Genomic DNA, 72,089 nt, shown 5'->3' with positions numbered 1-72,089 from the left:
CATAAGTGTCATCACAATAATCATCATAGGTAGCAACTTTGTTCTCATCATAATCAATCGAAACCTCTTCCAAGATAGTGGAATCATTACTAAATAAAGTCATGACCTCTCCAAATCCACTTTCATAATTATCACAATAAGATTCAACATCCTCCAAAATAGTGGGATCATTACTTCCTAAAGTTGACACTCTTCCAAACCCACTTTCATCAATATAATCATCATAAGTAGGAGGCATGCTATCATCATAATAAATTTGCATATCAAAACTTGGGAGACTAAAAATATCATCTTCATTAAACAAAGCATCCCCAAGCTTGGGACTAACATTAATTGCAGCAAATACATTCTCAAACATGTCATTCTCATCAAACATAGCATCCCCAAGCTTGGGCCTTTTCATATCATAAGCATAATCACTCTCATCATTAATAAAATGGATAGCACCAATAGTATAACAATTATCATCATCACAATGAGTAATAGGAGCAACATTATTTGGGAGGGATACATTTTTACCTTTGCTTCTCCGTCTTTTCTTTTTCTTCTTCACATCATGTGTGGGTTTAATCCTCTTTTCGGAGCTCCTTATTAATGAGATTGGTTGAATAGGAGGCTCCTGCTCGTTACCTGATTCATCATAAGAAATAATAGGAGGATATTGGGAAGCCTCTTCCCTTTCATTAGTATTCTCTTAATCCTCTATTTGTTTTCTTTTCTTTATGTAATTGGCAATATAAGGATTTTCAATGCAATTCACCGCACAATACATAAAAATTTCTTCTAGATCAATATCGAGGAATTTCTCAAGGTTATATTCTGGAATATGCTTAGTTATACGTTTCATTTCTTCATAACCCAAAAGCAAACTAAGTTCATTATGATGTGCAGGGGAAATCAAATCATCACAATTTTTGGACATGATACGATCATGAAACAATTTGCATTTGAGATTTAAATGAACATGTTCATTGCAAAGTTCACAAGTATGGTGAAGAAATTTTAAATTTTCAGCACAAACATCTAGCCTTTCTTGCAACCACTTAGTTTCCAAATACTTACGCCTCTTGCAAAATCTATCTTCCCTATTTGGTGTGCACTTGCAAACTCTATGCACTCCACAAAAGTTGACATGCTTATAAGAGACATTTTCATCATGACTAGTGCAATCATCATTAGTACTATGGATATTCAAGGAGTTCATACCAGCAACATTGCAATCATGCTCATCATTCAAAGATTTAGTGCCAAACATTTTATAGACTTCTTCTTCTAGCACTTTAGCACAATTTTCCTTTCCATCATTCTCACGAAAGATATTAAAAATATGAAGCTTATCAGGCAAACTCAATTCCATTTTTTGTAATTTTCTTTTATAAACTAAACTAGTGCTAAAACAAGAAACAAAAAGATTTGATTACAAGATCTAAAGATATACCTTCAAGCGCTAACCTCCCCGGCAACGGCGTCAGAAAAGAGCTTGATGTCTACTACACAACCTTCTTCTTGTAGACGTTGTTGGGCCTCCAAGTGCAGAGTTTTGTAGGACAGTAGCAAATTTCCCTCAAGTGGATGACCTAAGATTTATCAATCCATGGGAGGCGTAGGATGAAGATGGTCTCTCTCAAGCAACCCTGCAACCAAATAACAAAGAGTCTCTTGTGTCCCCAACACACTCAATACAATGGTAAATTGTATAGGTGCACTAGTTCGGCGAAGAGATGGTGATACAAGTGCAATATGGATAGTAGATATAGGTTTTTGTAATCCGAAAATATAAAAATAGCAAGGTAACTAGTGATAAAAGTGAGCACAAACGGTATTGTAATGCGTTGAAACAAGGCCTAGGGTTCATACTTTCACTAGTGCAAGTTCTCTCAACAATAATAACATAATTGGATCATATAACTATCCGTCAACCTTGCAACAAAGAGTCACTCCAAAGTCACTAATAGCGGAGAACAAATGAAGAGATTATTGTAGGGTACGAAACCACCTCAAAGTTATCCTTCCTGATCGATCTATTCAAGAGTCCGTAGTAAAATAACATGAAGTTATTCTTTCCGTTCAATCTATCATAGAGTTCGTACTAGAATAACACCTTAAGACACAAATCAACCAAAACCCTAATGTCACCTAGATACTCCAATGTCACCTCAAGTATCTGTGGGTATGATTATATGATATGCATCACACAACCTCAGGTTCATCTATTCAACCAACATAAAGAACTTCAAAGAGTGCCCCGAAGATTCTACCGGAGAGTTAAGACTAAAACGTGTGACAACCCCTATGCATAAGTTCACAAGGTCACGAAGCTCGCAAGTTGATCACCAAAACATACATCAAGTGGATCACGTGATATCCCATTGTCACCACAGATAAGCACATGCAAGACATACATCAAGTGTTCTCAAATCCTTAAAGACTCAATTCGATAAGATAACTTCAAAGGGAAAACTCAGTTCATCACAAGAGAGTGAGGGGGAGAAGCATCATAAGATCCAACTATAATAGTAAAGCTCGCGATACATCAAGATCGTACCACCTCAAGAACACGAGAGAGAGAGAGAGATCAAACACATAGCTACTGGTACATACCCTTAGCCTCGAGGGTGAACTACTCCCTCCTCATCATGGAGAGCGCCGGATGATGAAGATGGCCACCAGAGAGGGATTCCCCCCTCCGGCAGGGTGCCGAAACGGGTCTAGATTGGTTTTCAGTGGCTACGGAGGCTTCTGGCGGCGGAACTCCCGATCTATTCTGTTCCCCGATGTTTTTAGGGTATATGGACATATATGGGCGAAAGAAATTGGTCAGGGGAGCCACGAGGGGACCACGAGGGTGGGGGCGCGCCTCCCTTCCTCGTGGCCACCTCGAAGCTTCCCTGACGTGTACTCCAAGTCTCGTGGATTGCTTCCGTTCCAAAAATAAATCTCCCGAAGGTTTCATTCCGTTTGGACTCCGTTTGATATTCCTTTTCTTCGAAACACTGAAATAGGCAAGAAGACAACAATTTGGGCTGGGCCACCGGTTAATAGGTTAGTCCCAAAAATAATATAAAAAGTGTATAATAAAGCCCATAAACATCCAAAACAGATAATATAATAGCATGGAACAATCAAAAATTACAGATACGTTGGAGACGTATCAGCCATGAGGCAGGGGGCGCGCCCTCCCCCCTCATGGGCCCCTTGTGGCTCCACCGACCTACTTCTTCCTCCTATATATACCTACGTATCCTAAAAACATCCAGGAGCACCACTAAACCCTATTTCCACCGCACCAACCTTCTATACCCAAGAGATCCCATCTTGGGGCCTTTTCCGGAGCTCCGACGGAGGGGGCATTGATCACGGAGGGCCTCTACATCAACTCCATGGCCCCTCCGATGATGTGTGAGTTGTTCACCTCAGACCTTCGGGTCCATAGCTAGTAGCTAGATGGCTTCTTCTCTCTCTTTGGATCTCAATACAAAGTTCTCCTTGATTCTCTTGGAGATCTATTCGATGTAATCTTATTTTGCGGTGTGCTTGTCGAGATCCGATGAATTGTGGGTTTATGATCAAGTCTATCTATGAACAATATTTGAATCTTCTCTGAATTCTTTTATGTATGATTGGTTATCTTTGCAAGTCTCTTCGAATTATCAGTTTGGTTTGGCCTACTAGATTGATCTTTCTTGCAATGGGAGAAGTACTTAGCTTTGGGTTCAATCTTGTGGTGCTCGATCCCAGTGACAGAAAGGGAAACGACACGTATTGTATTGTTGCCATCGAGGATAAAAAGATGGGGTTTATATCATATTGCATGATTTTATCCCTCTACATCATGTCATCTTGCTTAAAGTGTTACTCTGTTCTTATGAACTTAATACTCTAGATGCATGCTGGATAGCGGTCGATGTGTGGAGTAATAGTAGTAGATGCAGGCAGGAGTCGGTCTACTTGTCACGGACGTGATGCCTATATACATGATCATACCTAGATATTCTCATAATTATTCGCTTTTATATCAATTGCTCGTCAGTAATTTGTTCACCCACCGGGATACTTACGCTATCTTGAGAGAAGCCACTTGTGAAACCTATGGCCCCCGGGTCTATTTTCCATCATTCAAGTTTCCAAATTATTTTATTTTGCAATCTGTACTTTCAATCTATATCATCAAAATACCAAAATATTTATCTTATTATTATCATCTCTATCAGATCTCACTCTTGCAAGTGGTCGTGAAGGGATTAACCCCTTTATAGCGTTGGTTGCGAGGTTCTTATTTGTTTGTGTAGGTACGAGGTGACTCGCGTGTGGTCTCCTACTGGATTGATACCTTGGTTCTAAAAAAACTGAGGGGAATACTTACGCTGCTTTGCTGCATCACCTTTCCTTTTCAAGGGAAACCCAACGCAGTGTTCAAGAGGTAGCAGCATTAAAAAAATAAACAAATATAAGAGGGCATTAAAAATAAACAAATATAGGAGGGCATTATAAATTAAATTTTTTTCAAAAAAATACAAAGAAAATATAAGAGGGCATTATAAATTTCAAAGAAAATAGTAGAGGGCATTATAAATTTCAAAGAAAATATAAGAGGGCATTATAAACAAATATAAGAGGGCATTGGACATTTCAAAGAAAAATTTAAAAAATATATTTTACAATGCCCCTTGAGGTATAGACCGATGTTTTGACCAGTCAGTCTAGAGGGAATTATAAATTAATAAAAAATCAAAAAAAATAAAACCTTGGAAACCTAGCTTTTTTTGCAAGTGATCATGTGTGCAAAAATTGAGGTGATTTGGAGGTGGTTGAAAAAATGACCGCATTCCAGAGGGACCATTTGGTCTACTTAAGCCAGTTTTTGAACAAGTGTGATTTGTTCCACCACCTCCAAATCACCCAAATTTTCTTGACATGGTGACCCACATGTGCCTTTGATGGCTATGAAAGAAAATTTGAAAATAATATATTTTACAATGCCGCCTTGAGGTATAGACCGATGTTTTGACCAGACAGTCTAGAGGGAATTATAAATTAATAAAAAAATCAAACAAATATAAAACCTTGTAAACCTAGCTTTGTTTGTGCAAGTGATCATGTGTGCAAAAATTGAGGTGATTTGGAGGTGGTCGAAAAAATGACCGCATTCCGGAGGGACCATTTGGTCACTTAAGCCAGTTTTTGAACAAGTGTGATCTTTTCCACCACCTCCAAATCACCCAAATTTTGTTGTACATGGTGACCTACATGTGCCTTTGATGGCTATGAAAGAAAATTTGAAAATAATATATTTTAAAATGCCCCCTTGAGGTATAGACCGATATTTTGACCAGACAGTGTAGAGGGCATTATAAATTAATAAAAAAATCAAAAAATATAAAACCTTGGAAACCTAGCTTTTTTGTGCAAGTGATCATGTGTGCAAAATTGAGGTGATTTGGAGGTGGTCGAAAAAATGACTGCATTCCGGAGGGACCATTTGGTCTAACTTAAGCCAGATTTTGAACAAGTGTGATTTTTTCCACCACCTCCAAATCACCCGAGTTTTCTTGTACATGGTTACATACATGTTCCTTTGATGGCTATGAAAGAAAAATTGAAAATAATATATTTTACAATGCCCCCTTGAGGTATAGACCGATGTTTTGACCAGACAGTCTAGAGGGCCTTATAAATTAATAAAAAATTCAAAAAAAACCTTGTAAACCTAGCTTTGTTTGTCAAAGATATCATGTGTGCAAAAGTTGAGGTGATTTGAAGGTGGTCGAAAAAACCCTAGAACACTGCCCCGACGTGACGCAACATGCGTTTTGTGTCTGAATTCGTGCACACCTTGCCTGGGGGGCCACATTGGCCATGCCCACATGCTCCCAAAAGATTGGGTCATCTCATGCATGCCCCGACATGCACCATGTACAAGCCGGACCATTCGGGTCTCCCGGAGGGCAAGTTTGAAAGAGGTTTTCCTTGTCGGTCCCACCAAATGATCCCAAACACCCTACCATGACCATGGCATGCATATGAGAGGAGAATTCATACACCACGGCCTCATTTTTTTAAATCCCATTGATAACCATGTGTATTACATGTAAGTGAGCATGTGTAAAATTTATTAGGTGATTTGAAGGTCAAAACATTAACTTGTCATATATGCAAAAAAATGTGTATTGCATGCTCCCAAAAGTTGGGGTCATCTCATGCATTCCCCCACATGCACCATGTACAAGCCGGACCATTTGGGTGTGCCGGAGGGCAAGTATGAAAGAGGTTTTCCTTGCTAGTCCCACCAAATGATCCCAAACACCCTACCATGACCATGACATGCACGTGGGAGGAGAATTCATACACCACGGCCTCATTTTTTTTAAATCCCATTGATAGCCATGTGTATTACATGTAAGTGAGCATGTGTAAAATTTATTAGGTGATTTGAAGGTCAAAACATTAACTTGTCATATATGCAAAAAAATGTGTATTGCATGCAAGTGAGCATGTGTATAATTTAGTACGTGATTTGAATATCAAAACACATGGCGATATGCCCAAAAAAATGCACACCTACCAGAGCAGCAGAATTCATACACCACGGCCTGCATACGACTAGGAACCCAGCCGTTCATGGGCCAGGATGCAAGTCCGTGGTGCAGAATTCTCTGTTGCTAGTAGGCCCCACATGGCAGATGGGATGAGAGATAGGCAATGTACTGTCTGCATATGATAGGAGCTCGAGAGGGTAGTCACAACCGGGTATATAAACCGGTGCGGCGCTCTCTCGCTTGGCCAAGTGGGACTAAACTCCCACCACCCCACAGCTGTGCCGTGTGATGTGGCCTGCCGGCTCTGCCTAGGGCCCAATTCGGGCGGGCTGGCCCAGGGCAGCCTTACCCGCGCGCTCAAATAATTAGCTTTTATAAATTATTAAATTTGTATTAGTTTTATATTCTCTTTTTTCACTTCTTAACTCCAAAATTTCTTTTCTTTTTTATATTTCTAATATTTAAAATCAAATCTCTTTTTTCTATATTATTTCTAACAGTGTTTACTAAAATTTAAAAAATATGCCAAATTCTGTTGTGTTTTATTGCATTTGTTCGTTCTCTTTTTTATATCGATAATATTTACGAAATATAAACTAAAATGGTGTATTTTATTTCAATTCTTCATTCTAATATTTCTTATCTTTATTATATTTGAAATATTTTTAGTTTGTAAGATAAAATGTTCTGTTTTATTTCACTTCTTCATTCTAATATTTGTTCTCTTTATATTTGAAATATTTTCAAAATGTAAGATAATATGTTATCTTTTATTTCACTTCTTCATTCTAATCGATCTTATCTTTTTTATATTTGAATTATTTTTTAAATGTAAGATAATATGTTGTGTTTTATTGCACTTATTCATTCAAATTTTTCTTCTATTTTCTATATTCTCCTCTTTTCTTTGTTCTGACAGTTATAAATTTAAATAATGTATGATATAATATTGTATTTTATGTCACTTTTCATGGTTGTCCTTCCTAATTATAAATTTTATTTTTTGTTTGATACTTGAAATATTATTAAATCAAATCTAGTTGGGACAATCGCATGCATGCCTCCACTTGCACCATGTACCAGAAGCAGGTTTTTCTTCTCAGTCTCACCAATTGATACCAAACTTTATACACACCCTACGATGACGATGACAAGCATGCATGGCAAGTATCGTTCATTTACCAATTGCAGTTATTTTTTTATAGCCTCATATCAGCACACACTTGGCTGCATGTTGCGGTATACATGGTGCTAGTTTAATATTTACATTAGTGTTATTTTTGCATTAGTGCTAGCTACTGTTAGAAAGTTTTATATATTTGCATGTCTATTGTTATTTTTGCATTAGTGTTCGCTCATGTCACGAAGTTTTATATTTTGTTTCAACAGGATGGACGAGCTGAATGGAGAAATTGTATGTGCTGTCGAAAAATGGTGCAAGCGTGCTAATCTTCTAACGAGCGGTCAACGTGCAAGAGTCGCCGATACAACATTGCGCAGCATGCTTCAGATACCATCTATTAAAATGCATACCCTACTGATTAGGTATATGGTTTGAGAATTTTGTGGCCAACACGACCAGATTCATTATACAAGAGTAGGTTGGGGAGGTGACTCTCGGTGCGGTCGACGTCGAGTGCATCTTTAACTTGGAGAACCAAGGACTGTCCGCTTCGGACAATCTAATTGAAGAAGGCGAGGATATTAAGGAGCGGGTGCCGCCACCGTTTCTCAGTAAGACAACAGGAAACATAGTGATAGATGATCTCATAGGGGACATAATTAAAAATAAATCCACCGATGACGATTTCCTTCGGAAATTAGTCCTTGTCTTGTTAGGAACAATTATTGCTCCCATGTCGAGCAAGATTGTGCCTAAACAATACTACGCTTTGGTCGATGATGTGAAACATATTTCAAAGATTAACTGGAATGCGCTCACCCTCCGTGTTCTCCTCGATTGCCTTCGCATAGTCAAGAAAGGCAAACACCTCCGCCAATGGCCGAAAGGCAATTTGGCTCTCTTGCAGATACACATATGAGACCTGTTACATAATATCAATTATTATATCATTGCAATTTTATGTGATGTATTGTACTAAATCTATATCTTCTTTTTTGCAGTACTTGTATTGGGAGAAGGTGCAACCTCTGGAAGATGATTGCGCTTTCAATCCCAACTTGTCCATACAACCTCTGATGAGGAATTGGACCGAAGGTGCAGCCACTAGGAGAGATCGGTTTGACTATGACAATGGGCGTGGCCGTGGTAACGTCAAGGTAAGTCATTGTGTTCTGTCTTTCTTAAATGTTTTGTAAGTAAATAATATTTATTTTTAATTCATCACATGTACTTCAATATTGCATGCAGATTGAAAATAATATAACCCAAGAATATAGGGCGCAGGAGCCCAACATCCCAAATAATGCGCCTGCACATAAGCCAAAAACCAAGCCCGCCAATTGAACCGCAAAGAAGGCGAAGACAGCCCCAAACACGAACGAGGTGACGGAGCTTCTAATGAAGCGGTTTATGGACTTCATACACACCCGGATGAGGCAAATCCCTGATCTAGTTGCTGAGGTGTCACACCCTAACTTTATTGTTTATAGTATGTCTACTGTTTTAAAAACCATGCAGGCATTACTAACTTTATATTTCTATTGCAGAGATTGCTGGAGAAGTTGAACAAAGCATGTGTCATGTACAAGCTGGCTGCTACCGTGCCATCCGTGGAGAATGATGCGGACGAAGTGGGTTCGTTCGAGAATGGTCCATATGAAAAGAAGGAATTCGTGTACAAGGAAGACAGAGACAGTGATGGAGAGCCGGTCATTGACATGACGCAGCATGATGAAGTGGTTCCCAACCATAAAACCGTACCTGAGGTACTATGTATTTATATTTCTGTCTATAATTTTCTCGTTTAATTTTTTATGTGCTGAAATGTTCACACGATTTAGTTTGCCAAACAAAAAACCCCACTGAAGATGAATGGACACAAGGAAGCTTCACCTGTTAAGCGTAATGATGAATGTGGGGGTACACCGGAAAACCCTTGGGTGGTTGGTACTTCTACTCTAGCACCTTCATCGGACATAGACATTTGTCCATCTTCTGTCAGCAAGTTCATGGCTAAGGCGAATGGAAAAAAGGGTGCAACAATCGATAAGGATGAGGAAGTTATGTTCGATAAGCGGAAGCGGACCGTTCCCAAGAAATTTGAATCCCCCTACGCACTTGACAAGCCCAGCAGGCGTACCAACCGTGGTCAAAGACCCTCCGGTACTACTACTGCTAGTAGAGGTATCGTAACTAACTTTCTTATTTTTTTATTTACTACCAATGCATATGATCATCATTGTTGACGTTCATATTATTTCGTGCAGCTCTGTTTTCTGACAATAATGTGCCAGAGGTTGTGGCAGATGAGTTGACACCGGAAATAATTGATGCAGCTGTTTCATTTGTCGAGTTAGCTGCTAGCACCGAGAAGAATAAGGGAAAAATTTACTACGGTGAAAGGCGTGGCATATCTCTGACTTCCGAAAGGATTCGACCGGTACTAGCTCATAGATGGCTGTCGGATGATGTAAGTACTACTTGCATGTCCTATTTTAAAAATGCTCAATAAACTATGTCTCAACTTTCAACATGTAATGCCCTGATATTCTATGAAGGTTATTGATGCTTATATGGGACATTTGGAGCTGCGCGTTGGTCATGATCGTTACCTCTGTCTAGCGTGGAGGTCCAAATTCCTTGTAGATCGTGCTATCGCATGAGACGATCCATTGTCGTCGAGCTGCAACATGGATAGTGCTCTGTCCAAAGCTGGAGCAGTTAATAGAGTCACGAAAGAGTATATTATGCGTGATAAGGTACGTAATGTTTGTAAGTCATCACTACAGGATATTTCATCAAGTATTTCTTTTGATCCATAATGGTTTTTTGCACTGTAGATGTATATCGCATTGAATATCGACAATACCCACTGGATGACCGTGGTAATGCACATGATCAAGCAAGAATTCCAAGTTCTCGATTCGCTCTATCCTCTGGACCTGACAAAGAGGACTGTTAAAGCACTGGTAATGTAACCAACATCTGTACCATTGGTCTTACATATTATTTATGATTGTTCTTTAACACTATCCTCTTTATAGCAAATGGCTATAGCACACGATATGCGTCAGGCAAATATTAGTACACCAGGGAAATATCCGGACGTAAGTAAGTGGCCTATCAATGAGTATGACATGCCCAAGCAAGAGGATAGGTGAGTTAATAGTACATCATGCATATTCAAACAACAACACACATATCGTATTGCCCATCGCTAATGTTTGCATATATACCAGGAACTCTTGTGGCCTTTTTGTCATACAATGCCTAGAACATTGGAACGGGGACCGAATGACCCACGATTTTACACAGGTATGCTGTTATTTATGTTTGTAGACTAGGTAGTATGGTCGTGTTGCAACTTCGGTTTATGTAACCTTTATGTCGATTTTTGCAGGCCAGCCTTGATGTTAGGAGAGGAAGTTTCGTCGCCGAGTTGATTATGTCACCTTCGAACTCGATGGAGTGTGTGAAGAACAAAATTCGCGAAATCGCAAAGAAAAGGCGTGCCTGAAGAATTTATGCGGCATGCAAGATTCAAGTTTTAGTGGTTTGGATTTAGTCCGAATGAAGGTTTCAACGGCATGATTATCTTAGGGTTTCTATCATTTTTATGTAATAAACAGGGCATCTCGAATATTGTAACACATACCTGTGTATGTGTCTGTCAGACAATTCGCTCGTACAAGACAATTCAGTCATACCAATAAATTGTTTGCTTCACTTATCAATTGTTCTTGCTTAATATTTTTCTCGTTCTCCAAATTTTTATAATGTTATTTTTCACATTAATAGTATTTGAATTCTATTTTTCTCTTCAAGTGATCTCCTAAGTTTCATATTAAAATCTTCACATTCTATACTTTTTTAAAAAACTCTATCAAGCTTAGCCTTGTGCCAGAGCTATCTGCATGTCATCATCAGGCACAATCTGCTGGTAATTCCCCCTCGTCACATGTCATCATCAGGCCATCATGATCTATATTTGGTAAGTGATGCACATTTGGCATGTTCTATATTTGGCACACAATGCACATTTGGCATGTTATATATTTGGTAAGTGATGCACATGGGCACTACTGATTTATGTAGAAGCTCAGTTCATTATATTGTTGCAACATAGGAGCAACATCTAGCAGCACCTACACCTTTGATGCAGCACTGAAGCAAAGCAACAGTACATAATCAATATTCTGAAATTTGACTGAACTTGACACATAGGGTGAGCACTAGATATTCAGTTCTTCAGTCACATAGAACCCGACCAAACCGTACCGATTGCATAACTTATATGCTTACATATACCAACATACCTAACCAACATCAAACCCAAAATATTGTTAACTTATATGTTGAAACATATAACAGCATACCTAACTAAAGATAACCAGCAACTTCCTCCTCCTTCAGCAACTGTGCCCATCTTCACTTCTTCAGAAATTTGAGGCGGCGTGAGCGGTGCACCACACACGTAGAAGTCTTCTTCTTGACCACCGTCCTCTTCGACAGCTGCACCACCTGATCCTGAGCCACCTCCTCTTCTTCCACCTTCACTATGTCAGGGAGGAAGGGAAGGAGCTCGACATCGATGGGCATTGTCTTGCCACCCTCGACAGCGACCGACGCTACCATCTGCACGGCGTCCTCCTCGCCGTCTTCATCCTCATCAGGGATGACCGGTACCTTGTCCACGTCGTCCTCCATGACGTCAGAGCCCAACGGATGGACTGGCGCCGACACGTGGCGGACCTGGTACTCCAGGCTGACGGGCGCTGGGAGAGCGAGCTCGACGTCAATGCGCTCCGCCCTCAACGCGACGCGTGCTGGATCTGGCCGCTGCGACATGGTGGTGGAGCGGTACATCCACCACCTTGCGCGCTAAATAGGGGAGTCACTCAGTGTGGCCTCTCGCATTGCCCAGACGAGGAGGATAGCCGACAGGATGCCGCGGCCATCGGGGAAGGCGCGCTTCTTCTCGCCGTCGGTGAGGACTTTGACGAGGCCATGCGCGTGGTTGACCAACAGCTCCGTGCTAGGGAACTAGCCGCACACCTCCATCAACTGCACATGCCGCGCCTCGTCATCGTCGGCGAGCTCGATCGTCGCTTGCTGCCAGCCGAGGCTTCTCTCCATAGAGGCGGCTGCAGCGGTCGTCGGTGAGTGTTTCTTGATCTATTATAGGTGGGGATAAGAGGGGAGTTCGAACCGGCGCCCGTGAGAGGTGGGTGAGTGTGTGGCGGGGACAAGAGTGGTACAGTTACTTATTTAATGGCAGTTAGGACGTGGGGAGGGGAAATGTACAATATTCTTTCTACCTCCCGCCCTGGTCATAACACAGTAAATAATTGAAGCAAGTGTTCTACTGGAAGCGGATTAGGAGCACTCGGGTGCTCCACCCCCCCTACATCCAAAAATAATTTAATAATTCCAAAAAGTCAAAAAAATCCTGGATATATTTTTGAACCAAATATGACTAGGTATTGTACTCATATAAAAAGTTCGGCCAAGGAATAATTCTCGTTGACTTCAGGGCAAAAAACAAATTTATGATGACATAGCATGAATAGTACTTGTATCTAGCATTTTTGGGGAAATCTTTGACCCCGAATACAATAGAAGTCATTTCCTATTCAATCTTTTTATACGAGTGCAATACTTGGTCATGTTTGATTCCATAAAAAGTTCCAGGATTTTTTTGACTTTTTTTGAATTACTAAATTATTTTTGAATATAGGGGGGCGTAGCACACTAGAGCTCCTATGCATTTTCGGTGTTCTACTTTTCTTCCTTCTCCACTTTTCTGCACATGATAAAAGACAAGATAAGTTAATGAATGATAAAAAAAATTAATAATCCACAATGCATACAAACACTTACTTATGATTTAGTTTGCATTTCTTGCTACGTCTAGTGTGCCCTAGCAATTTACAAGCGCCACACCGGGTTTTCAACTCATGAAAAGAGAGTGGTCCACCATTTTTCGAGACAGGGCGGCTCTTATATACCTTTGTTGCACCTTTGCTTAACTCTTTCATAGGATCTTTAACTGCAATCATGTTGCCTTCACCATCGTCCACATATTCAACTGCACACTTACTGAGGTCATTTGTTTGCTTGATCTAATTTTCCTATAGCAGATCATACTCATGACTCTTAGCTATCACATCCTTCAAACTCTCCTGTAACTGATCCCACAAAGCAGGGTGTTTGCATGCCGCATGCATAGCTTCTGACGCTAACACACTGAGCTGGCTATATTTCATTCTTTCCCCTGCCCCAATCCAACCAAATCCCAACAGATCGCTTGTGCGCCTCGCGGGCAGTCCCAACCTTGCTTCTTTCGTGAACCGAACAAGAACTAAACACTTTGGTATTTAAAATATGTTCAAGTGCTTCAGTACATGGAATATGTGCTTGCAAGGTAGACCCTTTCGAATCATTCTTCTGCAGCTGCATCTTATAGTTTCTGCGGAATTTACTGGTGTATACTCCACCAAAAAACGACGCTTCCGATTATTCTTCCAGGCCACGATGTACTGCTGTGATCCGTCTCCCAGCTTAATTTCTACAATCTCCATGCCTCCAATTTTTCTAAGATCATCTTGCAACATATAGAAGTTTGCTGGAGTGAAGACGTGAGAAGCAGCTATCTCAAGTTCCCTCGAGCTAGTAACTGGCACCAATAAACTCTATGAGGCCGTGCAGTTATCTCACGCCTCGTTTTCACGGATACATACAAGGGCGTTCTCATAGTGCAAAATCATATCCACCAGGGTCATTTCACCGTCTAGGTGGAGGTGAAGGCATGAGTTCAGGCTTTCACTCCGCTAGTTGCTTTTCATGCCAAGCCAAAACCCCTCTGTTAGATAAGCCGCGGCCCACAGTCTCCTCTTCTTATACATCCGTCTCAACCATGTTACAGTTTTTTTCGACTGCCATCTTTTGGAAAATGCGTGCCATCTCTCTTCAAACGTGGCCGTGGACGTGCTGTAGTACAGAAGAGTTCGGAACTCTTTCAAGGACTTGTGACTGAGGTGAATCTTCATATTTTTTTATATATGCCACGTACATATACAGTGCCACACGTCTGGCAAGACTTCGCGAATTGCCTTGATCATCGCAGCGTCGGCATCCGTGATTACACTCTTCGGCATCTTTTGACACATGGACCTTAAAAAATTCTACAGCATCCACACGTATGTCTCTTCGGTCTCGTACGAAACTATGGCACAACCAAAAACAGTGGTCCTCCGGTGATTGTTAAGACCAACAAAAGGTATGAATGGCATACCATAGCGGTTCATCTTGTACGTGCTGTCAAATACAAGCACGTCGCCGAAGTCCTCATAGTCATGATGAGACTGAGAGTCGCACCTGAACATCCTATTCAAATGCCATTCCTTATCTAGCATGTACTCAAAAAAGAAGCTAGAATCCCTCTGTTTCCTACTGGCCATGATGCCTATGGCTGTGGCAGCATCACCTTTTGAAAGCAGCTTCCTCTTCTCCCTGGCGCAAAGGCTGTATATTTCACGCCTGGTAAAACCAAGACCGCCGTACCATACATGTTTGCTGATGAAGGAATCCATCATGTCGTGAATTATAATCCCTGCAGCTCCCATGGACATTATCTCATGCTTTTGGTACTCTTTGATTTTTCTGTGGGACCAAAGAAAAGGTACCTCGTCCGGTCCTGCCAACATATGGCTATGCTTGTTCTCAAAACTTTCAACATACCAAACCCCATGCTTTTGGTCAAACTTGACAGTCAGGTGCACTTCACAAAAGCAGCGTATCTGGGCTCTGAGCCTACGGCTATGTCCTTCCTCGGTTAGCAACTTGCTGTCACGTTTTCCTTGTCTGGAACAAACAAACCGCCTATAACGCATATGATGTGACTCGGTTTTGATATACCTGACCTTATTCTTTCTAATGCTGAAACCATTATCTCTAGCATAGCTGTTGTAGAAACCATACGCAACATCGTGAGACATAAAAGTCATTTTCATTATCTACATGAACATATCCCTCTTATCATCTGCACTGGTAGTATCTTGGACATTCTTTGCCCCATCATCTTGTGTCACCTACACAATCAAACCATAGCCATGAAAACAGTTTTCTATGGTTTAACATTACTTCCATAGAACATTGATTACACACATACCTCACTCATGATGACCGACGACTGCGACTCCCCAGAATCAGGTGCATCTAATGATTCATTGTTAAGGCCCGTCTCCGCATCGGATTCACCGTAATAGTCGTACGCATTATGACATTCGGAAATGAGCTGAAAATACAACACAAATACATAATTACTTATCATATAATATTCCAGAAGAAATTCAATTTGCATGCCAACAAAAAATTTCACTTCCGTACCTGACTAATGTAATCTTCATTCGAGAGCTTCGAGTTGTTTTCCTGATCATCATCAACCTCATCGATCTATAAATTTTCAACACAAAAATTTAATGTTGTTGGATGCCACCAAAAAATTACAACATGACAATGCCACTCACATTAAGATCGTCCCATTTGTTCCCATTCTCTGACCAATCTCCATGATCTGAATTTTCACCATCTGACCAATCTTCTATCCAGTCTTTCATCAGTTCTTCAAACTCCATGTCTATCATGATATCAGTTAACTCCTCGTCCGCCATTTCCTACAACAAATAATATGTATCATCACATGTGCAAACATTATCAATGATGAAATATACAACACATAGCACACGATCACGGATGTTATGTAAACAACCCCAATCGAGGCCGTTCAGATCTGCCAAACCTAGTAAGGAAGATGGCCACGACACCCGTCGTGATCACTTTCAATCGCAAGGAACTGCACGATCTCAAAACTTAGCTAGATCTGTGATTACCTCTGCCGCCGGATACCTAGGTTAGCCGCCACATCAAATAACGATAGTGGTGGTACGCACAACCGACGGCAACCGACGCTACGTGAACCCTAGACTGAAGAAACCCATATCACGAGGACAAGCACTACCAAAACAAGATCCACGATCGCATGCGCTGCCGGGTAGCTAGGTTACCCGCCCCGCTAGGTTAACCACTACCACTGGCGGCAGCAGTTCGTTCGATGTTGCCGCGAGCGAGACTAGAGGGGGGACGCGAGATGCGGTACCTGTGCGCGCTCGTTGGAGATTCACAACGTTGCCGCGCCCGCTGTCCGACGAGATCGCCGGCGACGAGATAACCGCCGCTGCAGATCTACTACATGACTTATGGAGCTGCGTCAATGCTCGCGAGATTGATGGAGCTGCGTCAATGCTCGCGAGATTGATGGAGCTGCGTCAATGATTGGATTCGACAGGTCTTACGTGGACATGGGGTCGTGTGATGTTTTTTTTTGGACCAGGGTACTGTACGTATACGGTCTGAGTTATACAGGGCTAGACAGGGCTTGGATCTGGGCTACGACGGGCCAGAAAAAAAACTCGCGAGGACAAAAATACCCCTCGAAAATTAGGTTAGGGGGGAGCACCGGAGCGGGGCTCGCTGAGCTTAGGGCTTTTCCAACACCGACCCATAAACCGCATGCGTTGTAACCATCCAACCACAAATTGATTCATCGAGCTTAAATCATTCTAGGCAAGGTGCTTGGTGTGGACGCAATGCAAGGTCAGGAACGCGTGCACGCGGTGGTCAAAACTCAAAACCCAAGAGGCAGATGTGTAGCAACTCTTGCAGCAAAGCAGAGCCGACCATGATGAGTTTGAGCCCCACATGCACGCAGAAGAGAACAGCTAGCAGATCCGAGCTGGTATATTGGATCCAAACGCCAAGGACAGCGAGAGAACAAGTCAAAGGACACCGTACCCACCCGTAGTACTTGAATGTACAACCGTACGACTGACCGGCGGCGTACTGTACGTGGTGCTGCAGTCGTGCAGATGCTCTGGCCGCACGCTAGCTGGATATCACGTTGCATCCCCGTAAATAAAAGTTCACCAGGATTTCCCGAATATGAGGTTCTGAACGAGGACATGTGATTCCTGAATCTTGGGAAAACTGAGACGTTGTTTGCTGCAGGGGTACAGAAGATCCTCTTCTACTCGCGAGCTTAAATGAGCTAATAGTAAAATCCTGAAAAATCAAAAATAAATTATTATTTTTGTGTGGCAAAAATTGATAAATATTTTGAATGCTTGTAAAGTTTCATCATGGCAAAAGAAAAAAATGTCAGCTCTGCCTCAAAGCTAAACACAAACACTAGCAACCCATTTGATATATTTTCTGGGGAGCCATGTAGTACAATTTCATCGGTGAAACCCAGTGCATAACCGGACAAATTCCCACTTTCTTCAGCGGTAGCTTACAAGATTGAAACGATCTAACATGTCCCTATGACCTACTAGTTTAATGAGTGCACACAATTATTTGCACAGATCGATCCAGATCAAGCAATAATCAGCAGGTACCACCTCTACACAGGACAGCTGGGAAAGGCAGCCCCGGCATTCAACTCCAGGCCGCTGTTCCAAGATCTTGATGCTGATCTATGCATCATCCCCAAGAAGCAAGAATAGTAGTAGTATTAGTTTGTGATGTTAGGTTAAAAGTACACCTCTAACCCGTCTGACTTAATAATACACGAAAGAACACAAAGAAATCCCAGATGAGTAGGCAGGCAAGAGAGGGAGATCGATGTGGATTGGATTGAGCCACTGGCCTGCCTTCTCCATGAACTGTTTTATTGGACCACCACCACTGATAACAACTGAAAGTAAGCAACTGCATGTACTACTATAGTAGCATGATTGGGCATTAAGAATGGCGTGTGTACGTAGGGATCAAGAGGCTCCAGCTTGTCCAACGAGGAGTCCAGCTGTTTAGCCGCATTAATCAACGATTAGGAGCCCCTTCTTTATTCGAGCGGTAGACTAATTGCAGCGTGCAGTACGCATTTGGATTTTGGGGGCTGCGGTATCCTGGTGACGTGTGCAGCTAGCTTCATATTCTTCGGGAGACGACTCGCATAGAGAATACGTTAGCTTTGAGATTCCTCGGTGTTGTTCCGATCGTCCTTGATTCGGTAGCAGTTGTTTGTAGTGCGATGCCGCATACAAAATCACGCGCGCTATATATCCTTGTCTACAGATCATACGATATGGTACTAGCTGCTAGTATTATAGAGTACTATCCTGACTTGAGGCCATCGAGAGTCTGCATGAGGTTTACAAGGAAGATGCGGATGAATGGCAATTATTGGAAGCCCTCCATGCTTGAAGCTGATCGCTAACCCAGCCTACTGATGGATGTAGCTATCGATCGACCGCCCGGACGTACGTCGGCATCGCGGACAAACCAACCAAACCGTTCCGTCTTACGTCTAAGGCCCCGCTTGGAATAGGGGTAAATTTATACACCCGTATTACATCTACAAGTGTAAATCACCAGCCATGTGTGATTTTCAACCGGAAATGAAAACGACTGATTGAGGTTTGTATCTTTTACAGGTGTAAAAGTGTGGAAAATGACAATCCAATAAGGCCCTAACACCGCGAGCATCATGTGACTGGCCTCCATCAGCAACCGCGTTCCATTCTCATGAAGTAAGCAAACGACAGCGACCCAGCGCTTCTCATCTCATTATCCTCTGCATGGTGTTTTTCTTCAGGGCAAGTTTATCCTTCAGCATCTCATTAGGGATGGATGGATGGATGGAAGGATGTTAATGGGCTAACTAAAGGAATTTGACGGAATCTCTCGCCCGATCCCGACATTTGTTTCCCGCAATCGCGAACGAGGTCAACACGCGTCTTCTTGATTTCACCGCGACATTTGCTCGCATGGACAAAAGGTTCACTGCCTCGCCATGACTCAACGTTTAACGAGGGCCACATGTGAAATGTGTTAAGGAGAAGGCAGCGTAGCCTCATGCGAAATTCACCTCGCTCAGCTCACGCACGTTCGTGTGTGGAAGAGACTCGGCTACAGCTGTCGAGGTTAGTTTCTTCTTCTTCTTTTATACCTTTTTTTTAGAAACATTTTGATTTATACTCAGTCGAACTGTCTAGCTTTGCATGTTTGGGCCTTGTAAGTGATAAGGCCCACGGGATATTCAGCAATACCACTCCCGGTCCTTCCTGCTCCGGTCGTTGGCAGCCTCCATAACTGCCCAGACAAAGAACCAGCGAGTACAATGAGTCTTTCCAAACGACCTCCATAACATTGGAATTGCTGGTTACCAACCATCACTACAGCAAACAATTTTTCTTCAAGACATTTTGACCAAATACAACAAAATGTTTGAAATTCAGATTTGTTGGGGCCTTCTCACAGAGAGAAGACGCCCTTCAAAAAATAGGGTATGCTGCTTAGTGTGGCGTGCACACGGTATTCTTTAGTAAAAGGCGAAAGAATAATTCGCCTTGTGCTCACCACGCAGCTGCTTGCCTTTCACCACTCGCACTACGCCCTCTTATATAGCCGAGCTCCCTCCCCTCTCTCCCTTGCCCGGGCGAGGTGGGACTAAACGAAAACCATCACTACTCTGCCTTGGCTCCTCCCCTACCGTGTCAGCAAAGCCCACAGACTCTTTTTTATGTTGAGGACAATCAAAGCCCACATATGCATTTTACATGTGGCTACTCTGCATTTCAAATTGCTCGGCCCAGAAGGAGTGACGCCAGCGGCCCAAAGGAGCCGTGCCCTTCGGGCGATCGTGCGACGGCCTGCGCGTGGAAATTTTGCTGCCTGTGAGCGCACGGTAGATTCGCCTAGAAGGCTAGAGCACGCATGGAGGGGATTTTTGTCTCAAAAAAAAAACGCATCGAGGGGATTTCATTCCCAAGTTGAAACGCAAGAGGAAGAATCTGATACTAGATGAGGTCAGTGCATAGGAGAGACTTTGCACCAAATGAGCTTGACTTTCAGAAGTCGAAAGTGCTATGACAGCATTTCAGGCTTGTGGTTCGCATCCTTTGTGTCGACCAAACTCTTTATCTGTCCGGCTGTTCATCGAGCTGGTACTTACGTACATGTGGAACAAGCTCATGTATCTGCTGCGTTCAACCGTGCTTGCTCACAACGATTTATGTAGTCATCTTTATTTGTATGCTGAAAACTCAGTTACAAAGTTTGTAGGCCCTCTTTTCTTTAACAGAACACACGCAGTTTGACATAGTCTTTGCTACTACGCCAGGGCGATCTCTATGGAAATCCACAGATAGCATGCTTCACAAAGCGAGATAGCAGACTAGATTACCACGAGCTAGTCCTTTACACTTCTCTTCATCCGCTAACAGAAATCGATTAGCATGTTCGGGGGAGTGAAATAGATCAACGAAGACTCTGTCTCTCGCAGCTAGGCTGAAGATGCAACAGGAGTTGCTTCGGCCGCAGAGAGGATGCGTAGATGCAGACAAATACTGAACTGACCGGCCATTCAGTCTGTTTGTAAAGGAAACAGTTGGAGCTTAACGAATGACGTCTTTCTTTCTGGCATGAATTAAAACCAGCAACTAGTACAAAAACAGAGACGCATTCAGGAAAGAACTTATAAGAATACATGAAAAATATTTGAAAATCGGGATTGTTTGGGTCTTCCTGAGGAAAACACACCGTTGAAAAGCAAAATTTTGAAATTCAGGCTTGGTGGGGCCTTCTCACAGGAAGAAGACACCCTTCAAAAATTAGCGTATGCTGCTTAGTGTGGCGTGCACACGGTATTCTTTAGTAAAAGGCGAAAGAATAGTTCGCTTTGTGCTCACCACGCAGCTGCGTGCCTTCCACCGCCCGCACCACCCGCTCTTATGTAGCCCACCTCCCTCGCCTCTCTCCCTCAGCTAGGCGAGGTGGGACTAAACGAACGGGCACCTATGTCCCATCCTTCGTTCCGCTGCAGCCGTCGCACGCTTCACCGGAAAGGCCACGGAAGAAGTAGGCTGTGTTGGGTTTGGGCCTTGCATGCAGGAGGTCGGCCCATGGAGTGACGTCCCGTTCGCAGATTCGCCGCGGCGTCTACTTCGTTCAGCCTGCCTCAAAAAAAAAAGTCTACTTCGATCAGCTAGTTGTTGCGGCTGCCCACGCAGATGGCGTTATCTGAGCCACGGGACTCCCCCACCGATGTTTGCATCGGATCATAGGCCGTAATTTTCCTTTTTTGTCTTCAAAATCTCCCTCCATGTTGCAGGTCAAACAACACTAAAAGATGCAAGGCGAAGTTTTTTTCCCCACTAAAAGGATGAGCAGCAGCCGCTTGGTTCTAACACCGGAATCATGTGAGTTGTTTCTTCTTTTTTTTGAGGGGCGGAATCATGTGAGTTAGAAACAGCACCGCGGTCAGGCACAAGCTTCGGCCAAACAGTCCCTGGATAAAAATGGACAGCATACTGAGGTTATTCGAGGGGCCACGACAGACGGTCACAGCATCATCTGCTCAATGTTACGATTGCATAACTAGATATTGTGATTTACAACATGAATTAGCTACTACAAAACTTCGCATCGATTAGGACGATGTCAGAGTGTGCAGGGCGGACCTGACTGCCCGGTGTCTGCGACGGGGCAGCAGTTGGTCCACAACGCAAGCCGGAACGCGTGAGCCGTCTCAAGCCAGGTTCACTTCACTCGTCGTGTTTGCGCTTTCTCGCCTGGTCTCTCTTCTTCTGGTCTTTCCTGTCTTGGACCTTGTCTTCGTGGCCCTCGTCCGCCATCCTCATGTTTGCGAGACGCCTCGCTTTGAATACCTTCAATGGTTCATTGACCAGTAAAAATTTTAGTTCCCAGAAGAAATCTCTGTCGTAAACTGGGGGTACTAGAATAGCTGTCCAGATGCAAGACTAAGAAGACAAACAAAGATTAGCACTCGGCCATATGCACATATACGAATCCAGTTGTCACACCTTTGTAATATCTTTGGTGACTTCTTTGTCGTCGCACTCGTATGCATCAAATCGATTTCCCACGTCATCTTCTATCTCATGTAAGAGACATATATCCCTCTGCAGAGACATCCCAATCAGCATGCAGGTTTTAGTAAGAAGTACACAGTTTTCATTGGGAATTAATAAGTTAACATAACGCATGAAAACAAGAGCACTGTTTCATCAGAAAATTTATTGCACTCCTACTGTGTACATTTCTTATTTGATCACTTGTAATATACTCCTGCATGTTTCCATATACAAGAGCCAACTGGTAGGTAAAATTTCTACTTTGCAAAAGAGTGATTTCTGTGAGGTAAAATTCATAACTGGCAAAGAGCGGTTTCTGATAAACGTGCATGCTTGGAGATTAGTTGCTTCTGCCATCCTACTTTGCAAAAGAGTGAATTCTCTGAGGTAAAATTCATAACTGGCAAAGAGCAGTTTCTGATAACGTGCATGTTTGGAGGTTAGTTGCTTCTGCCATTGAAGTATTTCAAGTTACTTAGAAGTTAGAAGTAGTTTCGAGTTTTCTAGTTTGTATGGAAAGCTCCTCCATATATTTTTATCGGTACATATCAAATTGCTGGATCCGTTACCCATCAATGTTTGACATGAGGAGAAGACTCATAAGGTGGATTTTTCTTTCAAATACAAGAGGGCAAATGAAAACTGGATCACGGTAAAACATCATCAAAACTCAGACATTCAGCAAACCTGGGTCACAAAGCTTATAGAAAGCCCTCCCCTGGTAGCTCTTGCAGTTCGCCCAACCCTATGGATATAATCACGCGGAAACCTAAAAGAAATCATCACACGCATCAGTCAGGTATTCACATTCATCAAAATGTGCTGGCGAGGAAGACTTACTATTGAAATAAAGCTAGCACAAGATACCTTGGAATGTCATAGTTGATAACAAGATCAACAGTTTGGATATCCAACCCACGACTGGCCACATCGGTAGCAATCAACACAGGGACCTGACCAGACTTAAAACGATGCAACGCTGAAAGCCTTTGTGACTGAGCCTTGTGAGAGTGCAAAGAAACAGCAGGTCGACCAAGCTCTTGCAACACAAAGTCCAAATATTGGCATGTCCTATGTGATAATATAAGTGATTTCAGCAACTTCTCAAGAGAGCATTGAACTTTAAACAGTCTACAAATCAAACGTAAAGAGTAACACGCAGCATTCCATCAGACTGATCTAACCAAAAGAATAATTCAGAGGGACTTCTGAATACAGGGATTGACAATTGCAGGAGCAGGTAAACTGAAATAGGCATATCTTGGGGAGATGCGTGCATAATAACAAAACAAATCCTGAATTTGGCACTCAAAACAAAATCAACAGCAAACTTCTGCTTTACGTAAAAAAAAGGTTCATGAGAGGATCTATGACTCTATGCAACCTATTACTAGGAACAATGAATAGTTATGGTGTAGGGGAGCATACCTGCAAGTTGAAACAAATACAATGGCTGAACGTATATTATCTTCCTTCATTTTTGACAGGAGATACAGAAGATGGAGCTCTTTTCCATCCGGAGGTATATGGATATACTGTTGCTTTAAGTTCTCAACAGTCTTGAACCCTTCGTATGCCTCAAAAAAGTACGACTTGCTTCCCGAAAGCTCAAGCAAAGATCGCAGATTATCCGACATTGTCGCAGAAAATAGAAATGTTTGCCGCTTCTTTGGCAAACAATCAAATATCACCTTGAGGTCCTCCTCGAAATTGGCATCTACAACTCTATCTGCCTCGTCCAACACAAGAAACTGCAATAGAAAAGACAGCATACATTAGAAACCTGAAACTAGCGGAAGAGGAAATACTAGAAATTCTAGGATGCATGGATACGGCAAAAATATGGCATATTGGAGGTTAGATACGTCTGGACACGGGGACACCTCCGGATGCCCCAAGATACATATCTGGCGATTTTCTATTTTCCAATAAGTAAAAAAAAAGAATAACGGTGGGATACACCCCGATACCGGTGCGACACGGGAAAACCCTAACCCATCTATCCATACCCACGGCATGCCCCTCCCCCTTTCTTGCCTCGTTCTCACACATCCGTGCCTCCATCCCAACCTGAGTGCCACACAGCCACCACATGGGATAGGAAGGTGGCCTTCGCTGTCTCCTCCCCTGGTCTGAGCGCCGCCGCACCGGAGAAGGAGAGCACCAGGCAGGGCCTCATCGGCGAGGAAGAAGAGGGCCAGCCTTCGGTGCTCCCTGTCCGCATCTGTGCGCCGCCACTGATGCTCCCTTGCTTCCTCTCCCCCATCTAGCTCCGCACTTGAGAAGAAAGAGCTAGCAACTGCTCCACTGACAGACCTGAGCATCGCCTCCATCTCCTTCAGTTCCTCCCAGGCTCTGAAGCGAGAGGAAATATTTTCTTGGCCATGGTGAGACTTCACCCTTTATAACCTTTGTTTGCTAAGTTGGTCTTCTCATTGTATAATGTTGTATGTGCTTCACACTACTTTAGGATGTGCCGGCAAATGATCTAGGTAACAAGCCTTTGTGGATATCTTAGAAAGAGGTGCAGGAGGTGGAGGTGTGTGATTCAGATGCAAGTATTGTACTCATGAATATAGAGGTAGCTACAGAAGAATTAAAGCACATTTGCTTAAGATGTCCAATAAGGGGATCGGATCGTGCCCAAATGTGACGTGCCCTACTCTTCAGCAGCTTCAAATCGAAGTTTCAGTGCCTGAAGAAACCTAGGACAATGTTTACGGTGCATTTTCCTTGGTAGTAAACTGTCTTCTTTTCATATATAATTATTGTTATTATATTTTAAAATGTTTATTTCATATATACAAATGTATCGCGGTATCTGCACTATTCAGAAAAAAAAGTTGTATCACACTATCGGTATCCGAGTAACCTAGCTAATTCTAGATGCTTGAGATGCAGTTAATTGCTTACTGTAGGAACAAAGATCACTCAAATTCCGGTGATCACACAGACCAAATCATGAACCACTTAAGGAGCATCTCGATGTTACGCAAGGAGCACAAATAGAATTCATATATCAATTATGCTCCCCCCCCCCCCCCCCCCCACACACACACACACAGAGACAAACACGCACAAAAAACACACAAGGAGCATACATCAGACATAAGCACAAGAAATCTGCTAAACTTCAGTCGAATCACGTGTTTTTAGCACAAAGGCGTGCTACCAATAGTTTCTTCGCATCATGATACTGACAAAACACCTTGATTCATCACAAAAAAAAAGCAGCACATCATTTATAGGTTCTTATGACAGTCAAATAGCATAACATCTCTACTACTATTTGCAAGATAACACACCACTAACATTGCCTACAGAAATCTTTACGACATACAAGTTTAGCGACTATATGGGCATATTTTGTCTTTCTAATAGCAGCAAACCATATGCATTTTGAGTCAGGATGAGAAATTCGATGTGCGGTTGTACATGACAGCAGGCCATAGCACAAGTAGGCAAGCAAGTAGTTGCTATATCTTGGCGTATGACTGCTAAAAGAGTAACCGAATGCCAACCTTGGTGCGGGCGAAGACTTTGGCGAGGTCAGGGTCGTTCTTGATGAGCGTGGCGATGCGGCCGGGGGTGGCCACGACAACGTGGGGACGGCGCGCGAGGCCCTTGGCCTGCGCGAGCGAGTCGAACCCTCCAATCGCCGCGAGGCACCTGAGCCCCAGCGGCGAGCCGAGCGCGCGGAACTGCTCGGCGAGCTGCGCTGCGAGCTCCCGCGTGGGCGCGAGCGCGAGCGCGGCGACGCCGAAGGGGTCCTCGCCGAGGCGGTGCAGGATGGGGAGCGCGAACGCGGCCGTCTTGCCGCTGCCCGTCTCGGCGATGCCGAGCACGTTCTCGCCGGCGAGCGCGCGCGGGATGCACCGCCGCTGCACGGCCGTGGGGCGCCGCATACCCAGGGAGGTGCACACGTCGACCAGCCACTCCGACAGGCCGAGGTCCGCGAAGGAGGCGAGCGCGTCGGCGGCGGCGCCGTCCGCGCTGCAGGTGTCGCCGTGGTCGGTCTCGACGGTGGGTGCCGGGTCGGCGTCAGAGTCGGAGCCGGAGTCGTCGGAGTCGTCGGAGTCGCCAGAGCCGCCGTGGTCGGTCTGGACGGCGGGAGAAAGGTCGGGTTTTGGGGGTTTCGGCTGGGACTGGACTTGGGGCTGAGGCTCGGTCCGGCGACTGGACTTGGGCTTGGAGAAGAGGAGGAACGGGCGGGCCTCGCCGTCGACCTCCATCGGCCCCGTGCTTCGTGGCGGCGCCGGCGGCGGCAGAGGGGGGGTCGAGCAGGGGGGTAGGCGCGGGAGAGGGGCGGCGGAGGAGGAAGTGGGAAGTTTAGGGTTGGGACGCACAAACTCGAAACACAAGTATACAAAAAAAACAGAAAAAGAAAATAGAATGTCTAACCAGCATCATCTGATTTCCATTTTGATATCAGTCAGATTACATATATGTAGACCTAAACGGCATAGACTGCAAAATCAGCTTCTTTTTTTTTTACAATCAGTTTGCTGCAAAGTCTAGAACCACATGAACTGAGATGTTCGCAGTAGGAATTTGAAATGAAATCTTAGGGTAGAAATTCATTTGCTCTAAACGGTGACAGAATACCTTTATATGGAATCTTAGGAATTCCATTTCTTCAAAACTCTTTTTGTTTCTCTGTTCCAGGTGAGAAACTGTAGTTTGGTTGAGATCAATGTTGACCTCATCTGAACCTAGCTGTCTGTAGGGATGGACACTATCACACCAAAAACTGGAAAACCGAATCGAACCAAACTGTTTTAACCAATTTGTTTGTTTGTTCAATGTATGATTGTTAGGCGGGTTTTAGTGTCTGGTGTACATTCGGTTTACAGTGGTCAAAAACCATAACCATCGAATAAGTTGATACTTTTTTTAAGACAATCTCATGGTTCTTTTATCTTCTTTTTTTAGAACTGTAAACCTTTACTAAACATCCAAGTTCATAGAAATACGGATAATATTGGACAAAACATCAAGCCACACAGGATGCCCGAGAGGTAAGGAAGAAACTGCCTTTGCAAGAGAATGAGCCTCTCCATTGTGTACCCTCTTTTCATGAACAAACTCCAGATTAAGAAATGCTTCCCTACGATGATTAATATCTCGGAGTATGGCTGCATAACGGCATGGAGCAAAGAATCAAATGTTGGTCACTGCCTCTGCACAATCAGTAGCAATGCAGACGGACTGAACCTAGAGATTCGTCGCTAGGGATAAGGCTTTGTTGCACGCGTGTGCCTCCAATGTCGCCGGGTCAACAAGGCCATCATACACGACCGTTGAGGCGTCGAGAAATAGATCATGCTTGTCTCTATACACCGCTGCTGCTGCTCCAAGTTTTCCACTACTGGCCTGCCCGCCATTAACATTTATCTTAGTGTCATGTTGTGATGGTGGTGGCCAGCCTAAAGCTTGGCGCTGTCTTGTTCCTGTCATATGCAGATCCCTTTGTATTTCATTCGGCTCCCTGGCCCTTACATGCAACTTCCCCTGGTGTTGCATGACGGGCCCTAGGAGTAGAAGTCCTTGACAGAACTGCTTCCAAATCCTCCAGGAACTTAGTAACAAAACAAGATGTGCTCATTGGGCTCTGAAATTGATTATCATGTATCGCTCACCTCCTAGCCCACCAGATAGACCACATCGTGACCAACACTCGAGTGAGGTCTGCCGGAGGGAGTGTATCCACTAACCAGAAGATCCATAGCTTTCCGTCCTCAGAGCGTTTGGAGATAATAACATCGGTTAGTTCTTCGACCGCAAGTACCCAAACCGCCTTCGCCATGTAACAATCGAAGAGAGAATGTCTCCAAGAATCAACCGTTGAATGACAAAGGGAACAAGTTGCTGAATCGGTCATCTTTCTATGGTGCCGGACATCACCTATGGGGAGGGACGTTTGTGCAAGACGCCATGCAAAGACCTTAATCTTCGATGACACTTGCAAGCCCCACACCTTAGCCAAAGATTTTTGGTCTGCCTCAATATCCGAGTGGCCCGGTTTGTGTTCAAGCCAATCCGTTCTCTGCTTCTTTGTTGCCGCCAGAAATCTATACGCAGATTTCACTGAGAAAACTCCCTTATTATCATAGTGCCACGACCAAAAATCGTCCTGCACCCGCAAGCTAAGAGAGATATTTAGGATCGCCTCTTTATCCATAGCTATGAAGTGTTCATCTAGCTTTGCAACGTCCCAAGATGTTGTGTTGTGGTCAATTAAATCAGTAACTCGGTGTGGTGGATTTGTAGTTTTAGAACACCATGGTCGTAATTTGAAATCTCGAGGAATCCAGTTATCCGACCATATGTCAGTGTCCTCTCCATTACCAATCCGTTTTTATGAGCCCCAATTCGAGAGTGTCTCTACCTTCTGCAATGAACCTCCAGACCTGCGAGGGATGGTTCCCCAACTCAGCATCAAGGATCAATGTTGTCGAGTAGTAAATTGCTTTCAAAATACGGGCACTCAAATCATACCCTTCTCGCAAAAAAATACACGTTCCTAGTTGGTCATCACAAAAAAAAAACACGTCGATTGTTGGGCAACCGGCAGCATGGGAAAATGAAAAACGGTAGATGGAGGCTCGATATCATAGAATGATACTAGCATAGCTCGCGCGGCGGCACGCCGCGCCTGGTGATGCATTACATTTATACGAATCGTAAAGGTCATTGTTATATTTTTAATGACAGAATCGCATAACTAAAACCCAGAAAGAGTTCTAAAAGGTGGAAAATGAGTACATTTATTGCAACCATGTGTTGGTGTCAAAACCGGCGGATCTCGGGTATGGGGTCCCGAACTGTGCGTCTAGGTCGGATGGTAACAGGAGGCAGGGGACACGATGTTTTACCCAGGTTCGGGCCCTCTTGATGGAGGTAAAACCCTACGTCATGCTTGATTAATATTGATGACATGGGTAGTACAAGAGTAGATCTACCACGAGATCAGAGAGGCTAAACCCTAGAAGCTAGCCTATGGTATGATTGTTCTTCGTCCTACAGACTAAAACTCTCCGGTTTATATAGACACCGGAGAGGGCTAGGATTACACAGAGTCGGTTACAATGGTAGGAGATCTACATATCCGTATCGCCAAGGTTGCCTTCCACGTCAAGGAAAGTCCCTTCCGGACACGGGACGAAGTCTTCAGTCTTGTATCTTCATAGTCCAGGACTCCGGCCGAAGGTATAGTCCGGCCATCTGGACACCCCCTAATCCAGGACTCCCTCAGTAGCCCCTGAACCAGGCTTCAATGACGACGAGTCCGGCGCGCAGATTGTCTTCGGCATTGCAAGGCGGGTTCTCCTCCAAATTCCGTGTACCTGTTGAATAGTGTCCGGTTTCTTGTAAAGAGAGAAGTGCATATATCAACCTTCAACTCTTTGGTCGGTCTAATATACACCCCTCATCTATTATACCGTCTAAGTTGCACCCTCCAACTATCAAAACCAGACGAATTACCCCCTGTCTCGCCTTGACCCTGGTTTTGGTCCAGTCAGCACATGTTGACCAGGTCAACTCGTCCAGTCAGCATGCCACGTCTGACTTAACCTACACAGCCCGAGCACCCCCTTTCTCTCATTCGATCTCTCTCTCAGATTTCCCCACCGCCGCCTGGCGCTGAGGAAACCAGCGCCGCCGCCCTGATCTCTCCCCACCGCCGCCCCGATCTCTCCCCACCGCCGCCCCTCTTCCCCCCACCGCCGCCCCGGTCTCTCCCGAGGAGACCAGCGCCGCCGCCCCGATCTCTCCCCACCGCCGCCCCTCTCCCCCCCACCGCCGCCCCGGTCTCTCCCGAGGAGACCAGCGCCGCCGCCCCGATCTCTCCCCACCGCCGCCCCTCTCCCCCCCACCGCCGCCCCTCTCCCCCCACCGCCGCCCCGGTCTCTCCCGAGGAGACCAGCGCCGCTGCCCCGATCTCTCCCGAGGAGACCAGCGCCGCCGCCCCGGTCTCTCCTCACCGCTGCCTGAGTTGCTCCCGCCACCGGCCGATCTGAAGCTGTCGCCGCCGCCTCCAGTTATCCCCTCCACGGGCAGAGCTCCTACCCCAACTCCAAGCAGAGCCCGCAGCCCCTAGGCTGATCTCGACGGTGAAGTATCGTCGCCGCCATAGCTTGCCAAGTTCTTCCAGCGCTCGGACGCGAGGTTGAGGACGCGAAGAATTAGGTGAGCAATATTCCCCCGCCCACTTCTACCATCTTCTCCGTCTTTCACAGAATAGTTCATAAGGCTCACTTAGGGATGATTTGGGTCCTCTGCAACAAAGTGATTTTATCTCATTTATTTTTTTGTAATCATAGGTTATGGATCCAGTAGATTGTATTGTTGTCCGTTTTCATTTCAATGGGGAATTTATCAATGATGGGAAGACAATACAGTATGTGGGGGGCAAAGAAGCAATGTCCTTTTTAGATCGAGCAACCTTGAGCTTACAGAGAATTCAACAATGTTTGAGTGAGCATTATGTCACAGTGGACGGACAGCAATTGCACTGGCTCTTCCCTGGGAAGGATTTATTTGATGGATTGTTGATGTTGTCTGAGGACAAGTCTGTTGAAACACTATCAGCATGTACAACAGATGTAGGTGTGGCTGATGTGTATGTGGAGGATCCGGCCGTGCAAGATGAAGAAGTTAGTGAGGAAGAAGATTGGGCTGAAGACGATTATGTAGCTACTGCTGATGAGAAGAAGTCCGCAAAGGAAAAGCCAATTGATGTAGAAAGCAGCTCCGATGATAGTGACTTTGTGCCACCAGATTGTTCATCGGATGACGATGAGGCAGATGCTATTAAGCAAGATTACAAGAAATTCAAAAGGAGCAAGAAGATGGCAGCTGAAAAACTTGCACTTGAGTATGAGTTTGAAGCATTGAATGTAGTTAAACCTGAAGGCAATTATGAAGATGACTCAAGTGTCGAAGAGGATGAATCTTATGACGAGGATAGTGATGGTGAACTTATCAAGCGTGAGTCTGAATATGCTAGGTTTAATAAGAAAGCATAAGTGATCAAGTTCACCTTGGGTATGACATTTAGTGGGAAGAAGGAGTTCAAAGATGCAATCATTCGTTATGCACTGAAGGAAAGAAAAGAAATCAAGTTCTTAAAAGATGAGGGAGTCAGAGTAAGGGCAAAGTGCACATGGCCTCATTGTCCTTGGGTGTGTTTGTTGAGGAAAACATCAAAGTTTGAAAGTTGGCAGATTACTTCATTTACGGAGGAACACACTTGTCCAAAAAGGAAAGATGGTGCACTAGTTACAAGTAGACGGATTGCAGAAAAGTTTGAGAGTTTGATAATGTCAAGTCCAGACTGGTCAATCCAGCAATTAAAGTCAACCGTGCAGGAAAAAATGTTTGCAAATGTGTCAATATCCAAAATCAAGAGAGCAAAAGCACTTGTCATTGGAAAAATGCTTGCGGCTAAAGAGGGAGAGTACAGCCAAGTGTTTGATTACCAACTTGAGTTACTTAGAAGCAACCCTGGGACTACTTGTGTGGTCAAGCTTCACCCAGATTTTGAAGAACCAACATTCCACCACTTTTATGTGTGCTTTGATGCTTGTAAGAAGGGCTTCTTAGCTGGGTGTAGGAAAGTTATATCCTTAGATGGATGTTTTTTGAAAGGGAGAGCAGGAGAGATATTAAGTGCCGCTGGTAGAGATGCAAATCATCAGATGTATCCAATAGCATGGGCACTTGTGGATAAGGAGACCAATGAATCTTGGGACTGGTTTTGTAGCTTGTTGTTTAATGATCTGAAAGTTGGAGATGGTGATGGCTGGGTTATAATTTCTGATCAGCAAAAAGGAATATTGAATGCTGTTCACCACTGGGCTCCAATGGCAGAGCATAGGAATTGTGCTAGGCACATATATGCTAACTGGAGGAAAAAATATAGGGAAAAGGACTGGCAAAAGCTATTCTGGGCTTGTGCAAAAGCACCTTGCACAATGTTGTTCAATCTTGCAAGGGCCAAGTTAGCACAATGCACACCTGATGGAGCAAGGGATGTTATGAACACAGGCCCACAACACTGGAGCAGGGCTTGGTTCAGGTTAGGAAGTTGTTGTGATTCTGTGGACAACAACATTTCTGAAACTTTTAACAAATGGATAGTTGAGGCTAGATTATATCTGGTGATAACAATGTTCGAAACAATTAGGCAACAAATTATGATCAGGATACAAGAAATGAGAAGTGAAATGGAAAGTTGGACTGGCATCATCTGTCCAAAAGTACTGAAGAAGCTACAGAAAAGCATAGATTATTCTGCTTATTGTCATGCAATTTTTAATGGCAATGATGCATATGAAGTGAAGACAAGAGTACATAGGTACACTGTCAGATTGCATGACAGGACATGTAGTTGTAGGTATTGGCAGTTGTCAGGCCTTCCTTGCTCGCATGCCATCAGCTGCATACACTGCACTACAAACAAATTGGATGATTACATTGCTGATTGCTACAGAGTGGATAATTTCAAAAAAACTTATGCTTATTGTCTGCAACCTCTTGAGGGAAGAGCTGCATGGCCTGTGTCTCAGAGACCAAAACCAAAAGCACATGGGCACATCAATATGCCTGGTAGGAAAAAGAAGTGTAGAACAAGAGAAGAGGAAGAAAAACCAAAGACTAGCAAAGTTAGCAAGGTTGGCACAGTGATCAAGTGTAGCTTGTGCAAGCAAAGTGGACACAACAAAACAACTTGCAAACAAAGAAATGGAGTGCCTAGTGCTAGTGCTCCATCTGCTTCTGCTCCTAGTGGTACTGCTCCACTTTCTGCTACGCCTAGTGCTCCTAGGGGAAGTGCTCGTCCACCAAGTGAAGCACCTGTTCTGGTAAGCTCGTTCACCATATTTTTCCGTCGTACTTTCTTTTTTGTACCACTGCTGATATAATGTAGTACATCTAATTGTTCTATTACAGAGTTCACAACAAAGCACTTCACACAAAAGAAGGGCCACCATGGAGATGGCACCACCAAGACAAGCAAAGAGAAGGGCGCCAACTAATAACAACAGTAGGTCAAATAATTTCTCTGGAAATACCTTCAATGTACATGGAAGCTCGAATGTGAATGTCAATGTTTGCACTGGTACTTCTGGCGCGACAACTAGCAGCAAAGTTACCAAAGAGAGGAGCAGTAGCAATGGCAGTAACAAAGGCAAGGGGACTGGCAAGGCCAAATATGCTCGGTTTCGAAGCTTGCTGGCATTTGAAAATTGAGAGTTATTTGTGTGCTTGTGAGGTTTGGGTATCGATCAGACCTATCTATGTGAGACATATGTGTCAGACCTATTTGTGAGACCTTTGTGTGTATCAGACCTATCTATATGTATGTGAGACCTATGTATGTGTGTTTCAGACCTATATATATGTATATGTGACCAGTTATGTTCAAGCCTTTTTATTTGTTCATATGATGCTCAAATGGTACCAAATGGCACCAAAATGCTGCCAAATTTTGACCAGCAGATTAGATATTTTTCAAATTATCGATTTATGATATTATATATTCATTTCATTGTTGACATGGCATGCTGACTGGACGAGTTGACTGGACCAAAACCAGGGTCAAGGTGAGACAGGGGGGTAATTCGTCTGGTTTTGATAGTTGGAGGGTGCAACTTAGACGGTATAATAGATGAGGGGTGTATATTAGACCGACCAAAGAGTTGAAGGTTGATATATGCACTTCTCTCTCTTGTAAATGTAGTGCTCCTTGGCTTCTACGCCCAATGATGGCCATTTTCCACGTGTCAAACGAATACGAAAAGTCAGGGTGTTTTTTATATTTACACCCCTAGCCGCGTGAATGAGCCGCCTATTTAAGGGGACGAGGATTTAGATCCAAACCACACCTTCTCCCTTCCGCGAGTATTCATCAGAGCGTATCCGACAGAGGTCCATTCTATCATGGCCGGCCGCCGCAGCTCCTCCTCTCGCCCTTCCAGCCCTCAGCCTGGAGATTGGAAGAGGTGCTCCATCCCGCACAGCGAGCTAGTGAAGCTCCAGTCCAAGGGATTTCTCCCCCCGGCCTATATGGTCCCGGTTCGAGCCGGACTTGCCACCTATAATGGCGGAGAGCAAGCGGAGAGCGCCCCTAATCCCTCCAAAGGAGAGCGGGTATGCCTTGCCCCTTACTTAATAAGAGGGCTCGGATTTCCAATTCATACGTTTCTCCGGGGGCTTCTGGAGTTCTACGGCCTCCAACTGCACAACCTCACGCCTGCCTCCATATTGCATATCGCAGGCTTCGTAGCCCTTTGCGAGCTGTTTTTGGGCTGCGAGGCTCATTTCGTGCTGTGGAAAAGGCTATTCTGCCTTGTGCCCCGCTCTAAGGAGGGGTCGATATATCAAGTGGGCGGAGCCGAAGTGTGGCGCATCGCCGGGACCGGATATCTATCCGGAACCCCAAAGAAGGCATCCGAGGACTGGCCTTCGGAATGGTTTTATATAGAGGACGTCCCGCTGCCAGATCTTGTCTGGATCAGCCTCCCGGAGTTCGACAGTGCTCCCCTAAAGAAGCGCCTAAGCTGGTGTCCACGGAGCCCTCGGAGGGAAAGTGACAGGGACGTTATTTACCTGATGGGCCGGATAAGATTGTTAGCTCATTCCGGACTGACCATGATCGGGGTCATGGCCGCATGCACCATGCGAGGGGTGCAGCCGCTTCAGTATAGAGGCCTCCCCATGTGGGACTTCAACGGGGAGGACGACGCCACCCGCTACAGCCGTAAGGGGCCGGATTCGGCTGCCGCTCTAATAAAGACCTTGTCCGCTTTGTCCAAGGGAGAAGAGGAGGAATTTCTCCGCGTCAACCCACGGGGTGGATTTTCTATGTACAATCCCCCAAGTTGGGTAAGTGGACACTTTTACTTGCCCATCCGTTTTATATTCCCATTGCTAAATTTTCAGTCTAACGACTTTAACGTAGGAACTGCGCCAGGCTGTTAAAGAAATAAACAGCCCTCCTCCACAACCCGAGGATCCGGGACGGTCCCTTGACCCGGCCTCTCAAGAGGATCCGGACTTAGCTGTGGAGCTGATTGATGGAGTGTTTCATCAATTGAGCAAGGACAACGCCTTGGTGGCCATTACGGCCGATTATCCAGGTCTACTCCCAGCCTCGCAGGTAACTGAGATCGGAGTCCCAGCACTTTGAAAAGGGATCTGTCCTCGCGTGTTTTCGATTGCCGTATGACAACCGTGTTTTGCAGGGGAGGTCCTTGAGACGGGAGGCCGAGCCTGCGGCGACTAGCCAACGAGGGGCGGCAAGGCCCCGCGAGCTGAAAAGAAGTGCGGTCCGGACTGAGGCACCGGCGCAAAGGTATAGCGCGCCGCCTTATTCCCAGATGTTATTCCTATGAGGCATATTAACGCTCGTGCTCTCTTCAGGACGAAGAGACCTCGCCGGACTATATCCGGAGAGGCTGCCAATCGCGCCTCCACCAGCCAGGCTCCAAAGCCTAGTCCGGAAGCGGAGGCGAACACGAGGCGCGCACCGGACGCTCCTCCAACGGAGGATGCAGACAGGCTGTCTGCCACCAATTCCGAGGTGGAGAGTGCCATGAACCACAGGCGTCGCCGGACAGTTCTTTGCGATGCTTGTTTCTCCCAAGAGGCATTGGATGCCTTCAATTCGGGAGACGCGTACCTTCGTGCCACTCAAAATGGTCTAGCCAGAGCCACAGAGCAGTATGTGAAAGACATACGGGTAAGAAAAATTTGGTAATTATATATATGTACCAGTAGCCCCCGAGACTTGAAACAGTTAGAATAACTGATTTAAGGATCATCTGTTATGCAGGTTCTTGCAGAAAAGAATACCCTGTTGTCCCATGAGCTGGAAGAGTGCAAAGCCCAACTTGAGGCCGCACTAGCCGCGGCAGGGGAGCCCAAGGAGACCCCTCTGGTAATATACGCTTCGAAAGATAAGTATTTTGCGAGGTGCGGCGTGGGTGCAAATCTGACAAATGAAATTGCAGATGGCGCCGGATTAAATCCGGAAGTGCAACAACTCCGACGCCAGCTGAAGGCTGGTGAGAGCGTGCTGACAAAGGTGAGGCGGGAGAAGAACGATCTCCAAGATGCCAACACCAAGCTGGGCGTTGAACTGAAGGACGTTCGTGCCCAGATGTTGGACTCCGTGAAGGAGAATCAGTGGCTTCGACGCGACATATATAGTAAGTGCTTAAACGAACTTTGAAAAAAGAGTTCGGTGAGGAAGTCGACTAACAGAGTAATGTCTGTAGGTATGCTAACAGGTCGTCTTGCAGAGAAAATGCCCGCTTCTATGGGTGACCTTCTGCCCGAGCTCTCACAACTGCACGAGCGAGTTCGGCAGGTGATGCAAGGCGTCGCCCAGGCCTTGTGGCCATCCGTCTCCATGCCCGAAGGCCTTGGAGAGCTTGTGGAGAAGCTGAAGGGAGCGCGACGGCGCTTCCGATTGTGGAAGATGTCGGCCTACCGTCAAGGCGCCAGGGAGGCCTGGGCCATGGTGAAGACGCGGTACACGAAGGCCGATCCAAACCACATGGCCAAGGTCGGACCCGTAGGGCCCGATGGGAAGGAGATCCCTGTGAGCTTAGTATACGGCCAAGTAGAGTTGGCCGGAAAGTATTCCCAACAGGACTGTAAACTAGACAGCCTGTTAGATGGTATTGAAGAGGAATACAATCAATCAGATTAACTATGTAATTTTAATTGACATGTGTAATGCCTTCTAGCCGGATTGTAGATCGTTTGTCATGGCCGACCTTTTCGCTTCAACCTCGGGACCTGACGGTCCGGAGTGTGTCCGAATACCTTCGCGGTTATATAAGAACCGGGGTATGCATGGAGACCAGGCGTAGGGGTCATTAATGCTTGAACATACAAGTGCCCAACTAGTTATGTTATATTACATGGTTAGTAAGAAACATCTTTCAGGGAGAATAGTTCCGTTAGGGGTTCCTTTCCCTGGGAGGCATGCCCTAAAGTGCATGTCCATTCTGCGAAAAGAGGCGCAGGAAAAACATCTGGGGGCGTATAGATAATTAAAAAAAGACCATCTTTAGTTCACCGACCGAATATTCCCTTAAGAACGCTAGCTTTCGGCTTCACCCAATCTGAGGTACACATCCGGCTAACCCGGCAGTAACAATCGCAGAGGTGCTCCCTTTACCATCTAGCCGAACAATCGGGAACGTAGGGGTAAGCACAGGAGCCAGGCAACCCAGCTTGGCCAAAACTTAAGTCATATCGATGCATATCATGGCGAATAAAAGGTACATGCGGAAGTGTGACATATGTGTTGGGCATGAAGCCCGTATAAATAAGCTTCTGTTTAAAGAAGCCCCCAGGTTTAATGAGCGCGGATAGCGCGTCATTTTATGAGCCTTTAAAGGCTATAAGAGAAAGAGAGAGGAGAAGGAGAGAAATGCAAGACAGAAAGTATGTAAAAAATGGACAGAGGAAGGAGACGAACACAGAGTCCGGCGCTAGGCATAGAATCTTCGTAGACGGGCTGCGTTCCATGGGTTCGGCTCGAGTCGGTTATCCGATGCATCTCGCAGGCGGTACGCTCCACCAGTCAGGACTTGGTCAATTATGAAGGGACCTTCCCACTTGGGCTTGAGTTTGTCCTTTTTCTTGTCCGACAGGCGTAGAACTAATTCGCCAACATTGTAATTTTTGGCCCGTACTTCTCTTCTTTGGTATCTTCGAGCCTGCTGTTGATAGAATGCGGAACGGGCTTTTGCCACGTCTCGCTCATCCTCCAAGGCGTCCAAACTGTCCTGCTGATCGAGCTCGGCTTCTCTTTCTTCGTACATGCGCACTCGAGGTGAGTCATGGATTATGTCGCAGGGCAAAACTGCCTCTGCGCCGTACACCATGAAGAATGGTGTGTATCTGGTGGTGCGAATCGGCGTGGTCCGCAGCCCCAGAGTACGGAGTCGAGCTCCTCTACCCAGTGCTATTAGATTCCTTAAGGGACCGCACTAATCTGGGTTTGATGCCGTTCATGATAAGACCATTTGCACGTTCGACCTGGCCGTTGGTTTGTGGGTGATAGACGGAAGCATAATCGAGCTTGATGCCCATGTTTTTGCACCAGAGTTTTACCTCATCGACCGTAAAGTCATCGACCGTAAAGTTCATGCCGTTATCAGTGAAGATGCTGTGGGGGATGCCGTAACGGTGTACAACCCCGGATATAAAGTCTATCACCGGTCCGGATTCGGCCGTCTTAACAGGCTTGGCCTCTATCCATTTGGTGAACGTATCCACCATGACCAGTAAGTATTTTTTCTTGTGGGTTCCGCCTTTAAGGGGTCCAACCATGTCAAGCCCCCAGACCGCGAAGGGCCAAGTGATGGGGATAGTTTGGAGGGCGGTGGGTGGCATATGGCTTTGGTTTGCAAAAAGCTGGCAACCGACGCATCGTTGGACTAAGTCCTGGGCGTCTGCCCGGGCCGTCGGCCAGTAAAAGCATGTACGGAAGGCCTTGCTTACAAGGGACCGAGCTGCAGCGTGATGTCCGCCGAGTCCGGCATGAATTTCAGCCGGGAGGTTCCGCCCTTCCTCTTCGGAGATGCACCTTTGAAGGACTCCGGTAGTGCTTTTCTTATAAAGCTCTCCCTCATGGACTTTATAGGCTTTAGATCGCCACACTATGCAGCGTGTCTCATTTTGGTCCTCAGGGAGTTCCTGCCTGGTAAGGTAGGCGAGGAATGGTTCTATCCACGGGGCGATGACGACCATTATTACGTGGGCTGAAGGTGTTATTTCATTGGCAGAGCCTCCAATTGTGTCAGAGTGTTCGGTGTCGGGCAGTGCGGTTGGGTCCGGGCTGCTATTGCCAGGTTCCCCTTCCCATACTACGGACGGCTTGAACAGCCTTTCCAAGAAGATGTTGGGGGGGACTACATCGCGTTTTGCGCCGATGCGTGCCAGGACATCTGCCGCCTGATTATTTTCCCGAGCTATATGGTGAAATTCGAGCCCTTCGAACCGAGCTGACATTTTTAGGACGGCGTTGCGATAAGCTGCCATTTTTGGATCCTTGGCATCAAAGTCTCCATTTATTTGGGATATTGCGAGGTTCGAGTCCCCGCGCACCTCTAGGCGTTGAATGCCCATGGATACTGCCATCCGGAGACCATGTAAAAGGGCCTCATATTCGGCTGCGTTGTTGGAGTTGTACTGTGTCTCCTGTGGGGGACGTCAAAACGACGCCAGCCCCTAGACCGACCAACATTTTGGAGCCGTCAAAGTGCATTACCCAGTTTGAATATGTGTCGTACTCTTTAGGGAGTTCGGCCTCCGTGCATTCTGCGACGAAGTTGGCCAAAACTTGCGACTTGATAGCTCGTCATGGCTTGTAAGTTATGTCAAACGGGAGGAGCTCAATGGCCCGTTTTGCAATCCGGCCCGTCGCGTCGCGGTTGTTTATAATATCGTTAAGTGGCACTTCCGAGGCTACTGTTATTGAACACTCTTGAAAGTAGTGTCGCAGCTTCCGGGATGCCATAAATACCGCGTACGCAATCTTTTGATAATGTGGGTACCGTGACTTGCACGGAGTAAGGACAGTGGACACATAATAGACCGGCTTTTGAAGGGGGAATTTGTGTCCGTCCGTTTCTCGTTCGACGACGAGCACTGCGCTTACGACCTGATGGGTTGCTGCAATGTATAATAGCATTGGTTCGCCAATGTTTGGCGCGGCCAGGACTGGGTTTGTTGCCAAGATGGCTTTTATTTCGTCGAGTCCGGCCGTGGCTGCATCCGTCCACTCGAAGTGTTCGGTGCGCCGAAGGAGGCGGTAAAGGGGTAGGGCCTTTTCTCCTAAGCGGGAGATAAAGCGGCTTAGAGCCGCCACGCATCCGGTTAATTTTTGTATTTGTTTGAGGTCCTTCGGGATATCCAATTGTGACAGAGCTCAGATCTTGGCTGGATTTGCTTCAATTCCTCTACCGGATACAATGAAGCCCAAGAGCTTTCTGACTGGAACGCCGAAAATGCATTTTTCCGGGTTGAGCTTGATGTCGTATGTTCGGAGGTTATCGAATGTTAGCCTCAAGTCGTCTACTAGAGATTCGACATGTCTTGTTTTAACGACCACATCATCTACGTATGCCTCCACTGTTTTGCCGATCTGGTTTGCCAGACATGTCTGAAGCATGCGCTGATATGTTGCGCCGGCGTTTTTGAGCCCGAAGGGCATTGTGTTGAAGCAGAATGGGCCGTATGGTGTGATGAATGCCGTTGCAGCTTGATCTAACTCTGCCATCTTTGTTTGATGGTAGCCGGAGTATGCGTCGAGGAAACACAACGAATCATGTCCTGCGGTAGAGTCGATAATTTGATCGATGCGGGGGAGAGGGAAGGGATCCTTTGGGCAAGCCATGTTAAGGTCTTTGAAATCAACGCGCAAGCGCCAGGATTTGTCCTTCTTTGGTACCATCACCAGGTTTGCTAGCCAGTCCGGATGTTTGATATCTTTGATGAATCCGGCCTCCAATAGCTTGGCTAGTTCCTCTCCCATGGCCTGTCTTTTAGGTTCGGAAAAACGCCGAAGAGCATGTTTGATTGGCTTGAATCCTTTTAGGATATTTAAGCTGTGTTCGGCCAGCCTGCGTGGGATTCCTGACATGTCTGAAGGGTGCCAGGCGAAAATGTCCCAGTTCTCTTGTAGGAACTCTCGCAATGCGGCGTCGACATCGGGGTTTAACTGTGCCCTGATGGAAGCTATTTTATTGGGGTCCGTTTGATGGACTTGGAATTTGACTATTTCATCCGCTGGTTTAAAGGAGGTGGATTTGGATCTTTTGTCGAGTACCACATCGTCCCTATTCACCGTAGAGCGCAACGCAGTCAGCTCCTCAGCTGCTAGGGCTTCGGATAGTGCCTCGAGGGCCAGTGCGGCTGTCTTGTTTTCGGCGCGGAGTGCTATGTCCGGATCACTAGCGAGAGTGATGATCCCATTAGGCCCGGGCATCTTGAGCTTCATGTACCCGTAATGGGGTATTGCTTGGAAGATTGTGAATGCTTCCCGCCCTAGCAAAGCGTGATAACCGCTGCTGAACGGGGCCACATGGAACATGACCTCTTTGGACCTGTAATTGTCCGGCGTGCCGAACACCACATCTAGTGTGATTTTTCCTGTACAGCGCGCTTCCCCACTGGGGATTATTCCTCTAAAGGTTGTGCTGCTTCGCATGATGCGGTTCCAGTCTATATCCATTTTTTGAAGAGTTTCCTCATAGATGAGGTTCAATCCGCTGCCGCCGTCCATGAGTACCTTGGTAAGACGAAAGTCGTCCACTATTGGACTGAGGACCAATGCAGCTGGTGCTCGGGCTGTTCAGAATTTAGGTTCATCACGGGCGTTAAAGGTAATGGCCGTGTCACTCCATGGGTTTATTGTTGCTACTTGGTAGACTTCGGCAAGGCTGCGGAGTGTCCTTTTTTGCATATTATTTGATGCGAAGGTCTCGAAGACTGTTAATACCGTATTGGTGTCTCTAGGGTGGCTTTCTGTGGCCTCCGGAATTAGGAGGTTTTCGCCAATTTTGGCCACCTGCCGGAGTATCCAACATGCTCTAAGGCTGTGAGTTGGTGTGGCGTCCTCTGTACTATGAAATTTATAGGTTCCATTAAGCCATCCTTCCAGTACGGTTCCATGCCCTGTAGAGGGTTTTTGCCTTTTGGTGTTTGACCCAGGTGTCTGGCGATGATGCACCCTTTTATTTCGGACTGGGCTTGCGGTGCGGCGTCTACACCAGGGTGTAACTGTGCCCCGATGGAAGCTGTTTTATTGGGGTCCGTTGGATGGACCTGGAATTTGACTATTTCGTCCACCGGTTTAAAGGAGGTGGACTTGGATCTTTTATCGAGTATCACATCGTCCCTATTCACCGTGGAGCGCAGCGCAGTCAGTTCCTCAGCCGCTAGGGCTTCGGATAGCGCCTCGAGGGCCAGTGCGGCTGTCTTGTTTTCGGCGCGGAGTGCTATGTCCAGATCACTAACGAGAGTGATGATTCCGTTAGGCCCGAGCATCTTGAGCTTCATGTACCCGTAATGGGGTATTGCTTGGAAGACTGTAAACGCTTCCCGCCTTAGCAGAGCGTGATATCCGCTACTGAACGGGCCACCTGGAACGTGACCTCTTCGGACCTATAATTATCCGGCGTGCCGAACACCACATCTAGTGTGATTTTTCCTGTACAGCGCGCTTCCCGACTGGGGATTATTCCTCTAAAGGTTGTGCTGCTTCGCTCAATGCGGTTCCAGTCTATTTCCATTTTTTGAAGGGTTTCCTCATAAATGAGGTTCAATCCGCTGCCGCCATCCATGAGTACCTTGGTAAGACGAAAGCCGTCCACTATTGGACTGAGGACCAATGCGGCTGGTGCTCGGGCTGTTCGGAATTTAGGTTCGTCACTGGCGTTAAAAGTAATAGCCGTGTCACTCCATGGGTTTATCGTTGCTACTTGGTAGACTTCGGTAAGGCCGCGAAGTGTTCTTTTTCGCATATTATTTGATGCGGAAGTCTCGAAGACTGTTAATACCGTACTGGTTTCTCTGGGGTGGCTTTCTGTGGCTTCTGGAATTAGAAGATCTTCGCCAATTTTTGCCACCTGCCGGAGTATCCAACATGCTCTAAGGCTGTGAGTTGGTGTGGCACCCTCTGCACTGTGAATTTTACAGGGTCCATCAAGCCATCCTTCCAGTACAGTTCCGTGCCCTGTAGAGGGCTTTTGCCTTTTGGTATTGAACCCGGGTGTCTGACGATGATGCACCCTTTTATTTCGGACCGGGTTTGAATTCAAGGCCGGATTGTCCCAAAATTTTGTTTCGGTTTTCTAGGCGCTTTCCATCGCACAGTACTTTCGTAATATGGACGCCAAGTCAGCAAAGCGTGTAATATCACGGCGACTTATGGCGTCGAGGATCCCCTTGTCCGTGCAATTATTGCAGAAGAATGAAATTGCGTCTTCCTCGCGGCAGTCCTTTATCCTGTTCATAACCAGGAGGAATCTGGCCCAGTAATGATGTATTGTTTCTTCGGGCTCTTGCCTAATTTTGGATAGATCGCTTATGTATGGGTGGGTGGGTGGAATCAAATCCGAAACCTCACCCAATCTGAGACCCAGGGGCCAAGGAGTTTCCGAACTCGGACGTTGGGATTCTTGGATGCGGCCCAATGAATCTAGTCCGTCGCCTGACTTTAAGTTCAGGTCTTGAGTGATATCCTCCCCTCCGCGGGTATCCGGCTTGGAGGGATCGGGAATCCGGACATAGCTAGTCCTTAAGATAGATGAAGGGTCGCCGCACTGTCCCTCTACCACGGCAACATGATGGGTGACCTAGGGAGAGTTAATATCTCTCAGATCGGGTTTAGGCCCAATCTGGTCGTAATCCGTAGCGACTCCCAGGGCGGCGATGCGATCCAAGAGCTTGTTTAGGGAAGAGAGCTCCATTGGATCTAGCTGCTCAGCGAATTCCGAGCTGACGTGAAGATTGCTTTCGATGACCCGAGAGGTCATCGTCGGCGCAGCAGCCGAACAGGCGGTCATAAGGAAACCGCCTAGCCGGAGAGTTTGGCCGACAGCCAAAGCTCCCTTAGCAACGGTGTCGTCTTTAAAGACGGGATGAGGCATCCTTCCTGATGGCGACGACACAGAGGAACTATCAATGAAAGCACCAATGTCGGTGTCAAAACCGGCGGATCTCGGGTATGGGGTCCCGAACTGTGCGTCTAGGTCGGATGGTAACAGGAGGCAGGGGACACGATGTTTTACCCAGGTTCGGGCCCTCTTGATGGAGGTAAAACCCTACGTCCTGCTTGATTAATATTGATGATATGGGTATTACAAGAGTAGATCTACCACGAGATCAGAGAGGCTAAACCCTAGAAGCTAGCCTATGGTATGATTGTTCTTCGTCCTACGGACTAAAACTCTCCGGTTTATATAGACACCGGAGAGGGCTAGGGTTACACAGAGTCGGTTACAATGGTAGGAGATCTACATATCTGTATCGCCAAGGTTGCCTTCCACGCCAAGGAAAGTCCCTTCCGGACACGGGAGGAAGTCTTCAATCTTGCATCTTCATAGTCCAGGAGTCCGGCCGAAGGTATAGTCCGGCCATCCGGACACCCCCTAATCCAGGACTCCCTCACCATGTATGATAAATACTGATGAACGGAAGTGTACACGCTACTAATAAGGTCTACTTACTGGCACATTATAGAGACCGTTCTATGGAACATACCATATACAATGATGCAAATGCATGAAAGTAAATGATTGCGGATGGCCTAGTTGAGTTAAATCATCCTAGTGTAGCCCCCGGTAAGATAGTTTGTAATGAAGTAGTCAAGAGCTTTTGCAAATTCCTCTACCTGTCCAACGGGTGTCTTAGCTCCTTTGTATGTAATGATGGAATCATCTCTCTGAGGACGTTGGGGTACATGCGAAGAAGTGCCACGTCGGAGAAATCATTGCATATTATCGCCAAGATCATTGTTTGTCTTGCAAATTCATTATGTTGGGTACTTACTTGCTAGCGAGCCATGTTGAATTTTCATGCCCGTGCGGTGGCACGCCGCGCCTGTTGATATTTTATGTGAGAAATTCTATGTGCAATAATATTAAACTTCATATACCAATTATTTAATTATTTTATTCACATTTTACGTGTTCACTTCAAATTTTATATTATGGTGTATGTAAAAAATTTATATTGGTACAAATGCTATAATCTTTCATAAAGAAAATTTTTATTGAATGAAAAGAGTCAGTACATTAATTGTACATAAAGAGAATACATATTGATATTGCATGATAAATTTCTGATTCCTTGGTAATTCAAGGTATCCTTGTTTGACCGCCTATTGGTTTTGTGTTCGTAATGAAATGATAGCGGAGGAAGTTCACATCAGTAGTTAACATGATAGAGCTTGTATATGGGGTAGTTGTTCAGCTTCAGTAAGAAAAACAGATTGTTAATGCCTTGCAATTGCTTCCGGCTTTTCACCCCGTAAGGGTCTTATTATGTAAGTTAATAGTATGTCATCCGAATTCATCATAGCTTGATGCATCCATACAATAAATATGAGAAGGGATCGTTCAAAAAAAAATATGAGAAGGGGTTAAAACCATATCTCTAGTATTGATGCCTACATACAACAAATATGATAAAGGGGTAAACCCATATTATTTAGTCTTGATGCTTGCATAGAACAAATATTAGAAGGGAGTAAATCATGGTCATCCCAAAAACCATATCATCAAATTAACATCAGATGCAGCAAATGACAGGGGACCATGAAGAATATATCCCACACCGGAACCGCCGTGGGTTTAACGGTTGCAAATTCCTGCACCAAGGACAGATAGTAAATGTTTGCAGCAATGATGGAAAGGATACTATACCTTAAGAGCACAAAAATGACCTGAAGCTAAATAACACCAATCAGTTAGTGGCCATCTCTGAACCTTTAGTCTACAAGAAAAGGCTTCAAAATAATCGACAGAAGCAATCCCTATATGGATTATCAAGAAGAAAGAGGATCAGGAGAAACCTTGTCTTATTACATAGCAATGATAGCACCAGAATTTTGACCACTTGCAAATCTCCCTCGCTGTTGAGCTGCACAAAAAATATGAGAGAGAGAGAGATGATCACACGAACCTGGACGTACACGAAACCTCGTCGGACCATGCAAGGGGATACAACGCGGATGGCATGCATCGCGGTTTGAGTGCACTTCATGTTCAACAACATCACATAGCAGTGCAGTGCGCAACGCCAGGCCGTGCCTTGCTGATGGACGTTTCACGTTGAGATCCACGTACTCATCCACATGCCCGCAACATCATCAGCAACAGCCGATCCTGGCTAACAACGGACCACTCCGGCTCCAGTCGCTCCTGCGCAGTGTGGCCGCCTTCGAGACCATCCTATTGTCTGCTGCACCGCCTCCCCTCCGCCCCGACGCTGCAACCTAACCCCTTGTCGGCGCCACAGAGCAACCTGCTGTCATCTGCATCAGGAGCATCCGCCCTCGCCACTGTCACACCGCTCGCACTGGCAAGTGATCGTTATCCGGCGGTGGTGATGTCGTCGTCGTTGTCGTAGAGGTTGTTGCCGCAGGATCTATGCTCCCCGAACAGGGCGTCCTACTACGTCCGAGCGGAGACCATGGCCCGCCAAGGGGATACGCAAGCGCCGGCCGCCGGGACACCCGGTTTCTGCGCAGCCTGTAACCAATCGACAACATCTTCGACGTAGTCACCGTCGGCCGCGGACGGCCGGTTGGACGGACTTAGGGCGATGCCGGAGCCGAAGCTGTGGCTGATCCTCACCAGGCCCGCCAACACCGCAAAGAAGGTCAAGGGAGATTAGGAGGCCCGGGGCAGCAGTAGCGAGTTGCCGACAACCAGGGCGCGGCAGCGGCAACGGCCGATCATCAGAGGACGAAGCATGCTCCATACATACGGGCCGAGCCGAGATAACGGCCGACGCAGCAAGACAACCCGAACCACCACACCGGCCAACCAGAGCTCCCCGCGACGGAGGAGGCCGAGCAGGACGCCGCGGTCCGTTACGACAGGAAGAAGGATATACCATAGAAACAATATATGCTAACCCAAAGAAAACCTAGCACAATGATATGAGAAGGGCGATCTATTTATAACCCCCAGGACGTAAGCGATGGTGGTATGTGGCGAGGTTTCGAGATCAAACGACTACAGCGGCGCAAACCAGAAACAAAAAGCAGACTCTAGACCGAAACATGAAAGCGATACCGATCAAAAAACGCAAGAACCCTCCAGATCAGGCGATGGAAGCGGCACCGTTTTTCACCATAGAGCGGCAAAATCGCTAACTGCACCCAACCGCACCCAAGAATTCAGCACACAAGTTCAAAAAATTTGAAACTAAACACCGAATCCACAAAGCGTTTGTACACAGCCATTTACCAAAATAATACCATGTGCGAAGCCCAAAATTCACCATGGTTCACTTTCATCCAAGTGGATGAATGTTGGGGCAAAAACCTTGCCTGGAATAGAGGCTTGGGTATATGCATGGGGAAATTACAAAAACTCTTAACATAGTGCTAAAGTAAAAAAGAATGCTGAGAAGTGATGAATAGACATCTTCAAATTACATATTTGAAGTCGAATTAGCTTCGGAACTTCTGCAGGTACATATACTTGAACTGAGACAATCGGTGATGTTTTTTACTCCCTTCGTTTCAAAATATTTGACTTCCATTTGTCTAAAAATAAATGTATCTATATACTAAATCATGTCTAGATATATCTATATTTTGATATCTATATTTTGATAAATGAAAGGTATGTATTGTGAAACGGAGAGAGTATTTGATTAATGCTCTGATGCTCTATGAGAAGATCACGTGCAAGACCATTCACATTCACATTCATTGATAATCTTCAGGACGATATCTAGTTCCGAATTGCCTGCACAGTGACACATACTCAACGAGGATTCAAATTTTTGCAATGTCCGTGACAAAATTCCGCTAGAACACAAGCGCATCCTAGTTGATACAGATGGTTCTCCAAGAGCTCTTTTATGGTACCCTGTAGTGAATATGGACTGTTAATCTGCGAAATCCAACGCCCATGACCGATCTGTACCGCTGCGAGCAGACCAACAGCATGGCGAGCAGTATAGGTAGCACCGGTCCTTCTCGACCAACGGTATATATGTTCCGAGGGCATTTTTGGACTTCTTCAATTCAGCCGCCCCCCAAGTCCCCAACCCACCCTGCCCGTTGTTCTCGTCCACCTACGCTGGTAGTGTTCCGGCGGCCATCACAGTGCATCGTCCTCTTCTCCATCCTGTCTTCCCTCCCTCGATAAGCCTGAATCCTGTTCTTTCCCCGTGCGTGGATCCAACACTCGACAGCTTGGCGTAGGCCTCGGCCCGGACCGTGCTCTTCTTCTCCAATAGGCCATGAGGCGTTGGCCTGCGCCCCTCCCATGGTAGAGCATACCCCAGACCGGGCTCATTTTGTCCTGGTTCACAACGGTGGCAACCAAATCACTTTGTGTCGTTGTCCGTTGATGCAGAAGCATGCCGTGTACAGAAGTTCATGGTCTGGCCATGCCGTCCAGGCAGGACGGAGGACTGGAGGAGGGCGCTGACGGAGCCGTGGCCACCATGTCTTGCTCCCACCGAGAAACAGCGACGTGACCCCAAGGTAGACTAGCGCGTCGGGTCGCAGTACACGGCAGGCGGCAGCAAGGTCAGCTAGAGCATGGCGGCCATGGGAGCGAGCAAGCTATGTCAAGTCCCAGCTATTACTCCAAAATAGGCTGGCATCTTGCCCCAACAACATTCGCGTTTAGGCCTTCACGTACTGAAAAATTGTCCATATTGCCTACACGAAATCAACGGTGAGATTTAGTTATACTGGCCCACCTCGTCCCGAGCAGTATAGGGTACCGTTAAAAAGCTCTTATCCAAAGTATCTAGTCGCTAGATTTTCCGAAGAACACGAAATCAACGGTGAGATTTAATTATACTGGCCCACCTCGTCCCGAGCAGTATAGGGTACCGTTAAAAAGCTCTTATCCAAAGCATCTAGTCGCTAGATTTTCCGAAGAAAAAACAGAGAAAAAGAATACAGGATATTCTCCAATGGGTATAGGTATCCAAGAACGTAAGCACAAACTAACTGTAAGCACATTTTGGTAACTTTGGCAACTTTGGCATGAGAAATTTGGGATGGGTACCATATAAAACCAACCTCCCAACAAGCTGCTGTCGAAATGGGCGGGACTTGTACAAATTGCTTCCTGCATAGTTTACTCTGATATACTCCCTCCGTTCGAAATTACTTGTCTCGGAAATGGATGTATCTAAAACTAAAATATATCTAGATACATACATTTCTGCGACAAATAATTCCGAACGGAGGGAGTAGATGAAGAAATTGGAGATGCTTTGGTTTGTATGATGTCAAATCTTCGTATGCATGCCACGGTCAATTTCAGGGCAGTGCAGCAGGTTTATGTAGCCTGCTGTCTGGCACCTTAACATTCCTCCAACAATATATGTCTCTGGTTTGTTGGCCACAACAGGCTGCTTACTGCTTACTACTACCTCTGTAATTAAGAGCCTGTTCGGCAGTCATCCAGCTCCCCAAAATATGGGAGCCGGCGGAGCGCCACTTTGATGACTCCAGAAAAATAGGCTACGGCGCCGCTCCGCTCCGGCCGCTCCAGAAGCTGAGCCGTGGAGCGGAGAGCTGCCGAACAGGGCCTAAATGTAAGACATTTTTGCAGTTCAAATATCACTGAACAGTCAGCCTACCAGAGGTAGTGGAAGTAAGCAGTAATAGGAAGTAATAGTAAGTAAGCAGTAAATATAAGACCTCTGAACCATACATGATGGTACAAATTTAACCATAACCATCATTATGAATTCAGCAAGCTCAGAAAGGTCAGCCAACATCTCCAAAATAAGCAGCCTGAGATGAATGCGCAGAAATAAATTTAACCATGAGCATCATTGTGAATTCATCAAGCTCAGAAAGGTAGGCTAACATGTCCAAAAAAGCAGTCCGAGACAAATGCGCAGAATGGCTTCAGTATCCAACATCCTCAAGTTGAAAACAGCCAGTTGAAACATTCCTTGAAGTGCGGCCGCTCAAAGAGATGATAACAAACACACTGAAAACAACAGCTGATCAAACTTAAACTACTAGTGTAACGACCGATTGTGAAGGACGTATGCCACCTACCATCTTCCTTGAGTGCGAAGTCTGAACTAATGACTTAAATTGATAGGCTTCCTTTGTGAAATCGGATTATAATAATACTGATGTGATGTTCATTTTTAACAAAAACAAAAAAGAAAACCCACTGTGACAAATACTCAAACGAACATAATGAAATTGCATAACCTAAAATATGCACCAATGTATCATGCAATAGGATACAACATATGTTGATTCATTTGGACTAGACTGGCCTGGTCTCCTCTCTTTTCTCTACATCGCATGAATGTCCACAACTTAACACTGGGCAGCTGACAACTGCAAACGCACTATTCTAGAAGTTCGCTGTTATGTCATAGCTTCCAATATTATGTCACAGCTTCCAACATGTTACCATTTATACACAAGAGAAACACAACTGATTGTCTGCAATTCTCACAGAGCAAGCATCATTCAAGGTAAGTAAGTTACTTATGACAACAAACACGGCATACATGGTAATCTGATGGCCATAGTGACCTCTGTTCTGACTTTTGACAGTAAAATGTATAATTTTCTGAAAGTTCATTTCCGACTAGAGAATATTTAGCAACGCACATATGGAAACATACAATAAATGAAGAGAAACCCCAAGCTAACTAATGGGGACTCAAGATACTGCAGAAGTCCAGACACTAAGAAGTAGAGGCACTGCAAAATGCTCACTGAGTGTTACTATTTTGGATTTTGCAGGTTTGAGCACAGTGGTAAATTATACAAAAAGAATGGAGGGCACATAATTTAGATGCACATGTAATGCAATCAACTGAGCATGCTATGACAAGCGACATCAAGATATTATGCCTAATATGACAAACCCTGGATGAAGTCCGCCCGAGTTCCATAGCGCCAGCCAGTAGAGAGTATATGGACACCGATAATTATCACACCATGAACTCATGTGTCACAAATTGCACGTGTTGATTCCATCTTTGCAATCTCTCGTCAGGTTGTTAAACGTTTCAACCTTTGCCTTTGATCTGTAGAATACCTCAGTGTCCACAATCACCTTCATGTACGCATCGAACGGCAAGTCCTTCCCATTATTGATCGCTGTCGTCTCGTTGTACCACTCGCTCGTATTCGACCAAAGCTCCTTATAATCATCAAGCAAATGCACATGGTAGTGTGACCTGAGCTTGTCGAAGTAGTTGTAGAATGGCTCATTGGTTGCGATGTAGAGGTTCCGCCACGGCTTGATAAGCTTGGTCACCTTATCTACGATCGCGTCGGGTGATGTGTCCGCGTCCAAGTTCGGATACATCTTCTTGTTCATTGCCTTCCACCCTCGGACCACATGCAAACCATCGTAGTCCCAATCCATCCTGCCTGCGATCTCAGTCACAATGTTCATCAGCCTCTTGGACTTCCAAATAGCATACCAAGGCCTCTGGATGACCTTGGCAGCTCGCCCCTCGCAGACCCTGTACCAGTAGTTCTCGGGCTCATGCCCATTAAACTGCCTCCAAATGATGTTGCTCTTGTCCCTCTTCAGCTGCATTGGGGTCACCTTGTATGTGGGCACCTTCCGCACCGAGATCCGGCCCGGACCCTTCTTCTTGTCCCAGCGCCGCCAGTCCTTCAAGAAGTCCCCTTCCTCCACCAGAGACACCGACTCCTTGAGGTGCTCGAAATCAAAATAGTACCTAAAATCCTTGCCATCCACATCCTTGCCGTCCTCTGTGTGAGCCCCGGACAAGCACATGTTCAGATCCATCACGAACGTCCGGTTGAGGAACTTGGCCTCGCCGAGCCCGCAGAGGAAGCTCCAGATGAACTGGTTCATGCTCTTGCAGTGGTCACCGCCTCTCATGTAGTAGAGGTACTTGCCTCTCCTGAACTCCGCCTCCGACCCAACGAGGGGGATCGTGTCGTTGATCTCCGCGTCCACCGGCGGCGCCGCGACGCGCGGCTTCTTGGGGCCCTTGGGGCGCGGCGGGCGAGCCGCGTTCTTCCCCGACCTGAACTTGCCGACCTTGGTGATGTCGAGCGCGCACCCGTCGGCGGGGGCGAGCTCGAAGCGGCGGTAGTCCCTGTAGCGGCGCCAGGACTTCTCGCGGCGGTTCCGGAAGCGCCAGGCGACGTCGCACTGGCCGGGCTTGGGGCCGCGCACGGGCGCCTCGTAGCTGAGGAAGACGATGGACCTGCGGAAGAAGGCCTTGGCGTTGAAGGCCTTGACGGCGGCGAGCACGCGCGGGTCGGTGCAGTTGAGCGGGGCGTCCGGGTCGCAGGTGCCCGCGGTGGCGTTGATGCCCGAGGGAACGGCGGCCTGGGCCTGGTCGGCGGCGTCGGAGGAGGGGGAGGGGGAGGGGAAGTCCTCGCCGGTGGGGAGGAGCGAGTCGTCGGGGAGGAGGAAGGAGGAGTTGGGGAGGACGCGGGCGAGGGAGGTGGTGATGGCGGCGGAGGACTGGAGCCAGGGGTCGGGCGGCTGGTAGGTGACGGCGACGACGGTGACGGCGAGCACGGCGAGCACGAAGAAGGAGAAGCACACGTTGCTGGCCGCCTTGATGAGCGACTGCGAGACGGGCACCTCGCCGACGGCGGAGGAGGAGGAGGCGGAGGGGCGGTGGTGGCGGGAGGAGGAGGAGGAGGCGGCCGGGTCGCGGACGAGGGGCGAGTCCTCGTCGTGATCCTCCTGGTCGGAGGAGGACATGGCGGGCGGGCGGGCTGGCTGGATCTGGGGGGAGCCGAGGCGAGATTTGGTTGGAGCGGGGACGGGGAGTGGGAGTGGTGGGAATGGGGATGGGATGTTGCAGGTGGAGTAGGGGAGAGAAAGAGGGGAGTGCGGTGGGGTGGCACTGTCGTGCTCGGCTGTCTTCCTTCCTTCCTTTGCGTTGCGTGGTGTGTGTCGGCGCCGGAGTAATTTTTTAGGGGGAAGAAAGATCGCGCTTTGCGTTTTTCGGGAGGGAGAAAGGAGATCGCACACGCACGCACGCACGGCGCTGGTCAGTCGTCTTCCCTGCTCTCGCCGAGAGGTGGGTGTAGACGCGTCGGTCACTGTCACTGCTGAGTGGTGAGTACGATCATCTTCCCGTCCTCACCACCGTGCACGGCGACGAGTTCACCGGCGAGGAAGGAGAGAGGAGTGCACGTCGACGGTGTACAGAGTAAGCAAGACGGGACAAGAAGTAAGATGGTTGGGAACACAAGACATATACATTCTAAATAAAAATCTACTCCCTTCGTTCCGGAATGTAAGACGTTTTTTTATATCCTGATAGTATAAAAATATATCTTATATTTTAGGACGGAAAGAGTAAAAAACACTGTGATTCTTCTGGCTTCTTTTGAGATGCATGACCTAAATTTAATCAAACATTTCAAATCCTTCCGGAGTGTTGTTTTTTCCTTCCATTCTTTCTTTCTCGAAGCTGAAGCTGGGTGATACCTTCACTCGATTCCGAACAACCACTCCGGCGTCTGTGGCATGTTTGTCATGTCCCCCACATGTCCTGTTGTCCCGTCATCTACTTCAGTTTCACCGAGTAGTTGCCTCCGGCACCATTCTTTCCCATTTTGCTACTCACAGGCTCTTCTTGTAGTGTGTTTCATTTTCACCCCATTGTAGGCTTCCTCGTCTACTAATCGCAGCGACCATAGACATTTCTTGAGGCGGGTGCCATCGCCTTGATCAAACATCCCTTTTTAAGTCCAAAGGCAAAAGTGTTACCACGACCGGCCTTAGATCAGCCACCAAGTGTCTTTGCCACTTAGATTAATTTCCCCGCTATAAGTATTCTTGAGCTTGTTAATCAAGTACCCTCCGATTCTTCCTTTCCCCGCTTCTTTTCCACCCCTCTTTCCCCCCGCCCGCCCCGGCTTCCCTCCTATTGCTCCTCCTCCAGATTGGATGGGTATCATGTATTCACTCCCTCTGATTAGAGAGCAAACGTTTATGACCTTCTGTGACGTCCCGTTACGTCCGATAGAGTCAAGCGTAACGGAAGCCGTCACTTCAGAGTCGCGCCAGGATCAGTTAAGGAGAACGGTATCATGTACAAGGCGGAGCAGCTGCCATGAGTAGGCAAGCTTTTATTACATTGACACCTCAAGTGTCGACTGAGCCTAAGCGGCCATGACGATATCACCCGCTCCTAGTACGAGCCTTCTTTCTCTTTGTTTATCTCAAGGCCACGAAATTAATCAAGATTTAATCTATGGTGTGGTCATGGTATTTGTACTTATTAGACCTAAATGTTGTTCCTAACTAGTGCTACTCATCCTTGAACACCACATAGAAGTAAACAGTGATAGTGAAACTATTTTTTTTTACTTGTGAGTAGATTATAAACATCAATCACTCAATGTTTGCTACAGATTGACAGGGATCAATAATTAGGACAAGGTAGTATACACAGGACGGTTGATCTTTTGGATACACACATACATATCTTAGCAAGTTACTAGTACTTAGGATTTGATTCTTGGCATGTTAGATCTAGTACAAGCCACAAATGTCATTCACGGAAACTTTTACAAGCTTTTGCAATTTATCTAATTAGTTTTGACTAACTTGGGTGTTTACACAAACATTTTGTTCTTTTTACAGCAAGGTAAGTAGTTCAAGGTGAATAGATGCTCATGGACTAATTCAAACCGAGGTGAAGATAGATAAGAAGTCAAGCAAGAAGGGCTAACACAACAAGGTACTTGATTAGTACTTGGTGGCGCATGCAACCCAAAGAGCTTCACCGCAGTGAAGGACATCAGTGTGGCAGAAGGTGAAAAGGCAAGTGGTGGGGGTACTCCAGCGTATGTGTGAGAGAGGTAGAATGGTCCTCAGGGATGGCTCCTATTTATAGTGGGGTGAATAGCTATGTCGGTTTGGAGAGGTATTACATCTGGCATGCATGCGTGGTTAGGCTTGCATGCATGCCTCCACTTGTGTCTCTTGTGGGCTATATTAGGGACACGTGTAGTTTACTTGGCTGGCCATTAGTTGGCATTTACCTTGTGTGAAAAAAATGAGATCAAGGTCTGATTATAAATTTGTAGAATATATGAAGGTTTGGAAAATATTTTGTTGTGCATGGCCAAATGCTATTTGCTATAATAAAAATTAAATGTCAGATGTTTCTATTATTTTAATTAATGTTTGGGCAACGTCGTTGAAATTATCATTATCTAATTTCTAACGGTTTTTACATCCCTCCCCCTTAGAGAAAATTCCGTCCTAGAAATTTAAGTTTCACCTTGAGAAGGTAAGTATATTTTTCTCGGAGGTCGTCTTCTTTTTCCCAAGCCGCTTCTCGCACCGGATGATTCCCCCATTGCACCTTGCAATATTTAATTGTTTTACTCCCGAGTTTCTTTTCCTCTATGTCAAGAGTACGACTAGGATGCTCCTCATAAGTTAGGTCCTTTCAGAGGGTTAACTCTTCCTCCGAGACTCTTTCAAATGGTGGCTTTACGCTCTTGCGTAATTCCGAAACATGAAATACATCATGAACCCTTTGTAGGTGCGCTGGCAATTCTAGTTTGTACGCTGCCGTTCGTCTTCTTTTTTAAATCCGATATGGACCAATATATCACGGATTTAATTTTCCTTGCACGCTTGACACCTTTAATTGGTGAGACCTTTAAATAAATAAAGTCACCGGGTTGATATTGTATATCGCGTCGTCTCTTGTCCGCATAACTCTTTTGCCGGCTTTGCACCGTCTTGAGCCGCTCTCTAATTATGCGAACTTTTTCCTCGGTTTCTTGGACCAAGTCGGGTGCTAAGAGTTTCTTTTCTCCGGTTTCCACCCAACATATTGGGGTTTGGTATCTTTGACCGTATAAGGCCTCAAATGGGGACATACCAATACTAGCTCGGTAGCTATTGTTATATGCGAAATCTGCTAAGGGCAAGTGCTTGCTCCATGAGTCACCAAAATCTAGCACGCAAGCCCTTAGTGATACGTCCATTTTGCATCATGCTTTTATATCGATATTTATTGCATTATGGGTTGTTATTACACATCATGTCACAAAATTTATGCATATTCTCTCTTTTTTACAAGGTTTACATGAAGAGGGGGAATGCCGGCAGCTGGGATTCTGGGCTGGAAAAGGAGCAAATATTATAGACTTATTCTGCACAGCTCCAAAAGTCCTAAAACTTCACGGAAGTTATTTTCAGAATATATAAAAAATACTGAGCGAAGAAAGTTCCAGAGGGGAGCCACACCCTGGCCACGAGGGTGGGGGCGCGCCCTACCCCCCTGGGCGCGCCCCCTGCCTCGTGGGCCCCTGGTGGCCCTCCAATGCCCATCTTCTGCTATATCAAGTCTTTCATCGAGGAAAAAAATTATAAGCAAGCTTTCGGGAAGAAACTCCGCCGCCACGAGGCGGAACCAATCTAGGGCTCCGGTAGAGCTGTTCTGCCGGGGAAACCTCCCTCCGGGAGGGGGAAATCATCACCATCGTCATCACCAACGATCCTCTCATCGGGAGGGGGTCAATCTCCATCAACATCTTCACCAGCACCATCTCATCTCAAACCCTAGTTCATCTCTTGTATCCAATCTTTGTATCCAAACCTCAGATTGGTACCTGTGGGTTGCTAGTAGTGTTGATTACTCCTTGTAGTTGATGCTAGTTGGTTTACTTGGTGGGAGATCATATGTTCAGATCCATTATGCATATTAATACCCCTCTAATTATGAACATGAATATGCTTTGTGAGTAGTTACGTTTGTTCTTGAGGACATGGGAGAAGTCTTGCTATAAGTAGTCATGTGAATTTGGTATTTGTTCGATATTTTGATGAGATGTATGTTGTCATCCCTCTAGTGGTGTCATGTGAACGTCGACTACATGACACTTCACCATTGTTTGGGCCTAGAGGGAGGCATTGGGAAGTAATAAGTAGATGATGGGTTGCTAGAGTGACAGAAGCTTAAACCCTAGTTTATGCGTTGCTTCGTAAGAGGCTGATTTGGATCCATATGTTTCATGGTATGATTAGTGATAACCCACAAGTATAGGGGATCGCAACAGCTTTCGAGGGTAGAGTATTCAACCCAAATTTATTGATTCGACACAAGGGGAGCCAAAGAATATTCTCAAGTATTAGCAGCTGAGTTGTCAATTCAACCACACCTGGAAACTTAGTATCTGCAGCAAAGTGTTTAGTAGCAAAGTAATATGATAGTGATGGTAACGGTAACAAAAGAGTAACGAAAGCAAAGTAGTGTTTTTGGTATTTTGTAGGGATTGTAACAATAGCAACGGGAAAGTAAATAAGCGTAAACCAGTATATGGAAAGCTCGTAGGCATCGGATCAATGATGGATAATTATCCCGTATGCGGTTCATCATGTAACAGTCATAACATAGGGTGACACAGAACTAGCTCCAATTCGTCAATGTAATGTAGGCATGTATTCCGAATATAGTCATACATGCTTATGGAAAAGAACTTGCATGGCATCTTTTGTCCTACCCTCCCGTGGCAGCGGGGTCCTAATGGAAACTAAAGGATATTAAGGCCTCCTTTTAATAGAGAACCGGAACAAAGCATTAGCACATAGTGAAAACATGAACTCCTCAAACTACGGTCATCACCGGTAAGTATCCCGATTATTGTCACTTTGGGGTTAACGGATCATAACACATAATAGGTGACTATAGACTTGCAAGATAGGATCTAGAACTCTTATATATTGATGAGAACATAATAGGTTCAGATCTGAAATCATGGCACTCGGGCCCTAGTGACAAGCATTAAGCATAGCAAAGTCATAGCAACATCAATCTCAGAACATAGTTGAAAGTGCAACTATCCCTGGGTGGTTTTGGTAATTCCTAACAACATATAGCTCATTGAGCTAACATTATTCCAAGATTAATATTTCAGGAAAAGCTCAATGAATGGCATGGCATGGATGAGGAAAGTGGACCCCTCAAAATTCTAAGGACAAAAAGTTTGGCTCAAGCTTGAAGCTCAAGACTCTACATTTTATATTTTAGTGATTCAAGATCACATTGAGTCTATAGGAAAAGCCAATACTATCAAGGAGGGATGAGGTATTGCTTAATGGCTTGCTTGCTCAAAGTGCTTAGTGATATGCTCCAAAATCTTCAACTACTCTCCCACATCCACATATGACCTAAACCAAAAGTCAAACTCGGCCCCACCAATTCTTTCTATCCGGCGCCACTGAGTTTCAAGTGTCATAGCCACTGCCACAAACCCTAAGAAAATCGGTCTCACCGAGATGGGATTGTAATCTCTCTGTTTCCCTTCGTAACGTTTCGGTCTTACCGAGATGAGCGATCGGTCCCACCAAGATTGCAATGTAAACTCTCTGTTTCCCTTTTGTAACATTTCGGTCTCACCGAGATGAGCGAATCGGTCCCACCGAGTTTACCTGACCAACTCTCTGGTTAGCTTATTACCAAAATCGGTCCCACCGAGTTTGTGTAATCGGTCACACCGAGATTACGTTATGCCCTAACCCTAACCATATCGGTCCTACCGAGTTGCATCTCAGTCCCACCGAAAATCCTAATGATCACTAGGTTTGCTGAATCGGTCTGACCGAGTTTAACCATTCTGTCCCACCGAGTTTGGCAAATTGTGTGTAACGGTTAGATTCTGTGTGGAGGCTATATATACCCCTCCACCCACTCTTCATTCGTGGAGAGAGCCATCAAAACATACCTACACTTCCAATACATATTTTCTGAGAGAGAACCACCTACACTTGTGTTGAGGTCAAGATATTCCATTCCAACCATATGAATCTTGATCTCTAGCCTTCCCCAAGTTGCTTTTCACTCAAATCTTCTTTCCACCAAATCCAAATCCTATGAGAGAGAGTTGAGTGTTGGGGAGACTATCATTTGAAGCACAAGAGCAAGGAATTCATCATCAACACACCATTTGTTACTTCTTGAAGAGTGGTGTCTCCTAGATTGGCTAGGTGTCACTTGGGAGCCTCCAACAAGATTGTGGAGTTGAACCAAGGAGTTTGTAAGGGCAAGGAGATCGACTACTTCGTGAAGATCTACCGCTAGTGAGGCAAGTCCTTCGTGGGCGACGGCCGTGATGGAATAGAAAAGGTTGCTTCTTTGTGGACCCTTCGTGGGTGGAGCCCTCCGTGGACTCACGCAACCGTTACCCTCCGTGGGTTGAAGTCTCCATCAACGTGGATGTACGATAGCACCACCTATCGGAACCACGACAAAAACATCCGTGTCTCCAATTGCGTTTGAATCCTCCAAACCCTTCCCTTTACATTCTTGCAAGTTGCATGCTTTACTTTCCGCTGCTCATATACTCTTTTGCATGCTTGCTTGAATTGTGTGGAGATTGCTTGACTTGTGCTAAGATAGCTAAAATCTGCCAAGAACTAAAATTGGGAAAAGGATAGATTTTTATTTGGTCAAATAGTCTAATCACCCCCCTCTAGATATACTTTTGATCCTACAAGTGGTATCAGAGCTACAGTCTCCATTTGCTTTGATTCCATAGCTTTTGGTGGTCATAGTCTTGGTTTCACAACCTAGGAGAGTATGGCGTCTAGCGAGGGAAATTATCACCGTAGAGGTCCTTACTTTGATGGTACTAATTTTGCTAGTTGGAAGCATAAGATGAAAATGCATATTCTTGGACATAACCCCGCCGTTTGGGCTATTGTGTGTGTTGGCATGCAAGGTGAATTCTTTGATGGGAGAGAACCGTATCGTGAAGCTACTGCGGATGAGTTGAAGATGCTACAATACAATGCTCAAGCTTGTGATATCCTCTTCAACGGATTTTGCCCCGAAGAATTCAACAAAATATGCCGTCTTGAGAATGCAAAGGAAATTTGGGATACTTTGATTGATATGCACGAAGGTACCGACTCCGTCAAGGAATCCAAATTGGATGTGCTTCAAAGTCAACTTGACAAGTTCAAAATGAAGGATGGTGAAGGTGTCGCTAAAATGTACTCTAGGCTTGCTCTTATGAAAAATGAGATTGCCGGCTTAGGGAGTGAAGAGATGACCGATAGATTCATCATCAAGAAGATCCTAAGAGCCTTGTATGGAAAATATGATACCGTGTGCACATTGATCCAAATGATGCCAAATTACAAAGATCTCAAGCCAACGGAAGTTATCGGAAGAATTGTTGCTCATGAGATGTCACTCAAGGATAAAGAGGAACTTCACAACAAATCAAGTGGTGCTTACAAAGCCTCATGTGAATCCCCCACATCATCGAGTGAGAAACAAACCTTCAATGAAGAATTGAGCTTAATGGTGAAGAACTTCAACAAGTTCTACAAGAGTAGAAGCAAAGAGAGAAGCTCCAAGTCAAGGTCCTACAATGACAAAAGATCTTCTAGTCGAGAGCAAAATTGCTACAATTGTGGAAGGCCCGGACACTATTCCAATGAGTGTACGGCCCCCTACAAGAGAAGAGAAGATTCTCCCAAGAGAAGAAGTAGAAGAGAAGAATCACCATCTAGAGAAAGAAGGAGTAGAGATGATCGTTATGAACGAAGACCCTCACGGAGAAGCAAGGATTCGGAAAGAAAGGACAAGTCATCAAGGAGCTACAGAAAACGAAGACATCAAGCTCACGTTGGTGAATGGGTATCCGGCTCTGACTCCGACAACCACTCCGAGAGAATCTATCACTCCGACTCCGAATATACTCAAGATGAAGGTGTTGCCGGTCTAGCACTTGTGACAACCAACTCCTACGACATATTTGACTCACCAAATGAAGGAGTTGGAACATGCTTCATGGCTAAAGGCCCAAAGGTATCACACCCCGAGTATGTTGATTTCAATAGTGATGAAGATGACTTGTTAGGTGATGATGATTTACTTGTTGACAACTCTAGTGATGAATACTATGATGAAACGTCAACTAATCATGCTAATCAAGATAAAACGAATGACAATGATAAGGAGAAGATTGAGTCTCTAACTAAAGAACTAAACACTCGTAAGTTAGCTCATGAAACTATCTTAGGAGATCATCGAGAACTTTTAAGGACTCATGAGAAATTACGCTTTCAAAAGTTCAACCTTGAGCAAGAGCATGAGTTCTTAAAAGCAATCAATGATGATCTTCGTAAGAAAAGTTCTTACATTGCCAAGCGTTTACTATTATCCACTTACATGCCTCAAGTCAAGTCTAGTAACAAGAACAAGAAAGATTCTTCCTCTAGTAGTAACAATAATCATGCTAAATCCAATATTGTTGCTTCTAGTAGTTCTCTTGATTCCACTAATGATTCTCTTAGCCAAGTTACACTTGAGCAAGAAAATAGCTTATTGAAGGGAATTATAGAGAAAGGTGTTTACAAGAGCCTTGCCGGAAGTAAGCAATTCGAGGAAATTGTACGCAAGCAAGGGAGGCACCGGAAGAATCAAGGTGTTGGTTTTGAACGAAAGTTCAATGCCAATGGAGTTGAGTGGGAAGAAGATCAATACCCCAAGACGAAGTTTGTTCCTCAACAAGAGAAGTATGATCCTACTTCTCTCAAAGGGACACAAGCTCAAGATGATCTTCCACCACAAGACCACAAGCAAAAAGGCAAGGAGAAGCTTCAAGAGGAAATTGATGCATTTGAAGAAGCTCCTAAGGCCTTGGTCAAGTGGGTTCCCAAGACTACTTCAAGTTCCACTTCATCAAGTACAACTACAACACCGAGGATTCCCATCAAGATGGTGTGGATCCCGAAGAAGAACTAGAGAGTTCTTGAGGGTGACTCCGCCAACATACTTCACTCTTATCATCTTGGCAAGAACAAGTGCAATCAACTTCCACATCTTGCACTAGTTCAAGGAGTCACAAACCCTCTTGTTGGTAAGACAAGGGACAAGGTAACCTAAAAGCTTTCATAGACATCATCTTGTGTGTGCATCACTCTATGTCTATGGATATCCTTGTTTGTTCCTTGTGGGACTAACCCGTGTAGGTATTGAAAGTGCAACTCACTCCAATGGATAGCTCCAAATGATCTACATCAACATTGAGCATCCACATCTTCAACATCTACATGAAGTCATCATCGACAAAACCCAAGGTTAGTTCATCCCTCTTAGGGGGGATCTCACATCTAGGGGGGAGCTTTACTCTAAGAATTGAGCTAAAGCAACTCTAATGGTGTGAACACAACAATGCTTTATGTAAAAGTGGTAACCCCACTTGTGCTTAAACGATGAGTATGACCTATGATCAAATGTTCTCATTTGACTCCTAAGTCAATATACTCATATATAGATGACCTAGTCATCGCAAATTGTTTGATAGATGCTAGAATTGGTTGTGCATGCTTTGCCACATATTTCAATTGCCATTTTATTGTGTGAGCATGTTGATTGTATATTTCACTCATTCGAGGACATCCACTTGTTGTTTTGATTGATTGGTTTTCTTTTCTTTTACCAAGTGGATGGACAAGCATGCCTAAGAACCCTCTCTAGCTATCTATGCGTTTCTCGTCTCAAACTCTATTCATGCTACATCACAAAATTTGATCAAGTCATATTCAAACCACTCTGTGTGAGGAGCACTCGGAGTCCCCGATTCGCCTTAGACTTAAACTTCCAAAACTTCTTTGTGCGTTTCGCTCTGACCGATTCATCCATTTCGGTCATACCGAGATCACTAAGTCAATCTAGGTTTTCAATCTCGGTGCAACCGATTTGAACTTTTCGGTCACACCGAGTTGCTGTAACTGTCAACAGTTATGCATCTCGGTGCCACCGAGTTGTTCCACTCGGTCACATCGATAGGGTCGGGCTATATATTCTCACGGGATTTTTTTTGGAAATTTCTCCGAAACCCCTTCGCCCGCGCATAGCTCGCTCTGCCTCCTGGGTCTCCGGATCGTCCTCCTCATCGCCAGCCGCCTCCTGTCGCTGGTCTCCGCCGCCGTCAATGGAATTCTTCCCCGCCGTTGCCGCCATAGCGAGTTCATCGCCGAACTAGGGTATGGACTCAATCACAGTGCTATCCCCGTCCGATTCCTAGCACATTGTGTTCATTATGATTCTTACCATGATTGAAACGCTTCTATCCAGTCAAAACACTCCGTAGATTAGAGTTGAATTGAAAATTTAGGGTTAGGTTTCCGCCAAAACTATCTCGGACCCACCGAGTTGTGGAACTCGGTACCACCGATTCGGCTTAGGCCATTGCACATGTAATTTTCGGTCTGACCGAGAATTGCAAATCGGTGTGACCGAGTTCAAGACTTTGTGAAACCCTAGCAGTTTCGGTGCCACCGAACTATGACTCGGTCTGACCGAGTTCACTAGTTTAGGTTCCAACAACTGCTTCGGTATCATCGAGTTTACAAATCGGTTGATCCGAAATGCTTTCTGTGGAAAACTAAAACTAAGTTTTGACTCATTCTTCTGCAAAAACCTCTGCATTTTGTGATGCTCATCCACTCTATCTCATCTATATCTATTCACAGGGTCTGATGTCAGTGTTTGCAATATGTCTGATCAGAGTGACAGCCAGAACAGGTCAGAGGAGTAGGTTCACCTGAGTGAGGGCACTAGTCCCTCTAGCAGTTCAGATGATGGTGGCAGGAGCACTCCCAGCAACTTACCCAAAGCTGCCACCAGAACAAGGAAGAAGAGAACTTCAGAGTCTGAGGATGGAGACTATGTGGCAGTTGAGGATGAGGCCACTTCCAAGAAGAAAGTGGTTAAGAAGGAATATAGCACTGCTGCTGCCACCAAGCCAGGCATGAAGCAAAAGGTTCCTGCAAAGAGAATTCCAATGTCTAAGGCCAGAGCATCCTCTCAAGCATCTTTGGAACCTCAACCCAAAGAGGCTGCTGCAGAAGGAAAGAAGAGGAAGGAGATGATCAAAAAGACCACTGCTAGAGTGCTTGGGAGATCCTCAATCATGAGAGATTCTGAAGAGGAAGAGGAAGAAGAGGTTGCTGCACCAGCACCTAAGGCCCAGAAGCTTATGGGTGATGCTATCAGGACAGGGGCTGCTTCATCAAAGCCCAAAGAAGCACCCAAAGCAGCCTCCAAGCCCAAGAGTGCACCTAAGAGGAATACCAGGAGTATACCAGCTGCTGAGAAGAACAAGGCCCTAGTGCCTGAAGTTGCTGCTGATGAAGATGATGAAGGACAAGTCCTGAGGAAGCTCAAACCCAAGATTCCAGACCACAATGATGCTCATCCTGTGGCTGAGAACATGAAGATCAGGAGAGACTCCGGACTGAGAAAATGGAGAGAGACAGACCCATATGCTACAAGAAGAAGAACTGCTGTTGATTACAGGTTCCACACAAAGGAACAACAAGATTTCTATGAGACAGTGCTGCTGAACAAGAAGCCTATAGTGTGTGAAATGAGGTGGGTCGACTGGAAGTATATCAAGGAAAATGAGGAACACTATCCTGGTGTGTTTGACAGCTTCAGTGCTTGTGGAGTTGCAGACTTTGTTGGGCAGAAGCTCACAAAGTGGAATGAGGAGCTCATAATGTAATTCTACTCCACAACACACTTCTATCCAGATGGAAGGATAGTATGGATGTCTGAAGGTACAAGGTACCACTCAACTATTGAGGAATGGGCAAATCTGATCAATGCTCCTAAGGAAGAAGAAGATGACTTGGATGTCTATGCCAAGAAGAAGATGGATCACAACTCTATGGCAAACATGTACAAGGAGATTTCTGAAGATGATCTTGAGACTCACCAGTTTGGGTCAGTAAAACACTTGCTGTCAGGGCTTCCTACAATCAATTGGATCCTTAGGCACACTCTCTTGCCCAAGTCTGGTGATCACAGAATGATCAGAGGCCATGCAATTAACTTGCTACATATATTTGATGTGCCACAGAAGTTCAAGGTCATGAGCCTTATAATTGAGACTATCAAGAGGACTGCAGCTGACCAGAAAAGAAGTTGTGGATATGCCCCACAGATCCAGGAGTTGATAAACTCAAAGATGGGCACAGACACATACTTGTTGGATAAGGAACACTTGCCTATCTATCCTGACTTTGAGGACAATCAAGTTGTGATGAATGAGAATGAACCATCATCAGTACAAGCTCAAGATAAGAAGGAGAAAGCAAAGAAAGAGAAGGCTGCCAAGATGCCAACTCAAGAGGAGGAATCTGAGTACTTTTTGAAAAGCAAGCAGGACCAGCTTGGTTATTTGATAGCATCAACTCTGAGGGTTGAGAAGGGGTTGGCCACCCTAACTCAAAACCAGGAGAGCTTGGAAAGAATCGTGGAACAAAAATTCTATGATTTAGATGTCAAAGTAACTGAGATTCAGTCTGTTGTGGAGCAGCTACAGGATGACATGCAGGAGAGGAAGGGCAAGACAACCACTGATGCATTTGCCAGAGTGCCTCGAGCTCAGAGATCTGCTGCAGTGCCTATACCAGACACTAGAGCCACTTCATCTGCACCAGCTATAGCTTCAGTGCCACCAGCTCCAGCACCTACCCCAGCAGCTCCATCTACTTCGACTGAAGCCTTCGTTCTTGGAGTTCTCCGGACACCACCACCTGAAGAGCAAGCCCGAGAGATGTTTTAGTGCTATGCATTTTCTATGAACTTTTTGGTAACTTGTTGCCAAAGGGGGAGAAAATGTATAGATCATAGGCTTCGAGAGAGAGAGTTTGCTTTTGTTCTCTCTTGTCTTCTTGGTTGAACTTTGTTTGTTTTTTGATTGCTTGAGATACTATGCTATTATCTGTGAGACATTGATGATCATGTGGTTGATCATAAGCTACACTTATGCTTGTTAGATGATATTATCTTACTTATCCTTATATGATCATTCACTTTGCTTGGTGATGAGTGCATGTATTTAATTCTTATCATTTTGAGCGCTCCACCAAGATGTATGTGACATGGAAGAGTAACCCATGATCCTAACTCATTGTGCATTTGTAGTCCAAAGCAAATCTTAAGATATGCACAAATTTAGGGGGAGCTCTTGCTTTTCACATACTTCTCAAAGCGACAATATCTTTCACTCTTATTATCATTTGTCGAAGCTTTGATCTATATGTTGTCATCAATTACCAAAAAGGGGGAGATTGAAAGTGCAACTATCCCTGGGTGGTTTGGTAATTCCTAACAACATATAGCTCATTGAGCTAACATTATTCCAAGATTAATATTTCAGGAAAAGCTCAATGAATGGCATGGCATGGATGAGGAAAGTGGATCCCTCAAAATTCTAAGGACAAAAAGTTTGACTCAAGCTTGAAGCTCAAGACTCTGCATTTTATATTTTAGTGATTCAAGATCACATTGAGTCTATAGGAAAAGCCAATACTATCAAGGAGGGATGAGGTGTTGCTTAATGGCTTGCTTGCTCAAAGTGCTTAGTGATATGCTCCAAAATCCTCAACTACTCTCCCACATCCACATATGACCTAAACCAAAAGTCAAACTCGGTCCCACCGATTCTTTCTATCCGGCGCCACCGAGTTTCAAGTGTCATAGCCACTGCCACAAACCCTAGGCAAATCGGTCTCACCAATAGGGATCTTGGTCTCACCGAGATGGGATTGTAATCTCTCTGTTCCCCTTCGTAACGTTTCAGTCTTACCGAGATAAGCGATCGGTCCCACCGAGATTGCAATGTAAACTCTCTGTTTCCCTTTTGTAACATTTCGGTCTCACCGAGATGAGTGAATCGGTCCCACCGAGTCTACCTGACCAACTCTCTGGTTAGCTTATTATCAAAATCGGTCCCACCGAGTTTGTGTAATCGGTCACACCGAGATTACGTTATGCCCTAACCCTAACCATATCGGTCCTACCGAGTTGCATCTCAGTCCCACCGAAAATCCTAACGGTCACTAGGTTTGCTGAATCGGTCCGACCGAGTTTAACCATTCGGTCCCACCGAGTTTGGCAAATTGTGTGTAACGGTTAGATTCTGTGTGGAGGCTATATATACCCCTCCACCCACTCTTCATTCATGGAGAGAGCCATCAGAACATACCTACACTTCCAATACACATTTTCTGAGAGAGAACCACCTACACTTGTGTTGAGGTCAAGATATTCCATTCCAACCATATGAATCTTGATCTCTAGCCTTCCCCAAGTTGCTTTCCACTCAAATATTCTTTCTACCAAATCCAAATCCTGTGAGAGAGAGTTGAGTGTTGGGGATACTATCATTTGAAGCACAAGAGCAAGGAGTTCATCATCAACACACCATTTGTTACTTCTTGGAGAGTGGTGTCTCCTAGATTGGCTAGGTGTCACTTGGGAGCCTCCGACAAGATTGTGGAGTTGAACCAAGGAGTTTGTAAGGGCAAGGAGTTCGCCTACTTCATGAAGATCTACCGCTAGTGAGGCAAGTCCTTCGTGGGCGACGGCCGTGATGGAATAGACAAGGTTGCTTCTTCGTGGACCCTTCGTGGGTGGAGCCCTATGTGGACTCGTGCAACCGTTACCCTCCGTGGGTTGAAGTCTCCATCAACGTGGATGTACGATAGCACCACCTATCAGAACCACGACAAAAACATCCGTGTCTCCAATTGCGTTTGAATCCTCCAAACCCTTCCCTTTACATTCTTGCAAGTTGCATGCTTTACTTTCCGCTGCTCATATACTCTTTTGCATGCTTGCTTGAATTGTGTGGAGATTGCTTGACTTGTGCTAAGATAGCTAAAATCTGCCAAGAACTAAAAGTGGGAAAAGGATAGATTTTTATTTGGTCAAGTAGTCTAATCACCCCCCTCTAGACATACTTTCGATCCTACAATAGTGGATACTAGGGATCAAACCCTAACAAAACTAACTCGATTACATGGTGAATCTCATCCAACCCATCACCGTCCAGCAAGCCTACGATGGAATTACTCACGCACGGCGGTGAGCATCATGGAATTGGTGATGGAGGATGGTTGATGATGACGACAGTGACGAATCCCCCTCTCCGGAGCCCCGAACGGACTCCAGATCAGCCCTCCCGAGAGGTTTTAGGGCTTGGCGGTGGCTCCGTATCGTAAAACGCGATGATTTCTTCTCTCCTTTTTTTTCTCCCCGAAAGCAGTTATATAGAGTTGGAGTTGGAGTGGGGGGGTTTCCAGGGGGCCCACAAGGTAGGGGGCGCGCCCTAGGGGGCGCCCCCCACCCTCCTGAGAAGGGTGTGGGCCCCCTGGTCTTCATATTTGGAGAGGATTTTTTATTATTTATTGTAAGATATCCCGTGGAGTTTCAGGTCATTCCGAGAACCTTTGTTTTCTGCACATAAAACAACATCATGGCAATTCTGCTGAAAACAGCGTCAGTCCGGGTTACTTCCATTCAAATCATACAAGTTAGAGTCCAAAACAAGGGCAAAAGTGTTTGGAAAAGTAGATACGTTGGAGACGTATCAACTCCCCCAAGCTTAAACCCTTGCTTGTCCTCAAGCAATTCAGTTGACAAACTGAAAGAAATAAAGAAAAACTTTTATAAACTCTGTTTGCTCTTGTTGTTGTAAATATGTCAAGCTAGCATTCAAGTTTTCAGCAAATATTATAACTAACCACATTTGCAATAATTCTCAGGTCTCATGATTACCCATATCAATAGCATAATCAACTAGCAAGCCATAATAATAAATCTTGGATGACAACACTTTCTCAAAACAATCATAATATGATATAACAAGATGGTATCTCGCTAGCCCTTTCTGAGACCGCAAAACATAAATGCAGAGCACCTTTAAAGATCAAGGACTGACTAGACATTGTAATTCATGGTAAAAGAGATCCAATCATAGTCACACCCAATATAAATTAACAGTAATCAATGCAAATGACAGCTGCGCTCTCTAGCTAGTGCTTTTTAATAAGAGGGTGATGACTCAACATAAAAGTAAATAGATAGGCCCTTCGCAGAGGGAAGCAGGGATTTGTAGAGGTGCTAGAGCTCGGTTTTGAAATAGAGGTGAATAACATTTTGAGCGGTATACTTTCATTGTCAACATAACAACCAAGAGATGGCGATATCTTCCATGCTACACACATTATAGGCGGTTCCCAAACAGAATGGTAAAGTTTATACTCCCTCTCGGTGTCAAAACCGGCGAATCTCGGGTAGGGGTTCCCGAACTATGCATCTGGGCCGGATGGTAACAGGAGGCAAGGGACACGAAGTTTTACCCAGGTTCGGGCCCTCTCGATGGAGGCAAAACCGTACGTCCTGCTTGATTAATATTGATGATATGGGTAGTACAAGAGTAGATCTACCACGAGATTAGAGAGGCTAAACCCTAGAAGCTAGCCTATGGTATGATTGTTGATGTGTATGTCGTCCTATGGACTAAAACCCTCCGGCTTATATAGACACCGGAGAGGGTTAGGGTTACATAGAGTCGGTTACAATGGTAGGAGATCTGAACATCCGTATCGCCAAGCTTGCCTTCCACGCCAAGGAAAGTCCCTTCCAGACACGGGACAGAGTCTTCAATCTTGTATCTTCATAGTCCAGGAGTCCGGCTTGAAGGTATAGTTCGGCTATCCAAACACCCCTAATCCAGGACTCCCTCAGTAGCTCCTGAACTAGGCTTCAATGACGATAAGTCCGGCGCGCAGATTGTCTTCGGAATTGCAAGGCGGGTTCTCCTCCAAATTCAGTGTACCTGTTTGAATAAAGTCCGGTTTCTTGTAGATGTTGCGCTCCTTGGCTTCTACGCCCAATAATGGCCGTTTCCCACGTGTCAAATGAATATGAAAAGTCTGAGTGTTTTTTTGTTCACACCCCTAGCCGCGTAAATGAGCTGCCCTATTTAAGGGGACGAGGATTTAGATCCAATCCACACCTTCTCCCCTCCACAAGTGTTCATCAGAGCGCATCCGACAAAGGTCCATTCCACCATGGCCAGCCGCCGCAACTCCTCCGCTGGCCCTTCCAGCCCTAAGCTTGGATATTGGGAGAGATGTTCCACTCCGCGCAGCGAGCTAGTGACGCTCCAGACCAAGGGATTTCTCCCCCGGCCTATATGGTCCCGGTTCGAGCCGGTCTTGCTGTCTACAATGGCGGAGAGCAAGCAGAGAATGCCCCTAATCCATCCAAAGGAGAGCGGTTGTGCCTTGTCCCTTACTTAATAAGGGGGCTCGGATTTCCCATCCACCCATCTCTCCGGGGGCTGCTGGAGTTCTACGGCCTCCGGCTACATCATCTCACGCCTGCCTCAGTATTGCATATCGCGGGCTTTGTAGCCCTTTGCGAGCTGTTCTTGGGTATTGAAGCTCATTTCGGACTGTGGAAGGAGCTATTTTGCCTCGTGCCCCATTCCAAGAAAGGGTCAATGTATCAAGTGGGCGGAGCCGAAGTATGGCGCATCGCCGGGACCGGATATCTGCCCGGAACCCCAAAGAAGGCGTCCGAAGATTGGCCCTCGGAATGGTTCTATATAGAAGACGTCCCGCTGTCGGATCCTGTCCGGATCGGCCTCCCAGAATTCGATAGTGCTCCCTTAAAGAAGCGCCTAAGCTAGCGTCCACGGAGCCCTCAAAGGGAAAGTGACAGGAACATCGTTTACTTGATGGGCCGAATAAGATTGTTGGCCCATTCCGGACTAACCATGATCGGAGTTATGGCCGAATGCATCATGCGGGGGGTGCAGCCGCTTCAGTATAGAAGCCACCCCATGTGGGATTTCAACGGGGAGGACGATGCCACCCGCTATGGCCGTAAAGGGCCAGATTCAGTTGCCACTCTATTAAAGATCTTGTCCACTTTGTACAAGGGAGAAGAGGAGGAATTTCTCCGCGTCAACCCACAGGGTGGATTATCTATGCACAATCCCCCAAGCTGGGTAAGTGGTCGCATCTACTTGCTCATCCGTTTAGTGTTCCCATTGTTAAATACTTAGTCTGATGACCTCAACGCAGGAACTGCGCCGGGCTGTTAAGGAAATAAGCAGCCCGCCTCCAAAACTCGAGGACCCAGGACGGTCTCTCGACCCAGCCTCTCAAGAGGATCCGGACATATCTGTGGAGCTGATTGATGGAGTGTTCCATCAATTGAGCGAGGATAACACCTTGGTGGCCATTACGGCCGATTACCCAGGGCTAATCCCGACGCCCCAGGTACCTGAGATCGAAGTCCCAGTACCCCGGATAGGGGTCCGTCCATGCGTGTTCAATTTCTTGATTGCAACCGAACTTTGCAGGGGAGGTTGTTGAGGCGGAAGGCCGAACCTGCGGCGACAAGCCAACGAGGGGCCGCAGGGCCCCGTGGGCAGAAAAGAGGTGCAGTCTGGACCGAGGCATCAGCGCAAAGGTATGGCGCGCCCCTCTATCCCAATTGTTATACCTTCGAGGCACATTTGACACTCGTGCCCTCTTCAGGACAAAGAGACCTCGCCGGACTATAGCCGGAGAGGCTGCCAATCGCGCCTCCACCAGCCAGGCTCCAAAGCCTGGTTCGGGGGCGGAGGCGAACGCAAGGCGCGTGCCGGACGTTCCTCCGACGGAGGATGCGGACGGGTTGTCTGCCACCAACTCTGAGGTGGAAAGTGCCATGAACCACAGGCGTCGCCGGACAATTCTTCGCGACGCTTGCTTCTCCCAAGAGGTGTTAGATGCCTTCAATTCGGGAGATGCGCACCTCAGTGCCGCTCAAAATGGTCTAGCCAGAGCCACGGAGCAATATGTAAAAGACATACGGGTAAGAAAATTTTGGTAAATATATATGTAGCAGTAGCCCCCGAGACTTGAAACAGTTAGAATAACTGGTTTA

General features: G+C 45.8%; 3 protein-coding genes and 2 non-coding genes across 5 annotated transcripts; 1 reads left to right on the top strand and 4 right to left on the bottom strand.

Moving 5' to 3' along the window:
- Positions 1 to 19,965: 19,965 nt before the first annotated feature.
- LOC125542003 (U5 spliceosomal RNA) lies at positions 19,966 to 20,085 on the bottom strand. The gene has a single exon (XR_007297788.2). It is a non-coding gene; the product is annotated as a U5 spliceosomal RNA (small nuclear RNA).
- A 1,211-nt stretch (positions 20,086 to 21,296) lies between these two features.
- On the bottom strand, positions 21,297 to 21,416 carry LOC125541997 (U5 spliceosomal RNA). Its single transcript, XR_007297783.1, has one exon. It is a non-coding gene; the product is annotated as a U5 spliceosomal RNA (small nuclear RNA).
- Positions 21,417 to 22,011: 595 nt separating this feature from the next.
- Positions 22,012 to 26,942, bottom strand: RH36 (RNA helicase 36). The gene is made up of 6 exons (XM_048699261.2): positions 26,114 to 26,942; positions 24,021 to 24,343; positions 23,460 to 23,663; positions 23,280 to 23,361; positions 22,542 to 22,640; positions 22,012 to 22,385 (listed from the first exon to the last, which is right to left on the bottom strand). The coding sequence occupies exons 1-6, from the start codon at positions 26,822 to 26,824 to the stop codon at positions 22,263 to 22,265; spliced, it is 1,542 nt and encodes a 513-aa protein (XP_048555218.1). The 5' UTR covers positions 26,825 to 26,942; the 3' UTR covers positions 22,012 to 22,262.
- A 4,598-nt stretch (positions 26,943 to 31,540) lies between these two features.
- LOC125535267 (uncharacterized) lies at positions 31,541 to 33,845 on the top strand. Its single transcript, XM_048698331.2, has 2 exons — positions 31,541 to 33,457; positions 33,546 to 33,845. Exons 1-2 carry the CDS (start codon positions 31,643 to 31,645, stop codon positions 33,843 to 33,845), a joined length of 2,115 nt encoding a protein of 704 aa, XP_048554288.2. The 5' UTR covers positions 31,541 to 31,642.
- A 17,056-nt stretch (positions 33,846 to 50,901) lies between these two features.
- On the bottom strand, positions 50,902 to 53,276 carry SUB1 (calcium ion binding protein). The gene has a single exon (XM_048699260.2). It carries the CDS (start codon positions 53,060 to 53,062, stop codon positions 51,314 to 51,316), a length of 1,749 nt encoding a protein of 582 aa, XP_048555217.1. The 5' UTR covers positions 53,063 to 53,276; the 3' UTR covers positions 50,902 to 51,313.
- Positions 53,277 to 72,089: the final 18,813 nt, after the last annotated feature.

The sequence above is a fragment of the Triticum urartu genome, chromosome 2A, assembly GCF_056163025.1.
Source record: "Triticum urartu cultivar PI428250 chromosome 2A, HENAU_Tu73, whole genome shotgun sequence".
Classification (NCBI taxonomy): domain Eukaryota; kingdom Viridiplantae; phylum Streptophyta; class Magnoliopsida; order Poales; family Poaceae; genus Triticum; species Triticum urartu.
Note: the sequence above shows the minus strand (reverse complement) of the source record. Positions and strands in the feature narration are given on the sequence as shown.

Coding starts and splice junctions, on each gene's coding strand:
- SUB1 (XM_048699260.2), bottom strand. CDS start 53,062: ATGTCCTCCTCCGACCAGGAGGATCACGACGAGGACTCGCCCCTCGTC.
- RH36 (XM_048699261.2), bottom strand. CDS start 26,824: ATGGAGGTCGACGGCGAGGCCCGCCCGTTCCTCCTCTTCTCCAAGCCC. Junction 23,664..24,020: donor GTATTTGTTTCAACTTGCAG/GTATGCTCCCCT, acceptor ATTATCACATAG/GACATGCCAATATTTGGACT. Junction 22,641..23,279: donor CTATAAGCTTTGTGACCCAG/GTTTGCTGAATG, acceptor ATGTCTCTGCAG/AGGGATATATGTCTCTTACA.
- LOC125535267 (XM_048698331.2), top strand. CDS start 31,643: ATGACATTTAGTGGGAAGAAGGAGTTCAAAGATGCAATCATTCGTTAT. Junction 33,458..33,545: donor CAAGTGAAGCACCTGTTCTG/GTAAGCTCGTTC, acceptor GTTCTATTACAG/AGTTCACAACAAAGCACTTC.